Genomic DNA, 72089 nt, shown 5'->3' with positions numbered 1-72089 from the left:
TTCTCATTGTGTAAAACTATAGTGAAACTCTATGAGAATGGAACACTTTCTGATTATCTTAATTATTGGCATAGAAATAATTAAATATAAATCCTCAGCAAACATTTGTAAGATTCCTAAGTTTGTGCAACTTAATCACTAGGCGACTGAAAGGTCGATGGTACAAACCCACCTAAAGACCCTTTGAAATTCTGTGTCCATGGGGTTTCCTTGTATCAGGATTAGTTGGCCAGCAACTTTATTTTTAATGTCTCTCAATGCTTGAGATATAATACTCAGCAGTAAATGTCTGTGAGATGAGTGAAGGATCAAATAAACACATTTCTTGTGATATTTGAAAATACTTCCATTCTAAGGAGATACATACAATCATTTCATTTATCATGGAATTTATGACAAACAATTAAATAACTCAATACATTTTTAATAATTTGTGCCATTTTTACAGAAGGCTTTCAGAATAGCAATGATCAGGCTATATTTTTAAACTTGGAGCACATTTGTTTATGGCTATATCAATTCCTGGTGTCTAATGCATACATATAGAAGACTGGTAGTATACGTGTTTGCTAAGGGTTCGGGGAAAGAAACACACTGTAATCAGAATTCTAGTGCGGAATCAAAATGTTCAAAATGTTAGCTAGGCATCATCTAATTCTGCAGGTTTCATGGCAATGGAGACATGTTCCTGGAGACAATTAGCAATATATCCCATAGCCCTCTATATTCTTGACTTGCCTCTTTTCCATGTTGTTCCAGGCAAGTATAGACCAATCTTTGTGCTTTGGATGGCCACTCACTATCAAGCCACAATGCAATAAAGTAGGAGGTAGATGTAAGTACTAAGCATGTTATCAGGCTAAACAACTGGCTGTCCCAGGAACCGACAGCTCCAAGTCAGGGAACACAGTCCCATGTGGTTTGGGTTGTAAACAGACTCAGCAACTGTTCTCTTCGTGTGTGCATCATTGGTGCAAATATACATAGATTTATCACACCACACCACCTTTGCTAGGTCAAAGGTGTACAATGTAGTGACAGCTATGATCATTGCCAGCTGTGCAATACTCCCTACTAAACCCATAGGATCGACTCTCCTTGACTCCTCCCTCTTACTACTGATAACCACATTTGCCTTTGCTTCCTTTTTATAAGAGAAGCCAGGCAATGTTTATCCTTTTATGATCGACTTACTTCACACAGAATATTATCTCCAAGCTCCATCCTTAGTTTCTCATACTAAATGAGAAGTATTCCGCTGTAAGTTCCACATTTTGTTCCTTCATTCGTGTGGATAGCTTTAAGTTGCTTCTACCTTTTGGCCTTCATACCAGTGCTGCAATGTTGTTGTTGATAGATGCTGTCATTTCGGTTTGTACTCCCCCGTGGCCTGGGGCGCGACAGAACAACGCACTGTCTGGTCGTATGCCATCCTCACAGCCCTGGTTTTGTATGAGCCCATGGCTGCACCCACTGTCTCACTCCATCCCATTCACATCTTCCACTTAGTCCACTTCTTCGTTGACAAACATGCTGTTTTTCTCCAGGTGCTGACCCTTCCTGATAACACGTCCAAATAGCATGAGACAAAGTATCAGCATCTCACTTCTGAGGAGCATTCTGCTTGTTTCTCCCAAGGCAGTTTTGTTCCATCTTATGGTGGCCCATGCATTTTTAATATTCTACACCATAATTCAAAAACATACAGTTCTTCTTCACGATTCCTTCTTCATCACCCAGTGTTTTCAGGAATATGAGGCAATTGAAAACACTTAGTCCTCAAAGTGACATAGTTATTAATAACTCCTTGAAGAGATCTTTTGCATCAGATTTGCCCAATGCAATCCATCATGTGATCCCTTGATTGCTGTTTCCATGGGCATTGATTACTAATCGAGCCAAAGGAAATCCTGCGCAATTTCATGATCTGCATCCATCATGATGTTGCCTATGTGTTTAGTTGGGCGAGGTTTTGTTTTATATTAAGATGCAATCCAGACTGAAAGTTGCAGCTTTTCGATGTTCAGCAGTAAATGCCTCATGCTGTCTTTACTTTTAGCAAGCAAAATTGCATCCTCTTCCGATCACACGGCATTGATGAATCTCCCTCCAATCCAGAAGCACGTTCTCCTAATCCACTGCTTGGATTCTTTGCACAACCTACGTATTAAATAGGTTATTGATGAGCCTCCCTTCAATCCAATGCCATGCTCATAAATTACAGCAATAACCTACAATTTAATGAGTTTACTCTTGTGCTTGTTAAAAGTAAAGATGATTTGAGGTATTTTCTGATGAAAGTAAAAAAAACTGAAATCTTCAGTATGGATTATATATTTAGATAAAACAGGAGTAGAAAGCCCAGGCTTTCTCTCGCAGAGCAGCTGGTAGTTTGGAACTGCAGACCTCACGGTACAGTGCGTAACCACGACGATCCCAGGCCACCCTCAGGAGAGAACAGTCCAGGGAATAGGGACCTCACATGGGTAAAATAAAGGGGCAGTGGAAAAGAGGAAGGCCCTCAAGGAGATAGATCGACACCACGGTGGGCAGCTGCAACAATGGGCCTGGGTTTGGTGAAAATTGTTAAGGATGGCGCAGGACCGGGCGGCGTTTCCCTCTGCTGTGCATAGGGTCACTCTGAGTCGGAACTGACTAGGTGGCACCTAACCATAGCAGCAACAGAGACTTGTGGGCAGAAGAGCCATATTCAGAAATTTCTACCACTCCACTCTTCCACTATTGGTGTAGGTTCTGATGTGTTTATTCTTAATAGTTACCACAGAATAGACTACTTTCTTGGGTTATTGGTGTGTTTTAAAAAAAACATAGAATTAATTAGATTGCCTTATTTAAGAACTTAGAATTTAAAACAACGTGCCTCTTAGATAAATGTCTTAGCTATATCAATAACACAATGCTATCAACTATTAGCTTCCAACTCTTGCAGCCCTATGTATTAGAAAACATAGTGGAATTGCTCTAAAGAGCTGTAATCTGGCTGTAATCTTTCAGAAGAAATTAGCCAGGCCTTTCTTCTGCTCCTGAATCCCTATCCTCTAGTACAGTGCCTGGCACATGGCACACACAAATTAATTTGTGCTTACTGATTAATTGATTTCATCTCTCTATGTTTAGAAAGTATACTTACATATTTTTCTTGATTTTCCATGACAAATATTTGTACTGTTCTCACTAAGTAGGTGACCCTGTACCAGGATTTGGTACAGAGAAAGTTTCCTGTAAATAATTCACTCCCTGAATAATCTTCACCCTTTTCTGTGTAACCGAAATCCTTCCACTATATTTTAAATCAGTTCCTCCTGTCTCTTACCAGTATATGAAAAACATCTGGCTGCCTCTCTTTGTAGCCTTGCTGTCATTCAAAGACCATCATGAAGCAAAGCGTTTCTCTTCTTTCCAGGCTAAGTAATTCTACCACTTTTAACACTTCCTGGGGTTATGACTGCCTACCCCTTAAATCTTTTCCAGAACTCTCTCTATTTCCAGACCTGTCAATAAACCCTGGAAATGTTCTATAGCTGTATTACCCAATTCAGTAACCAGTAGCACATGTAGTTAATGACCACTTGAAATATGCAAAACTGAGGGTCTAGATTTAAAGTTTTTATTTAGTTTTAATTAATTGTTCCTTAAAGATCCACATGTTCCTGGAAGCTAGCTAGCTAGCTAGCTAGCTCGGCTCCAGTAGAAGCTGTGGAGCTTTCTATATTGTCCATAGCAGATCCATACTTTATGTACTAGTACATGACCTACAGTGAGATATCATCTATAAATCTGGTGACGGGGTAGTTTGGACACAATATTTAAAACAAATGTTGACAAATTTTGACTTGAAATCACAAACAAAAGAACATATGTTAGCCATATGATTATCTTTTTAATCTATAGAATAAGATGCTAGAAAACTTGATTTATAACACGACATTTTTTGCAATTCTGTGTGTGCTTTCTCTCATATAAAGCATATGATAGAATTTTTGATAAAAAGAAATATTAGAAGTATTTTAATTCCTTTTTTAGAAAAATGTCGTTCATGCTAGCTTTTTCTTAGATTAGGAAATTAGATGCCACCAAACGATGCTATGTGGAAACCATAACACGGCTAACACCCCTCGGTGATCTACTTATTTTCGTCTTACAAGGTGAGGAACTTGTATCAATTAGAGACAGATCGAGGCACTTGAAAGACAGCCACACATTTTTAGGTCATAGTTCTATCACAGCATCTAGTGTGCTTACTGATTGAAATAACTGTGTTCATTAAACAGGTAAGCAATCCTTGTGCTAATTTAGATATCATACACACCTTCATGCTTTTAAATTTGTATAGTTGATATCACTTCTAATTTGGAAAAGAAAAATAAATGTTCTTTTTTATTGTATTTTTCAAATTAGACATATCTTTATTAAAATATGCCATTCCTTTCTGCTAACTTACTTAATTGATATCTAATTAATAGGCAAGCTCCAAAATTAATTTATCCTGACTAAATTAGATATGAGCTTAAAACAATGTTTCTCGTATCGTAGTTCTGGTACTACTGCTTGTTGCAAAGCATGATGTAGATTTTTATGGCACTGCTAATATTTTAGCTTCTTTTTAAAATAAGTACTCTCCAGGTAGGGGGAGTCTCCTAGATAACATTATCAAACACTTCTGTAGCTGGAAATCAGAAAACGTAGCTCATAGAGCGCAGAGAATGAAAGGCCATTGTATTTTTAGGATTCCAAGAATATGCCATTAAAAACCTCTTGTTTTTCCTTAATGCCTCTCTATCGATTTATTTTCTTCAATATGACAAACGCATAATTCAGAAATATAGGTGTGAGATGAGTCCTGGTGGTGTACCTATGAAAGCACATGCTGCTGGCCAAACGGTTGGTGGTTGGAACTCACACAGCGCCTCCAGGGAGCTATGTCGCACTTTAGCCTGGCAAAGATTGACAGCCGTGAACCGTATGGAGCGGTCATACTCTGTCCTCCAGGGTTGCTATAACTTGGAATTGATGCAAGGACAGAAGATTGTGTTTGTCTTTAAATCATTTTATTGGGGGTTCTTACAGCCTTTATCACAGTCCATACATCCATCCATTGTGTCAAGCATATCTGTCCATATGTTGCCATCATTTTCAGTACACTTTCTTTCTACTTGAGCCCTTGGAATCAGCTCATTACCCCCACCCCCATGATCCCCTCATAATTTATAAATTATTATTTTTCATGTCTTACACTAACCACTGTCTCCCTTCACCCACTTTTCTGTTGTCTGTCCCCCTGGGAGGGGTTGTATCTTGCTCATTGTGATGAGTTCCCCTTTTCTCCCACCACCTTACCCTTACCCTTCTATTATTGCTACTCTCATTATTGGTCTTGAGGGGTTTATCTGTCCTGGACTCCCCGTGTTTCAGTTCTTATCTGAATCCGTGTACATGCTATGGTCTTACCAGATTTGTAACGTAGAATTGGGGTCATGATAGTGGGACGGGGTGGGCAAAAAGCATTAAAGAACTTGAGAAAAGTTGTGTGTTTCATCAGTGCTATACAATATCTTGACTGGCTCATCTCTTCCTTGTGACCCTTCTGTAAGGAGATGTTGAATTGTCTACAGGTGGGCTTTGGGTCTCCACTCAGCACTCTCCCTCATTCACATTGATATGATTTTTTGTTCTGGGTTTTTTACACCTGATACCTGATCCCATTGACACCTCATGATCACACAAGTTGGTGTGCTCTTTCCATGTGGACTTTGTTGCTTCACAGTTAAATGGTCACTTGTTTTTCTTCAAGACTATCAGACTCCAGATGAAATTTTTCCTTCCTATCTTTGTTGAGGTTTGCCAGCAGTCTCTTGATTCTGTAAATCCTTTCAAAGAACCAACTTTTAGCAGCATTAATTTTTTTCCATAGTTTTCTTTTTTCCTTCATTAATCTTAGCCCTGATTTTTATTATTTCTTTTATTTTGCTATTAGAAGGACTGTCCTGTTGACTCTTTTCTAACTGCTGTAAATTTCATGCCAGCATATCAATCATAAGTCTCTCTTCCTTTATCAATTGTTGCTATCAAACCTCCACTGATAACTGCCTTTGCTGTGTCCCAATAGTTTGGTACATCATATTCTAATTCCCATTGGTTTCTAGAAATTTCCTAATTTCATCTCTGATCTGGGCCAGTACCCACCCCTTTTAAAATAGTTATTCATCCTCTAGTTGTTTGCCCTTGTTTTCTTAATCATCCTTTTGTTAATTTCCAGCCTTATGGCATAGTGATCAGAGAGAGAAGTCTGTATTATCTCTTTGTGATTGAAATTACACAGATTCAACTTGTGTCCCAGCATGTGGGCTGCATTCAAGTGCCTGCCTTATGGGTTTGAAAAGAATGTAATATTTGTGTTGTTGCATTTGGGTGGAGAGCTCTGAAAATATCTTTCAGGTGAATTCATCTAATTAATTGTTATGTTTAGATCAGTAGCCTCTTTGTTAAGTTTCTTTCCTTGTGATCTGTCATTCTCAGAGAGTGTTGTATTAAAGTCACCTACTATAATTGTTGAGTGTTTGATTTTGTTTTTTCATCTTTTGGAGTATAGTCAGGCTCTGAGGTCAGCTGCACAGTGCTGACATATGGATATACATATACATGCATATACATATACATACATACACATACATATGCATACACATACTTATGCATACACACATCCTTGTGACCATGCCGAGTAAGCATTGGATTGCTAACCACGAGATAAACCATTTAAACCCACCAGAAACAGTAGGAGAGAGAATTGAATCTATCTGATCTTGTAAAGATTTATAGCCTCAGAGGTTCTATACATTTCACTATGATTTGGAATCAACCATATGGCAGTGAATAATAAATACACATATACAAGTATTATCTACTTTGTGAAAGCTCACATTAATGCACCTTGTTTTATGAAAGGCATGCTTTAGTACCTATTTTCATTAAACAGAAGAAATTGGCACTGAGCATTTGTTTGACAAGGAGGTGATAAAGAAACAGTGCTCACCTTGAGCAGTGAGGGGAACTTCACCAATTGTCTATGCAAATTGATCTTAAACCACAGAGAATACTTACTTTTTTTTTAGAATAGTGGGAGTCTCTAAAATTCTAACTTAGACAGTGGGTTCAAAGATGTCCCGTAAAACCTTTATCCAGTAGCCCTCCAACCACTGCCCCCTCTAGTTAGTTTTGTTGTTGTTTTAATTTGTGGACATTTATCTTTATTAGTCTTTTCAAAGGTTTACTTATCTTATCTTGTCTTTTTTTTTTTTTTTGGTAACAGAAGGGTGAGTTGATTGAAGGGGATACTTTGGAGGGAAAAAGTCCAAAGGGCCCTTAGCTAGTCTGCAAGGCCGGGTACACTGTATTCTAAAGGTAGACCTGCCACCACTGGCTGGTTCTTTGTAGTGTGCTTCCTCTTTCCATGTATGTGCATCCCAGAGCCCCAAATCTCCTTTCTTCCTCCCCCAGCCTTTTCCAGGTCTCTTTCATGGATGAGGAAATGTGTCTGATCAGCTCTTCCCCTTCCTTTGTGCTGGAGAAGTATGTGGGGGACAAGTCTCCCACTCCCTCCTGCCTCCCAGGTTCCTGCCATCATCCCCTCTCCTCCCTTTGCCCACCTCCCTAAAGTGAGGATTGATCCACTCACTTGCTTCTCATGGAATGGGGCTGATCTGGTGGGCTGCCGTGTCCATGATTGTGGCTATTAGCCCTCTCCCTTGTAGGCTGTGGTGATGGAAGGAAGTTGCCAGGTGGGGCCCAATATAGTATACACATGCAAGGGACAAGCACAACCTCTGCCGAATGGCAAACAGAGTCCCTCAGACCAACCCTTGAGAAAACGAAACCCCAACACACCATGAGTCTGCAAGTAGGTCCACCCCCACAGAGTCTTCCATGACAGCAAAGGAAGCAGAGTACACGTGCAGAGTCGGGCGCCATGGGCCCTTCACTGGGGAAGTGGGGCTCCCTGACCCACAGAAGTGAAGCTGAGTGTCTTTGAGCTGAGGCTCACTGGAGCGGGCTGCCTCTCGGCGCCTAATTCAGGGAGCTGGGTTTCAGATCCTCATTTTAAGCTGATTATCTTCCAGGTGAGGTTGATAGCAGAGTGAGATGCCCTTTGGCAGCAGGGAGGAGTGGGGGGCATTTACTAGCAGACTTGACAGAACTTTGCAATAGCTCTTGGTCAACGACGCAGCCCTGAGCATTTCTCATTGGCATCAGCACTCCTTAGCTTCCTTAAGCGCATGAATTGTGAAGTCTTGCCTGTGCGTTCCGTGAGGCCATTGCCATGAGTACTCAGGCTGGGGATCCAGTAGAGAAGTACAGCAGAGAACATGATTACTTAAGACGACACACGAGGCGAATCATTTACAATCCATGGAGGCAGATTACAAGGAAAGGCTGTGAGCACAAGAGGGAGATTAGTAGAAACATCGATTCCTAGAAAGGAGGTGGGTAACTGGACTCACTCCCTTCCAGCATCTGGTGAGAGTTGCGTGGCACACAAGAACGCACGACATATTGCTGCTGAAGAGGGAATTGCGGTAGCATCCCTGTCACAACGAGACTCACTGAGCAAAAAGACCTGTTCAGACCCTGAGCCAGGTTGGTCAGAATGAGTTTTAATGACAGCTAACTCATCAACGGATGAGAGGGTTTTCTCATTTCTCACTCTCCCTGCCTCAGGATCTCTTCCGCAGTCTTTCAAAGCTGCCCTTCCAATGGCCTTCTTTCACTGAGCCCTGCTCTCCAAGAGCTTCATACAATGGTCAGTGGCTCTAAAATTCAACTGCCAAGTTGATCCCACCCTAAGCCCCTGCTTTTGCTGCCACCTTGGATTCTCCAGTCACTTGACTTCGGCACAAGGGACAAGTCACCCCATCCTCCTAGCATAGAGATACCAAAACTACCCTTTCTCTAGTCCAGTGGGGTGTCCCCCTCCATTCCCAATCCTCCTCTTCTCAAACTCAACTCACCACCCTGGAGTCGATGTGGATCCACAGTGATTCCAGAGGAAAGGTAGAACTGTCCCTGTGAGTTTCTGAGACGGTAACTCTTTACACGAGTATAAAGTCCCAACTTTCTCCCATGGAGCAGCTAGTGGTTTTGAACTGCTCATCTTGTGGTTAGCAGCCCAACACGTAATGACTACAGCACCCTGTTATACAGACAGCTGTCAAATAAGCACAGTCCCTGTCTTCAACACTTCTAGCCACAAAGAGACTGCAACAATCCTCTCTGGAAAATAATAAAGACTCCATCTTTTTGTGGGAAGAATGCATTTCTTCTCCAAGGCTCTGACTTATGGGACAGACAGATGGTGCTGAAGGAGGGAGAAATGACTATGGCCAATACCCTGAAACCAATTGATGGAATGGTTGGGAGGATCCCAAAACAGAGCAAGGCAATTCATTTCCCTCCCAACTAACAGCAGGGACGACAGCATTTACAGGCACACAGTCTCCTTCCGAGTTCAGTGATTCACCTACACCCCCTCAATGCTCATGGAACTCCCCACCAAGGCAGAGTTGGGGAGGGGGGGGGGGCGGCAACAAGAAGGCAGTCCATCCCTTTCCCTGAGAGGTCCCATTCAATGAGTCAGTTCCTGCAAGCTGGGGTCAGTGCACGAAGGCAGGGCCTTCGTTTGGCCTAGCAAGTTGTCCATCATACCGATCTTAGCATCTTGCTTCTCAATGTCCTCAAAAGGAGTCCAGGACAAGTCATGCTGCAGCTTGTAGGCACCGAGGAACTCATGTGGCCAACTTGTCCTCCATTCCTTTGGAGAAATGATGGTAAAATACTGCTTTTTATAAAGGTAGTAAATGTTGCCCAGTTGTTGTTGTTTTTTGTTTGTTTTTTACAATATTACAAGCTATGTGGTGCAAGTTGGCATCCCAGTGAGCATCTTCTAGTATCTTCCTGGTTTGGTCTTGCAGATGCTGGATTCGCTCAGCTATGATGGTTAGCTTGTTGGTGGCTTTTGCTCTGATGAATTCATCATCCTTCTGCACTTGATGTGTGAGCACCATGAGGTCTAAGGGGTCCCCAGCCTGGGGAGTGTGGTAGGGGCTCTATAGGGCAAGGCAGCTGAGGGTTGGGGGGTAAGCTGCACCAGGGCTCCTGTCGTCACCTGAACCTTTTGATTTTCAGGGCCCGTGTCGGTGTTCCAGCGGCCCCCATGGCAGACAGAGGCCAACTTCCCAACGACCAGGGCAGTGCAAACAGCTTATCTTGTCTATTTAAAGAACAAACTTTTGACAGTCAATGTTTCAACAAATGGATATAGGAATGCTCACTTGTCTATGCTGAGAAATTTGAAAGACTGAATAGATCTATATTTATATGTATTCCAAAGGAAGTAAACCAACAACATGTAGGAATTGTAAAATAATATTATTAAATTACACAAAAGTAAAGTATGCCTTGACATAATTTCAATATGGTGGCATGAAGCTGTCAGATTCAGAAGAGTATTTGACATCAGATAGATTTTACTGGGAAACAAAGAATATTAGAAAGAGATTTCTTATTGTTAATAAATACTGTCAAAGTCTGTTTCAACTTATAGCAATATTACTATATAACATGGAATGAAACCACCACTGACTCCACAGAGATGATAAGAATTTTTACTCCCCTCTTGGAAGAAGTACAACCTGAGTGCTCCTTAGAGGCAAGGATGGCAAAACTTTGTCTTGCACACTTTGGACATATTGTTGAGATATCATTCCCTGGAGAAGGGCATCTTGCTTGGTTAAGTGGAGGGTCAGCGAAAGAGGAAGACCCTCCATGAGACAGATTGGTACAGGGGCTGCTTCAATGGAATCAGGCACAGGAATAATTGTGAGGATGGCACAGTGTTTCATCCTGTGCATGGGCGGGGGGTGGCGGTTGCTATGGGTCAGAGGTGATTTGATGACCCTAAGAACACTACCACCACCATGAGAATTTTACTGGAAAATTTTAAGCACTCTGCCTTACAACCCTGATCTTGAGACATCCTTTTTTCTGCAAAAGAATGAAAAAGAACACAATTTGCATTATTCAAGAATAGATAACTGACATTCTGGCATAGCGTAAATTAAAGACCAATGAGTTATTCAAGGAAAGCTTTGTAAATGAAGTTGAGTTAGTTCTGACTCTTGGCGAAACTGTCTACAACTGAACTAAACGCTGCATAGTCCTGTGCCATCCTCACAATTGTTCTTATGTTGGAATCCATCAAAACAGCAATGTGTCAATCCATCTTGTTGAAGGTCTCTCTTTCTTTCCTGTCCCACTATTTTACCAAGCACAATGTCCTTCTCCAGGTACTGGTCTCTCATGACACCATTTATAAGTATGTGGGACCAAGTCTCACTGTCCTTGCCTCTAAAGGGCACACTGGGATTCTTCATGACATTTATTTGTTCTCTGGCAGCATATGTTACTTTCAAGATTCTTCACATGGCATAATTCAAATGATTTGATTCTTCTTTGGTCTTCCTTAGTCAACTTACACAAGCATAAGATTCAATGAAGAATACCATGACTTGGGTCAGGCCCACCTTAGTCCTCAAAGTGATGTCCCTGCTTTTCAAGAGTTTAAAGAGGGAGGTCTTGTGCAGCATATTTACCCAATACAATGAATCATTTGCTCTTTTGATTCCTGCTTCCATGAGAATTGATTGTGAATCCAAGCAAGAGGACCTCCTTGACAATAGCATCCTCCTGTTTATTTGCCATCAGTCTAGTTGTGAGGGTGCTGGTTTTCTCTACATTGAGTTTAATCCATAGTAAAGTCTGCAATTCTTGGTCTTCATCTGCAAGTGTTTCAAGTTCTCTCATTTTCAGCAAGGAAGTTTGCATCGTTTGCATATTACAGATCATTACTTAAACTACATCCAATCATGATGCCACCTTCTTCATATAATCTGACACCTCTGGTGATTTGATCAGCATACAGGTTGAATTAGTATGGTGAGAGGATACAACTCTGATGCAAACCTTTCCTCAATTTAAACCAAGTTCTGTTCACACAGCTCCCCCTTGATCCCACGTATGTTTGACAGGAGCACATGAAGTGTTCTGGAATTCCCAATCTTCTCAAGGCTGTCTATAGTTTATTGTGGTGCCTATAGTCAAATGCCTTAGCATAGTCAGTAAAACACAGACAACTTTCTGGTATTCTCTGTTTCAGGCAAGATTGATCTGACATCAGAAATGATACATTGCTTATTCCACATCCTCTTCTGAATCTGATCTGAACAACTGGCACCTCCATGTCAATATACTACTGCAACCATTGCTCAATAATCTTTAGAAAAATGTTACTTGCATGTGATATCAATAATATTGCTCTATACTTTAAACATTGTTAGATTACTTTTCTTTGCAATAGAAATATGAATGTCTTCCAGTCAGTTGATCAAATTGGTATTCCAAAGTGCTTGGCATAGTCTTTGAGTGCTTCTAGTTCTTTATCAGCTTATTGAAACATCTGAATTGGTATCCCCTCCTTTCCTAGATCATTGTTTTTGTCTACTGTGTTCAGTGGAGCTGGAACTTCTTTCTTCAGTAGCATTGGTTCTCAATGATATATTACCTCCTGAAATGATGGAATGTTGACTAGTTATCTTTGGTAGTGACTCTGTATTCTTTCTATATTCTTTTGATGCTTCCTGTATTGTTCAATACTCTTTCCATAGATTTTTTTTGAATATTGAAACTTGAGGCTTGAATTTTTTCTTGAGTTCTCTCAGTTTAAGGAATGCTAACTGTATTCTTCATTTTTGGTTTCTAACTCTAGGACTGTGAACCTTTCATTATAACAGTTGAGTTTGTCTTCTCAAACTACCCTTTGAAATTTTCTGTTCAGTTTTTTGACTTCATCATCTCCTCAATTTATCTTATCACTATAATATTAAATACAATGTTCAGAGTCTCCTCTGACATTCATTTGATCTTTTCTTTCTTTTTAATGACCTTTTGCTTTCTTCAAGTTTGATGTTCTTGATATCATCCTGTAAATATTCAGGTCACTTCTGTCATTAGTGTTCTATACATCAAATCTGTTCTTGATTGGCATTCTGTGATACCCACCCTGCTGGCACAATCAATCACTTAAGACACAATGGGTGCATAGCAAATGTGGTGAAGAAAGCAAATGGTACATGGCTATCAAAAGATAAAGCATCTGGGGTCTTAAAGGCTTGAAGTTAAACAAGCAGCCATCTAGCAGAGAAGCAATAAATCTACATGGAAGGAGAACACCAGCCTGTGTGATCATGAGGTGTTGATGGGATCAGTAACAGGCATTAGAAGACCACAAACAAACACGCAAACAAACAAACAAACACATTTGTGAGAATGGGGGGGGGGTTCAAACAAAGACCCCAAACCCATCTGTAGACAATGGGACATCCTATACAAAAGGGTCACAAGGAAGGGATGAAACCAATGAAACACACATTATTCCTCTGGTTGTTCGAGGCTTCCTCACTCTCCACTATCATGACCCCAGTGCTGCCTTCCACTGTGGGCTAGACGAGAGCATGTGCACAAGTACAGGTATGAGATTAAAGTTCACGACACACTGGATCCAGGAACAGGAATGAGAGTAGGGAAACTAGCAGGGTACGGAGAAAGGTTGAAACCAATCACAATGATTGATACATAACCACCACTCCCAATCCTCCAGGGGGACAAGAAACCAGGGGGGAAGGGAGACAGCAGTCAGTGTAAGATATGAAAATAATATATCAAGGTTTCTTGAGGCTATGGGGAAGGGAAAAATGAGGAGCTAACACCAAGGGCTCAATAGAAAGTAAATGTTTAGAAAATAATGATGGAAACATATGTACACATTTGCTTGATTCAATTGATTTATGAATTATTGTAAGAACTGAGAGAGCCCCCAATGAAATGGTCTTTTAATAAAAATATTTTAAAAAGCTGTTTTTGAGATGTTCTGGAAATTCAAATGGGATAAACTCATGGTTGTAGTTTGGCTTTTGTGAACTTATTTTAATTTTCTTCAACTTCCACCAGAACTTACATGTGAGCAATTGACAGACTCTTCCACAGTCAGCCCCTGGCCTGGTTTTAGGTGTTTTTATGTACTTCTCCAGGATCTCTTCCCACAGATGTAGTCATCTTGATTTTGGTGTAATTCCACCTGGAGAAGTCCACATGTATAATCACCATTTATAGTGTTGCAAAATAGTATTTGCAATAATGAAGTGATTGGTCTGGCAAAATTCCATCATGTGATCTCTAGCTTAGTTTCTATCACCAATACCATATTTTCTAACTGCATTTCCTTTGTGTTTGATTGCAACTTCTACATTTCAATTGTCAATAATTATTGATGCATATTGTTTACATGCTTGATGAGTTTCATATGGAAAACCTTGGTAGAATTCTTTGATTTCTAAATCACTAGCTTTGGGGGTTGATACATAAATTTTAATAGTTGTATTGATTTGTTTCTTGAATAGGGATAGATACAATCCAATCACAGACAACATCGTACTTCAAGATAAATCTTGAAATGACTCCTTTAATGAGAAATGCAATGATGTCTTTTTGATTGTTCCATTCCAAGCATAATAAACCATATGATTTTCTGTTGCAAAAATACCAACATCTGACCTTTTAAGCTTAGTAATGCCTAGAATGTTAATTTTTAATGTGTTTAATTTCATTTTTTACGACTTCCATTTTATCTAGATTTATACTTTGTACAACTCAGATTCTAATTATTACAGATATTTGCATTGTGTATTCTGATTTTAAGTCAGATTCTGTCAGCAAACGAAGGTCCAGCAGTCTGAATTCCCAAAGGCTTTACTCTACCCACGCCATTAGGGTTTATCCCACTTTGAAAAGGCAGCCTTTACTCAGCCTTATATTTAGTGCCTTCTTATCTGAGGGGTTCATCTTTAAACAAACTCATCTCTGACAACTGTTCTGCTTCTCTTCATGAGGCTTTCAGTCTTTGAGAATGTCTCAATACTCTCCATAAAGTCTTCAGTGGCTAATTCTTCAGAAGCAGAAGCCTATTCTTTCCATACAGTGTTTGGAAGTCTAGAAGCGCTGCTGAAAGGTGTTATTTGGTGACCCTGCTGGCATTTGAAATACCAGTGACACAGCTTCCAGCATCACAGAAGCTTATCAAGTGTCTAGACCTAGATGAAAGATATTTTGAGAAACAAGTGCTTCAGTTTTGGAATGTTGTTTAATAAAAGGTTCTATGATTTTGTAGCATTAATTTTTACTCTTCTCCTCTCTTGAATTATATAATTTATATTAAGAGGCCCTACTATGCTGTTCCTAGAGTGATGTAGATGTTTTTAATAATTTATGAAGTTAGAATATAGGCTTATTTAGACATTATATTTTACTCACAACCATATTTATTTCTTGTGTCTTAGACTTTTAGTATTCTGCAAATTTTAAAAGATATATCTCAATGAATGTTTTTATGTTATTTTTAATTTAGCATACTTACTAGTCATATTGCTTGAATCTTAGGGAATTTTCTTCAGTGACTTATGAAAAAACTTATTTTTGCAATATTGTCTTTCATTAATCTTTCTTTCCATCCATTAACTTTTCTCATGTTTTTCATCTCTTAGTGTCATTGTGCTACATTTTAGCTAATTATTTCAGGTGTGTCATCCAATTGACACACCTACTTCTAACTTGCTTGTACATAATGTTATTTATGTTTTCTATTGAATTTTCTCTTTTAATTACTTTATTTTACTATATTTCAAATGCTTATTTTTGATACTTCTAATTACTTTGATAGTCTTTCATTTAATTTTTTGCATCCATTAAACATCTCAACCCCACCCATTTCACCTGGAAAACATCTCAACCCACCAATATTGACCTGATAGTGCAAGCATTGAAGGTCTAGTTACGCTTTTTGTACTAGCAATGCAACCTCTGAGTCATGTTGGGTAATTTCCTCATAGTGGCTTCTTTTGATTTCACGTTTTTGACCTTTACATTTAAATATCTGATTTCAAACACACACATACACATATTCTAATAGTTCTCCATCTCCAAACCTTGAATATATTTATTCATAAACCAAATTGACTTTGTGTGCAAAGTCTTCTGGTTTATCTTCAAAATATATTTAAACTCCAACTGCCCCTCACTGACCCCCTTGCCATCTCCCTGAGTCCAGCCTCTATCATCACTTACCATAATCATTACGGTAAACTCCCGATTGTTCATCTGCTCTGGCTTTTACCCCACGTCAGCCTGTTTTCCATAGAACCTTTACACAGTTTCCCAGCACAGTACCCAATCATTCAAATAGCACCTTATTAGAGAGAGTATATCTGACCACCAAATCCTTTTGTTACTTGGTATTTTCCCAAAGAAAAATTTTAAAGAACTTTAGCTTGAAATCACAATGTCTTAATATCAAAAATCAAAAGTAAGTCGATGTGTTGTGTCTATAAAATTAAAAGTGTTTACGTTGCTTAACTTTGTGCTGATTAAACATTTCATTCAGTTTTGAGCTTGTACATTTTAAGTCAAAATAGGGGGAGAATGGGATTTGTAGTAGAAAAAAACAGGGTTATAAATATTCTGAACAGATAAAAAATGAAAGTTTAACATAGAAAGGAAAAGATCAAACAGTATAATGAAAATAGGAAGTAAATCCTGGGACAAAGGTTGTATAATGTACCAAATCCAGATGGGAGTCATCGAAAAGGAAGCTTGATGGATATAGATATTTTTGGAATCCTATGTATGGGAAATTTGCTAAGTTAAAGGCTTCTCACTTCGCTCACTCCATATTATCACTTAAATGCTACTGGAATTCTATATATATATACACACATATGTGTATTTTATATGTGTAATTGTAATAACATGTAATAATATGCATATATAATACATTATTTCTGTACTATATAATATATGATTATATACTAAAATATAGATTATATACTTTTACATATTATTGATTATAAGAATTATACTTCTATATTATATATAATTATATTACAAAATATATGATAGTATATTGAGGGTATTAAATACATATATATTATAAACATATTACATATATGTAAATTTATTCTGAATTAATATAGAAAAGCACTAAGTGATGCCATCCACAGGTGAAAATGCCAAGATGTTATGTTAGATATAGTTCCGTATGACCATATCAATTCATATTATGCTGGAAGTAAATAAGTAGATTTACTCCCTGACTCACTCAAAAGGGCAAAAACTAGAGATGAGAACAGGCTTTATAGCAATAAAAGCATTTTGACAGGAGGCTTGTTTATTATTATTGTTGTAAAATATCTTACAAATAGTACATGACAGAAAACATACTTCCACATTTGAAACTAATTACAAAGTGAGTTATATGAGTGGTATCCGGGTTAAAAAATGGATTATTTCTGTATTAGTCTGGATTTACTAGAGAAACAAATTCATAGACACTCATTTGTGTGTAGGAGAGAACTTTATATCAAAGATCAGTTGTACATTTAACAAAAAAGCTACACAGCCCAGTTCAGTTCAAGTCCATAAGTCCGATATTAACCCATATATCCAATACCAACCTATAAATTATTTTGCAGACTCACACAATATATGCAATGATGCTGAGTGCAGGAAGATCACAGACCAGTGTATGGAAAGTCTTGTGGATCCAGTGGTAGTGGAAATATCACAATGCTGGCAGGGTCTCCGTGTGGCTCCTTCAGCTCCAGGGCTCTAGGGTAGCTCCATATGTCATGTTAGCAGGAATGCCTCTCAGGGAGTGAGTATGTGTCTGGCCTCCAGTGAGGTATTTACTTCTTTAGCCCCTCCAAATGAGGTCATTAAGCTGCTACCTGATGGAAGGCTAACCTTCACTCTTAATAGTCTTAAATTGGCAATGGATTATGTAACTACCACAATTTCCAAATCTCAAAACAAATTCTGGCATGCTCCTCAATAACAATATATTTTATCCCTACCCCCAACTTCAGAGATTCTAACTAACTTGCCAATTATATATGCATATGTAAAATATAGCTTAATTTTTAAGTTTTAAAAATTACTTTAATAGCAACATACTAGTTTTTATATTTTTGAGCCTTACTATTTTTACCCAATATTATGTTCTTAATTTTATACACTTTTACAATTATATCGAATTAAATAGCATTTTAATTTATTATTTATAGTTTAAACATTAGGTTTGTTTACAGTTTCCTGGTAGCATGAACAACTTTTCTATAAGCTTTTGTGCTCACTAGTTCATGAATGGTATATCTTTGTTTATAGATAAATATCAAATATATATCTTGATATAAATATCAACATTTATGACTACTTTCTCTTTTTTGTTTTTTACTCTTATTATACATTTCTTTTTTTTTTTTTTACATGCATGGTTAGTGTTTTATTTTTGGAAGAATGGTTCTAAAACATCACACTAAATCAGGTTGAAAGGTAAAGTTTAAAATAGACCGTTTTATAAGGATCAGTTATAACATATGTAGTGATGGTTCACGCTACAAAATCTTGATCTCAGCATATGATACACTCGTTGGCAGGAGCACCAGGGATTCCAAACCAGCCAGTCATCATTTTCCTCTCGTCTGCATAGACTTCTTCTCGTTAGCTGCCTTCTGCTTTTGTTGCATGATCTCAGAATCCCTCTGCTTCCTCTGAGAAGCAGTCAAGCTATCCTCTTTTCTTTTTCCCTTGCTAATCTCCTGGGTTTTCTTCATGTTTTTCTGGCGGGCAAGTTCTCTTTGATTTCCACGGGCCATGCCGACCACAGGGACAGAGCGACTCGGAGAAGCAACGGTTCCCTCGCACGCACGGCCGCCGTCACCACCAGCCGGTCGGGCACATTTCTAAGCTTTATTATTTTCTTCCATTCAATTATTGTTTTCCTTGATAGTTTCCTTCAAGTTGGTTCCAACTCAGTACAGAACAAAACATATAACAGAAAAAAATGTTGCCCAATCCTTTCAAGCATCCTGGGTCTCATTGTCTGTTCTTTTTCTAATTTATTGAAATGTATGCTTAAATACCTCTTCTGTAAGCATTTTAAGACGCAACTTTCCTGAGGTTAACTTCACAATATCTTATTGATTTTTCTAAAATCTCCCCACTAAATTTCTGAACGGTCTTCCATTTTCTCCAATCTTGGTCTAACAAATCTATATGCATAAATCTATATACATAAACCATTGATTTTCTGGCCACTGTCTCCATCAGTGTCGGTCCCTCCTGGTAGCAACGCCAGATGATTGCACACTCAGCTTCCATTCTTTACCATCCTCTTTTGTAGCCATCATGGCTGGGAAGGAGCTCCGGGAAAGACAGACCAAGTCTGCCCCAGTGGTTTCTAACCAGTGAATGCTTTTACACTTACTGTCTGTCTTTAGCCAATGTTTCCTAATACATTAGTTCCACTTTTTTTCAGTTTAATATTTGTTTTGGAGAAAATCCCCCTCATGCTGATTCTTAGCATGACCAAAGAAAGGTTCTTCCCCTGATGGTCTGTGTTTCTTCAAATCATCAGAAGTAATGATTTATTTAGTTCTGGCAAATGCCTGGAAATGTTATTAACCTAGGGGAAAAATTAAATATATTCTTAAATATCTTCTACAATCCTGATAATGAAATTTGAACTGAACTGAAAATTTGAGCTGAAAATCCACAGATGGGGGAGGGGTGTTTTTATAATATATTGGGCATATTTTCTTCCTCCTTTCTTATAAATTTCTTTTATATTATACAAGTTGTAGGTTCTATATCTAATTAATTTGCCCTGCAATCACCTGAGCGCTGTGGGTTTCTATAGATAATTATTACATCAATCTGATACAAAGCACCCCACTTTATGCCCAAGCATTATTGAAGACAATTCTTTCATTAGATTGTTCCTTCTGGTTGGACACTGCAGTCTGTCGTTTGTTGTTCTCTTAACTGAACACTTAAAAAAATCAAGCCATAAATTCTCCAGATTTGTAAAAAGCCATCAGAGCAGAAATAGCTTCACTCGCCACTTACTATTTTAGTGTTTGGACTTACCCATCTCTAAAAGCTTGTTACATCTTAAAAGCTTTCAGAACTTTACATTTCATTAAGTAATTTTTGCTGCTGACTAAGGAACGGCTTATTTACACACACAGCAAGACATGCAATAGCCATATCTTTGGAACTCTAAGTGGTACCGGTAACATCCTTGCTTTTAGCATGAGGTGATTTGCAAATAAAACTGCAGAGGCATACCTTGGAGATATTGCGGTTCAGTTCCAGACAACTGCAGGAAAGTAAATGCCACAGTTAAAGTAAGTCACAGAAACTCTCTTGGTTTTCCAATGCATACAAGTTATGTTCACACTGCACGACAGCCTATTCAGTGTGCAATAGCATTGTGAAAAGTTTAAAAAGTTGTGGGAATTATAAAATGTGACACAGAGACATAAAGTGAGCGGTTGCAAAAATGGTGCCCAGAGTTGTGATTAGTAAAGAAAAGGGCAGTGAATCCAACCATGCTTATAGTTAGTTGTCCATGTGATCCCCCAGGAGATACTGTCTCCTATGTTCTGACGTCCAGACAAAAATAGGATGGGTGAGAGATACCCTTGATTTTATGGGACTTACATTTGAATATGACAAAGAGAAAATAATCGATGAAATTTTATTTAACTTATCTACATAATATCAGGTAGTGGGAAATGATAGAAAGAAATATGATAATAAGACAAACAAAAACTGGGCAGTTTTAAACAGGTGAAATGTGGTGAGTGGTCACCATTTTTAAAAGCTGTTCTACGATTGACATGGACAGAGAATGCAGAAGGAAAAGAGCAGCAGCCTGACAGTAGCTTGAGAGAAGTTGCAGAAATCCCGGCGGAGAGGGCCATGGTGACTGCCGCCCTGCGGTGGAGGTGCTAGCAATGGTTAATTGGTTCAGTATAGGCATTTTGAAAAAGTTTTCATTTGTAAGAACGAATACATCACTTTGCCTTTAGTTATCCATCTGATAAATGAAATAACCACTCCTGATTCATTGGAAGAGAATGAGGTAAATGTTCTCACTTATTTATATATCCATTTATTCTCCAATTAATAGGATGACGTATGTAAAGGAGAATTTTAAATATCTAAGCCATAGACTCTTATGGTACATTATTTATTCTTGCATCTATTGCTTGATCTGCAGGTATGGCAACGTCAGGGATATGCAAAGAAGGGAATCGCAAAAGTTACTCTGAGATTCCAAATGTGTGATTGGAACAATGGTTTAGGATCTAAGAAAGATGGACGTTATCATGTTTCCCAAATATGCTTTTTTGCTGAAACTATTACTATTAGCAATGTGAGTGTGGGAGAGAGGAGCTGGTTAAACCTTAACACACCTTGTTACATGCATTACGATTAACTGGGGGTGTGTTCAAATGAAGGGGCGGGGTTAGAGCAGCTCAGTAGCTACAGAAATGCTGAAGTCGCTGCGACAATAGGTGCAGAACCTGGAAGACAGGTTGCATTCACTGTTACACTGTCATAGAATCGTTCAAGCTCATCGCTACCGAAAGGTTTAATCAGTTGCCTTTCTTTTATAGGTAAAGTGCTTACTTTAAATTTCATACTGACATGTAAATAGAAGATAAAGAAAAGATCATTTCTTCACAGTTTATGTCTAAAATTAGATAAAACACTTTTGTTGTGTTTGTTATTAGTCGAAAAAATAGTTAAGGTGTTGGTATACAAAACACATTGTCGTTGCTAGTGGATAGGCAATGGAGCCCCACAAAAGAGAAGTAAAGGAGAAAGAGTATATTTTAAAAAGAGAAGAAGAGAAAGAAAGTATTTCGTGTTGGAATAAGAAAGCCATTGGCAACATTGGAGAGAACAATTTTGGTGGAGTGGTCATGATAGAAGCCAGATGGCAGAAGGTTAAGGCAATAAGGAATGGAAAGGAAGGGAAAGTCTCAGTCCTTGAAGAAATCTGGATTTAAAAAATGAAGAATGAAAACTGAATGATTACCAAGGCCAATTGAAAGGTTTGCGCGCATGCACACACACACACACACACACACACACACATGAACATATTTGAAGGAATTGCATACATGAAGGGAAGGGGTTGGTGTGTCAATCTTCAGATTTGTGATGTAAGAAATTGTGAGTCTCCTAATGAATTTTAGTTATTTGCTTAGTTATCAATCTTTCTCAATGTACTATGAGCTCCAAGTGGGTAAATAAAGATCCTCGTTTCCTCTGTGTGTTCTCAGAGCTTATTGCAAGACTTGGTATTTACTGGGAATACCAAAACCTTTTCTTGAAATGGACTAAATTCAAATAGGAGTGTTCCAGATCAGAAAGCTGGATTGAAGTAGGGGTGCAAAAGAAACATCGAATTGTGGCAAGAAGGACTGTCCAAAAAAATAATAAGAGTCAGAATAGACACAGACCTGGGAATTTGAGCCAATGTTTATAGACTAGAGTGAAATCACCAAGAGTCTGAGATTGAGGCTAAAGAAGGATTCAGGCAAGAATATAGGGAATTTCCCTACCTTCCTCTCATTAACTGATAACACGCACAGAGAACATACCACGATGGAGATCTGGTGATAAATGCTAGGTGATATTGAGGCAATGATTAACCCATTGCAATCCCATGAGACAATATGTAAATGCCTCAGAATTGTTTTGACTGTATTTTTGTAGAAGAAGATTACTAGGTCTTTCTTCCATGGAGCCACTAACTGGGTATGAATCTCAATCTTTTCGGTTATCAGCTGAGTGCTGAACAGTTAACACCACCAAAATGCCTTAACAAAGAGAAAGAACACTTAACACAGTAAAGCACCTTTATCTAGTTGACATTCATAGTGTTGCCTTTAGGGGCCATCAAGTGGGTTCCGACTCATATCGGCCCCAAACACCACAGCATGAAGTACTGCCTGGTTCTGCATTATTCTCACAATCGTTCCAAGGTTTAAGTCCATTGCTGCAGCAACCATGTCAATCCCTCTTGCTGAGGGCACTTCATCTTTTTTGTTGACCCTGTACTATACCAAGGAACTGGTATCTCTTGACCACATGCACAAAGTATGGGAGAGGAAGTTTCACCACCCTCGTCTCTAATGAACATTCTGGCCATACTTCTGGCCAGAATATATTTTTCCAGAATATATTCTGGATAAATATCTTTGTTTACAAGTATAAATATAACTTCACATTTAAGATATGAATTGACATGTAAAGAATACTTAAATCACACTATGCAATATAAATTATTTTCCGTCACAGGGGGCCATTCACCAAAATATACCATGTGCTGGAATATAAAACAAGTCATAATAAACTAACCTGTGGTCACCAAGTCAATTCTACTCAGAGTGACCCTACAGGACGGGGCTGGATTTTGGGATTCTGAGAATGCAGACTTTATCAGAGTAGAAAGTCATGCCTTCCTCTCTTAGAGTGACTGATGGTTTCCACTGCTGACCTTGCAGTTTGCAGCCCAATGGTCCAGCATTATACATATGTTTTTGAACCCAAAGATTCAATCAAAATCTATTCTTAAATATATCATATCATTTTATCAAATATTTTAAAAATAAGCTATGCACTTCTAAATATTCCCTGGTTCATAAGTATATCATATGGGAAATTGAAAAATATTTTTAATTGGACAAAAATGAAAATATACCTTTAAAGCATTGTGAAATGCAGCCAAAGGAGGGAAATATGCAAATTTAAATCACAGTAGGAAAGAAAGGTTTGAAATCAATGATCTCAACTCAAATCTTAAGGTGTTAGAAAAATATTATAAAATTAACCACATAACAAATAAAATATAATAATTCATAGAGATAAGATTGTGAATCAATGTAGGAAAAAATGAGAGAACTCAGCAAACTAGTACAGCTCTTAAAGGATCAGTAAAAGTGATCAACCTCTAGCAATACTGGTTAATACAAAAAGAAGCTCGAAGCTATCTAATAATAATAATTGCAATCTCACTGCCATAGGGTTAATTGTGATTCATAGTGACCCTAATTGGACAGACTATCACTGCCCATGTAAGTTTCTGAGACTTGAACTCTTTACAGAAGTTTTTAAAAAACCACATATTCCTCCGAAGGACCACTTAGAGTTTTCGAATTACTGACCTTGTTGTTCACAGTGAGATGGGTAACTCACTATGCCACCAGTCTGAAGCGACCAGTATCAGACATAAAAAACTTACAGATGCAATCATACAGTTGTTGTTGTTGTTGTTAGGTGCCATAGCGACCCCATGCACAACAGAGCAACAACACACCGCATGGTACTGTGCCATCTTTAACCTGGTTCCCCTGGCTGATCCCATTGCTGCAGCCACAGATTCAGTCCATCTCTTGACAGCCTTCCTTTGTTTTGATGCCCCTTCATTTTACCCAGCATGATGTCTTTCTCCAGGGACAGGTCTCTCCTGGCTCTGTGTCCACAATATGTGCGATGAAGGCTTTCCATCCTTGCCTCTAAAGAGCACTCCAGTCTTACTTATTCCCAGGCAGGTCAGTTTGTCCTTTCACTAGTCCTTTAGTGGGTACTTCCTACATTGTTCTCCAGCTCCACCACTCAAATGCAACTTTCATATTCATAGGAGGCTATTGAAAATATCATGTCTTGGGCCAAGTGCACCTGAGTCTCACTTTGCAAGAATCTAAAGAAGAATTGTGTACCGGATTTGCACAATATAAAATGTTTTTGATCTCTTGATTTTTGTTTCTATAAACATTGAGTGTGGATCCAAGCAAGGATGGAATCCTTGACAATTTCAAACATCTTTCCACTTAACATGATGTTGCCTTTTGGTCCATTTGTGAAGACTTGGGTCTTCTTTACATTGAGTCGTGCACCATGCTGAAGGCTGCAATCCTTGACCTTCAGCAAGAAATGCTTCAAGTCCATCTCACTTTAAGGAAGCAAGGTTGTATCATCTGCACAAGGCAGATGTTAATAAAAATTCCTCTAATCCTGATGTTACATCCTTCACATAATCCAGCTTCTGATGATCTGCTCAGCATCCAGATTAAACAAGTCTATAGAGAGGATACAACCCTGAAACACATCTATCATATTTTTAAACAATGCAATATCAGTTCTATTTGCACAACTGCCTCTTGCTCAATTTAAAAGATCCAAATGGGCACAATGAAATATTCTGGAATTCCAATTGTTCTTAAGATTATCCATAGTTTGTTATGATCCACACAGTCGAATGACTTTGCATAGTCAATAAAACACAAGTAAGTATCTTTCCGGTGTTCTCTTCTTTCAACCAAGATAATCTGACTTCAGGAATGATATTGCTTGTTTCACGTCTTCTTCTGAGTCCAGTCGGAACTTCTGGCAGCTCCCTGCCTTTGTTCTGCAGCAACTGTTTTTGGAGGATCTTTAGCAACATTTGCTTAAATGTGACATCAATGAGTCATATTTGTTTGGAATGGGCATCAGTAGCTGCCAAGTAGCTGTCTTCCAGATTTTTAACATAAGAAATGATTGCTTCTAGTATGTTTTCAATTGGTATTTCAATAACACAGTAAAAATATTATTAACAATGATCTCAAAATAAAAATTATATTTTAAATGAAATAGATCATTTGAGAGCACAATATAACAAATTTAAAACATTTTAGTACTATATAAAATTATTCACGCAAAATTAATTTCAAATATATATATAGTAACCTTACACATGCAAAGAAAACCCCCAGTGTTTAAAGAATAAAGCTTAACTGAGAGCATAAAAATTATGAAGTTTTTCAAAAACAACATCATTACAAACATAAAAAGGGAGGCTACAGGATGAGGGGGAAGTGACTATATATTGACACATATCATTAAATAATATAATTAATATAATATAATATAATAAATATAATATAATAAATATAATATAAAAAATAATCTGGAGCCTTGGTGGTGCAGTGGTTATGCATTAGGCTGCATTTGACCAAGCTAGCAGTTCAAAACCATGAGCTGACCAGGAAGTAACGATGGGACTTTTTTAGTCCTTCAGAAGGTTGTTGTCTCAAAACACACAGGGGCAGTTCCACCCTGTCCTAGAAGGTAACTATGGGTATCAACTGGATTGCACTGAGTTTGCTTTGGGTTGTTTTGTTTTGAATACACATATTAGATAAAGGATTTGTATCCAGAATACGCAATTTCTACAACTCAAAAAATGCAACCAGTAAAACTTTTGGATGAACCAACTTCATCAAAGAACATACCCAAATAGTCAAAAGCACATGCAAAAAAAACATGATTAGTCATCAGCAAGCCCAATTTGAACCCCAATAAGTTATTTCAAATCTAATAAAATTTAAAAATCTGATAGCATCAAATATAGGCTAGAATGCACCACAACTGAATTTATATCAATTGCTAGAGAAACTATAAAAATATTTAGAAAATTATTATTTTCTTGCAAAGTTAACCCCCCCCAATTGAATTTTTGTATCACCTTCAAAGTACCCTCCATTAGACGTAATACATTTTTCAAATCTCCTATTCCATTCTTGGAAACATTTCCCAAACTCATCTGGATGGCTGACAGTAACCTCCCCCCAATCCCTTTTTTATATCATCACCTCTACCAAATCATCCAATGGTGTCCTTTCAAGTTTCTCTTCATATATGGAAACGAAAAGACGTTGCATGCAGTGAGGTCAGGTGAGTCAGGTATGGGGGAGTCAGGTATGGGGCATGAGAGGAATTTTTTTTGGCCAAAACTGGTGCACTGAGATGGCTGCATGAATAGGTATATTGTCATGGTGACAAAAGCAGCCCCTTGTCTGTCATAAATCAGGCCTTTCTTGTCACTCACTGTTATACAATCTTTTCAGAACCTCTAAATAGAACGCTTGATTAACAGTTTGTCCTGGTGGAACAAACTCCAAACGCAGTATGTCCTGGTGGAACAAACTCCAAACATATTTTCATATGTTCAGGAAGTTAATGGTCGTCTAGAACAAGGTTTATCATCAGCAGACGTTTCACCTTTTTTGAAATACGAACTCTACTCGCACACTGGAGTTTTCCCCATAATACTGTCCTTCTAAGCTGTGTTCAACATCGCAACAGTTTCTGCGGCATTTTTTCTGAACAGTAAAGAAAATTTCACAGTGACATGCTGTTTTCTGAATTCAAGCATCACAAAAAAAAAGGTTCTGTCAAAATTGCTTTTATGAAAAAATTCAGGGACCAGAAAGAACCAGGTGATGCCACGGGGCACACTAACTCAGAATGAATTGCTGGATGTTTGCCTAGCGGGAAAAATGCGTACTACAAAATGTAGTTCATTGAACTAATGTTGATTATACTGATGTCAAACTCAGAAAAGCTGCCTGATAGTGCTTGCTTGCCTGCAGGTTTTATGAAAGCATATTGACACTCTTTTTCTATAGCATGAGTGAGAAGGTTGAAAACAGCACATTTTGGATAGTGGTAAGCACTTAACCATTTGTGCTGCAGGTGATTTTGTGTCAAGGGGAAATAAAAAAATTGTGATGGTAAGACTAATATCAAACTTTTAACAAACCTTAAATCTTTCCAAATATTTGAAACAACACAACACAATTAAAGGAATCCTGCCCTAGATAAAACAATAGTGTTTGCATCAATCAAGCATTTTGAGGAAGCTTGGAAAGACCTCATAGATTAGGCAAGAGAGTGACGACAGTCGGCCTGAAAGAATGAAGAAACAGATTATAGTTCAGAAACTGTCACAAAGGGGACATAAAACACCACTGAGGTTAGAACTACAGAAGCTGGGCACTCAGACACATTTCAATTTGAGCATTTTCAATTTGAGCAAACACGCTTTCTCTGCAAGTTCTCTGCTTAGCGGTTGCATCCTGCTGACACCTTACCCTCTCCATCCTCCTGATGACACCTCACCCTCTCCATCCTCCTGATGACACCTTACCCTCTCCATCCTACAGACACCTTACCCTCTCCATCCTACAGACACCTTACCCTCTCCATCCTCCTGATGACACCTTACCCTCTCCATCCTACAGACACCTTACCCTCTCCATCCTACAGACACCTTACCCTCTCCATCCTCCTGATGACACCTCACCCTCTCCATCCTCCTGATGACACCTTACCCTCTCCATCCTACAGACACCTCACCCTCTCCATCCTACAGACACCTTACCCTCTCCATCCTCCTGCTGACACCTCACCCTCTCCATGCTCCTGATGACACCTCACCCTCTCCATTCTACAGACACCTTACCCTCTCCATCCTACAGACACCTTACCCTCTCCATCCTACAGACACCTTACCCCCTCCACCCTACAGACACCTTACCCTTTCCATGCTACAGACACTTTATCTTATCCATCCTACATCTCTAATCTTCCCTCTTCAGAATTATGCCCCACCCCTAACCAAAGAACTTTAAAAAGGAATGTGACTTAAGTCCATTATGTGTATCCTAACTGCTGTTTTATGTTATATAATTTGAAGAGTGAAAAATGATATTGGGAATGGTTATAGAAATGGAAATGCCACATTCAGAAGTGTAGACCAAATGGAGGCAATTGCCAGAAGCAATGTCAACTTTTAAAAATATTTCTTAAGCTCTTAATGATCTGGTAGTAAACATTTTATTTACATTCATCTATATTATGTGTGCACTAACAGTAGTATCTTTTCCTAAAATAATACTTTGAATATGCCCATAAAAATATAGAACTTGGCAAAGTATTTAACTGATCACCAGCCTCTCAGTGCCTTCTGCATTCTTATTATCGATATATATATATATTGGCTACTGGGTCAGATCCCCCTGCTCTAAAGTCCAACCTATCTCACCGTTGATGTGAATAGACACAGAAGTCAGCAGTTCCTGGAGGCACTAGAGTTTCTAATGAGAATAAAATACATGGGGTAAATGGTGCTGTGGACAGTACTATTTTTTATCCACTATCATTAGCAAAGCATATGAATTTCTGTTTGTTTTTAAGGGAGGAAACAAAAAAGGTTCACAGATGAATATCATTTATACCTAACACTCCATCTTCCAGGGATAGTTTGATCAGTTTATTATCTTTGAAAAACACAAATTACATTTTCCATACAACAGAAAACAGTTTTGTCCCAAAGAATAAAATCACACTTCATTTATCAAAGAATTTCCTCCAGATGCGTATCTTAAAAAATACATATATGGTACATATTAGTGTTCAACAATTGAGACAATAGTCTGCAACCTTTGGAAATTACATGTGAAATTTTCTAATATTCACCCAAATTCAAGATTCCATGGCCCAGCCATGTACTTTAATGTTTAAGAGCTATATTTATAAAAATATAATTGTGGAAAAGCAACCATGATTTTTTAAGTGTTTATAATATTTATTTGATTAAAGTGAAATAAAGTGACCGTTATCTTTGATGTTGCCTCTCTTTGTGGATGTTAAAGGGAAATATTGCTGGAGGAAGGAATTATGAGTATTATTTTTCTGCTCAGAGTCACATTATTGTTGGGGTCATATTGGGTGCACATGTGTTAAGAAGATAACTGTGTGTTTACTGAAAACAGAGACTGTTTATTCTCACATTCTTCATGCCTAGTATATAAGGGTAAATTAAAAAGTAGTGCTACAAAATCATAAAAATCTTTAATAAACAAATATATGGAGCTATCATATCTATTCTTACCCCTTATCTAAAAGCCCATGATGCTCCACTGCGGTCACATCTGTTGCTTGTGCCTCGCCTGCTGCTGAGGCAAGGCTGAGACCAACGTGTCCTGCCTGCAGTACCGGGAGACCTTTCCGCAGCGGCACATGTGGCCCAACCGCCACCTGGCAATGTGACCCAGCTGGTGAAGCAGCTGCGTACTGAGTGGCCATCAGGCCCGGTGGTGAGATGGGCTTGTGCTAGAAGCACCTGGAGTCCCTGAAGCTATACAGCGAGGAGGACCAGTTGCCCATCTGCGTGGTGTGCGAGCGCTGCCATGAGCACCGCGGCCACTGCGTGCTGCCCCTCGAGGAGGCGGTGGAGGGCTTCAAGGAGCAAATCCAGAACCTGCTGGACCATCGACAAAGAGAGAAGGACTTCAAGAAGAGACGGCGGGCCCAGGGGGAGCAGACCCAAGTGGAACTTTTGAGCCTGACTCAGACGCGGAGGGAGAAGATCGTGAAGGAGCACCGGCAGCGCCTCCTGGCCCGCCTGGAGGAGCTGGACAGTACCAATGGTCCATCACCCAGTTCGCCCAGCTGGAAGAGAAGCAGCAGAGCCCACCAGGGAGCTCCTGCAGGACAAGGGGACACATTGAGCAGGGCTGAGAGGATCAGGATTCCCGAACCCTGGATCACACCTCCAGATCTTGAAGAGAAAATCCACATTTTTACCCAGAAATGTCTGTTCTTGACCGAGAGTCAGAAAAAATGCAGTCGGATATGGGGAAAATCTAAGAATTGAGAGAAGCCCAGTTACACTCGGTGGATGTGACTCGGGACCCAGACACGGCCTACCCCAGACTCATCCTCTCTGACAATCTGTAGCAAATGCGCTGCAGTTACCTGCAGCAGGACCTCCCTGACAATCCCGAGCGATTCAATCTCTTCCCCTGTGTTTGGGCTCTCCATGTTTCCTCACTGGGAGACATTATTGGGAGGTAGAGGTGGGAAGTAAAGCCAAGTGGACCATAGGTGTCCGTGAAGACTCTGTGTGCAGAAAAGGTGGAGTCACCTCAGCCCCCCCATATGAATTCTGGGCTGTGTCGTTGTGGTAAGGGAAGGAATACTGGGCTCTCATCTCCCCAATGACTGCTCTCCTCCTACGGACCCCTGTCCAGCGGGTGGCGATTTTTAGGACGACGGTGCTGGTGAGGTCTCCTACAATGTGACTGAGAGCTGTCACGCTTTTACTTTCTCTCATGCTCCCTTCTGCGGCCCGTGCGGCCCTACTTCATTCTGAGCTACTCGGGAGGGAAGAACGCAGCCCCACTGATCATCTGCCCCATGAGTGGGATCGATTGGTTTTCTGGAAACCCCAGTCATTCCATGGAGACCTCCCCTTGAAAGGAGATGAACTTGGGCCAGGATGACCCGTGACCAAACTCCAGCCCAGGCACTTGGGAGCTTCTTGTCTTGCCATTCTCTGTCCATCACAACTGGCTAGCCTTACCACCCTCCTGCGCTGCAGTGGACGACAGGCTGTCCGTACGCTCCACTGCACTTTCCCACTCCAGGCAAATTTTAATGAGAAGTTTCAAGGTTGCCCAGAAATAAAAACCAGACGTCCACCTCCAGTGTGTTACCCCTGTTGGTCTTACACAGTGCTGGAGGGACTTAAGGAAACCAAACCACTGCCGTCAACTCCCCCTTCCCCCCTCCCCCATGATATGGCAGGGAAGAAATGGACCCATGGGTTTCTGAGACTCGCGCCTGCCAGGAGTGGACGGCCTCGGAGATGGGGCCACATACCTGTTCCTCCCGGGCTCAGCCGGCCTCCTTAGGTTCTGCCGCACACAGCGGTCATGGGCACATGCGACGTTCTGGGAACCCGTGCCCCCTTCCAAGAGTCTAGTGTGGAACTGTGAGGCTGTTGGCATGATGTCTGATATCCCAGTTTCTCCTTCTGGCAATAGTACTTCTCTCCCTGATTCCCCAGGTGCCTGTTTGATTAACTCCATCGGAGAGGTGTCCGTGTGTTCTGGTTAGTCATGTTGGGGAAAGGCCCCCGGTCTGCCATAGAGATAATCTGATGAGCATGCTCATGTGTCTTTCCCGAGAGCTAAGCCTGCTCTCTTGATTCCAGTGAAAATGTGTTTTAGTACTGAGGGTCTTATCACCCAGAGTAATTATCTGCCCAAGACCATCCACTGTCCCCAGATCGCCCCTGGTCACCTGTGTGACCCCCCCCCCCCCCCCCCCCCGGTCACTGCACTCTCCTTGGAAGGATTTTGGACCATATCCCAGGTACTCACCAACTCCCTGCCTCCTTTGCTCCATCTCCTTGAGAAGACAGGGCTGTATGGTCTTTCTACATGTGTACCATCAAAGGGCAGTTCCACCACGGGCTTCACCCTTAGATTGCATCCTTTTTTGGGATCAGAAAGCTGAGGCGGATTCCTATGAGCAAGCACCTGTGATGTGTCTCAGCGCTGCTCTTTGGGTACATGACCTGCTGCCTGACAATAAAGCGAGAGTGGGTGTTGTTTACCAAAAAGAAACAAAATTCATTTCTGAAAATGGTGTTTTTAGAGAGTTAAAAAATTTTCCCAAAGAATTCCCTTTTAATAGTGTACCTGAAGGGATTGCAAATACGCTTCCTTTAAATGTTCTCTGTGTTTTGGAAACAACAAAAGCTACTAGGCAGCGGTTCTCAATCTGTGGGTCACAACCCCTTTGGGGGTCGAGCCACCCTTTCACAGGGTCGCCTGATTCATAACACTAGCAAAAGTACCATTATGAGTAGCACCAAAAGTAATGTTATGGTTGGGGGTCACCACAACATGAGGTACCGTATGAAAGGATCGCGGCACTAGGAAAGTTGAGAACCAGTAGAAGGAGAAAATCCATGGCTGTCTGGAGTTTAGAGAATTCTTTCATAAGTAAATTCTCGTAGGACAGCTCAAGCTGCCCTTGAAGAATGCACGGCTGCAGTGTTGTTATAGCGGCAAATTCCTCAGGTTAACTCTCCTTGCTTTTTCAATTTTCATACCAATTGCTTTCCATACAAGCCCTGTGATCATCATCCTCATCCTTTGTCCTTTGTGGTGACCAATCAAGAAAGATTACTCCTTGTTGTTATCCTTGGATGCCTAGGATTTGCTTCCAATGCATAAGGACAATATCCACAATAGAATTCTGTCTGGCTATGATTTAGCACATTGTTGCAGCCAATGTGTCTATCCATGTCATTGAGGCTCATCCTCTTTTTAAACTGATCCTCCACATTACAAGCATGATGTCCTTTTCCAGAAACTGTCCTTTCCTGCTAGCCTAGCCAAAGTATATGATGCTAAGTTTCACCATCTCCACTTGTCAGACACATCATGGTGCACTGTCACTGAGACACGCTCTGATCGCTTATTATCAGGCAATCAAAGGTGCTTTCAACATTCCTCACAAACACCGTAACTCCAACACATCAATTCTTCCACAGTCTTCCTCATTCATTGTCTGATTTTCACTAGCATCTGAAGCAATGGAAAATACTGTGGGTTCTCAAAGGGCCACCTTTTCTCTTCAGTGTCTTAAAGTGGTCTTGCACAGCAGATCGACTGAATGCATTAATTGATTGGATTTATTAGCTATTACCTCCATGGCTGTTGCTTGTGGCTCCAAGTGAGAAGAAATCCTTAAATTTCAACATTTTCTCCATTTATCTTGATGGTGTCTATTGACTATTGATTCAATTATAAGGATTTTGATCTTCTTTACATTGAATGTAATCCATTTTGAAGATTGCAGTCTGATTTGCATCAGCAAGTGCTTCAAATATTCCTCATATTCAATGAGTTTTTTTTCAATGTACATATTGTTGACGGTTGATAAGCACCTCTCAATCCTGATGCAGTAGTTCTCCTTCATATCACCCAGCTGCTTGGATTATTTACTTAGCATTGAAATTGAATAAGTATGGTGTAAGGATACAACTCTGATACATACCTCTCCTGATTTTAAACCATGCAGTCAAATGACTGCCTTCTGGTCTGAGGACAGAGTCAAATGAACACAAGTGTTCTGAGATTCCCATTGTTCTCAAAGTTAATCGTAGTTTATTATGAGCCACTCAGTCAAAAGACATTTGTCTTTGCATAGTCTAGAAAACACACGCAAACATGTTTCTGGGGTTCTCTGCTTTTAGGCAAGATGCATCTGACATCAGCATGGACATCCCATTTGAATTTCTGCCATCTCCTTGTTGTGTCCTGCTGCAAGCATTGTTGAATGATCTTCGGCAAAATTTACTTGCATGTGATATCAATGATCTCATTTGGTTATTTCCACATTCTATTGAGTCACCATTCTTTAGAATGGGTACAAATATAGTCTTACAAACTGGCTGGCCAGGTGGTTCCTTTCCAAATTGCTTGGCAAAGAGAGGTGAGGGCTTACAAGTCTCATCAACTTATTGAAGAGGGTGACAGGATTCTTCAGTTTTTCCACCTTATTTTAGTAGTTAGTGCATGCATTTAAATACATTTTAACTTACCTCTTAGGAGTGTAAAAACAAAGCAAAGCAGAACAAAAACAGTTGCCAAAGCCATATGAGCTGATCTGTGCTTTTAATTCATCTTTAAGTCTTCTCAACCTTCCTTAAAATGTTTGATCCTTATAAAAATGTTGATTTTTATGGGGAAAATAAGTGTAAAATTGTTTCAAAGTTTCAATGATAAAAAAAACAATGCTCACTTGAGCTTTATTACTGACATACGGTAAGTGTATTGTTGAGAGTACTTGTCTACAGCCATCCACTTATCATGAAAGCAGGTTTAAATATGTTTTGTTTGTGATCAGCTCAGCATATTTGAACTGCAATCTTAGTATAATTACCTTTGGCATACTTTCATGTAAAAGATAGTCTTTTTTGATTATTAAGTAAATAAATAGAACTTGAAATTATACTTTTCAGATAGAATCATATTGACATGTGATTTTATTCTCTGATTTACTGTAGGCCCTCATGGTCTACTTTTATAGGTACACCATCATAGGTATGTTAGTGAGACTCTGTGGGCAAAGTACTTCAATTTATAAAACATTATAATAGAACACAATGTCTGTTCAAGTGTCAAAGTCCATAAACATATTTCTAATTGGAAATGTAGAATAGTAAACTTCTAGGTGAATTTTCTAATAATAAATCTTAGCACTTATATAAAAATTAAACTCAAAACTACTTAGGGAAGAATATATAACTGCCATTTTTCTAGATGTAGTAAATGTAAGGTTTTGATGAAATCAGATCACTAAATCAAATATTTCATACTTTTGACTCAGTATCAGGAAAAACTATAATCTTTAAATATTTTAACATATTTTAATATCTTACCTGTACTTTTCCTGCTACTCTTATTTTACCCCACCTTTTTATCATTTTTTTATTCAGACCATAAGAAAAGAAGTAAAATGGATTAGGAATTTTATAAAACATCAAAGATAAATACCCTTGTGTATATACATGATTCCATTTTTTCATTTTGCTACCTCTGCATCTCGAAAAGACAGGGCCAATTACATGATACATTCTCAATAAATGTTTTACACTAAAGCTGAGCTAACTGAATAACTGTAGACCTACAAATAGAATCTCAGAGTAATTGAAGTGATGAAGACAGCAATGAATGTAACAGGAGATTCCTGAACGATGATCAAATGATCAAATGAAATGAAACAAAACAAAACCCAGTTAAGAATAACTTCATTAATGTTACTATTTAATCTTGAGCTAGAAAGATATTACTTAATAGGTTATCCATACTTGTTGCTGAAGCAAAGGAAAATGGAAAAATTTAAAAGCCCACTTTCATTTGGTAGATATATTTAAGCAAATTAATTCATGCATCTGAAGGAGCAAATGTCTTAAAAAGTTTGCTATATTATAAATACAATAGTGTGGTAAATTTTCTATTTGACTGTGAATTATTATACATGTTGGGCAGTGATGGGTTGTTCATTCATAATTTTTTTCATTTTGTAATACAAATGGAATAATGTCTAGCATAAGTGACTAATAAAATCAAATAGGAGAAAGGGCACTTTCTAGTACTTGGAACCATTTTGAACTGTTTGTAACTAAACCAAAGGAATTCCCAGGTACAGGTTAAGATTTTATTGTATAATGTTATTGTATGTTGAAGCATCCTAATATTGGTTAAATAAAATTATTTAAACTGAAAGTATTCTTAAATCAGGGAAATTCTTCATTCTTTCAAAAAAAAATTTAATCAAGTAAGTTGACAATTATGGTCATTCTACTTGATTTAAAAATAATATTTTGAATCATAGGAGAAAAAGTAGGAAAATTCTACTTAAATAGAACTCCAGGATCTTCAGTAAACTTTAGAGTCATGCCAGTGTTACTACCCAGTAGCAAAGAAGAAAGCGCGCACACACACAACACACACATTGAATAAATAAATAAGTGCAAAGAAAAACCAACAAATATAATCCACTTGAGTTATTTAAAATTCTTATGTGCTCATTAGCTATTCCTTTACATTAATATTATTAACAGTCTGGTCAATGGGTTGCACAAGGGGTTATGGACAATGTTGTGGAAGAAATCTATTTCTCAAGGAATTATTAGAAGTCCTCTCATTTTAGAATATATCATATTTTCAGAAATAGTTACATTAAACGTTCACACACTGAATGAAATCTGATTAGAAAATTTAAAGTGTCTTCTTATTTCTAAAATTTATTTTAGCTCAGAGCCTTTTGGGAGAAATTGAATGATAACAAATATTGGGAATTCTTGCCCCGCCCCACCACAACCCACCCAATGGAGGCTGATTGATCAAAATCCTAGAGGGAGATGCTAACGAAAAAACTATCACTGATTTGATTTTCTTGAGTAAGCCAACTTCATGTTCCTTCCAGGAGATTTTATAATAATATATGAAATACAATTATAATAAAACAAAATACGGAATAAGTATAGTAATCACGCACTTTGTTTTATTTAATCCGTATAATACTTGCTTTGCAGATTAGTACATTGAGGCTTAGAGATGTTAAGTCAACTGCCAGATATTACAAAACCAGTAAGAAGTATTTGAACCAGGATTTGCCCCAGGAATATAAACTCTCAAATCGACGGAGATGAGCTTCTGAGACTTTCTCCAGCACCGTTTCCCAGTGCCCTTCGGGGAGAGTGTAGAACTGCCCCTGTGAGTTTCTAAGCCAGCAACTGTTTACAGGAGGAAAAGGCCCAGTATTTTTAATTTTTGCACACAAACAGCTGGTGGTTGTAAACAACAGACCTAGCAAATCACAGCCCAACGAGGAGACACTGCCACGTTCGCACAGGTGTGAAACTCCTCTGAGTGAACATGGGAAGCTTACATGAGTCCATGTTTTATGATGAAAGATATCGATTGATGCACACAACAGGACAACAAAATATTTTCCTCCATTCTTTTCCAAAATACTCATTACTAAGAATATATTAGCAAAAATTAAGTGGCCCAAAATACCTATTCTCCTGGAGTGCCCATTGAGTGAGGAACACAACAACGAATAAAAAGAAAATAAAACATATGGCGTGCCAGGTACTGAGAAAAAGATCAAGTGGGCTATGATCAGGAGGACACATGCCCAGTGGCACAATGGATTAAACACTGGACTGTAAACAAGAAGTCACAAGTTCAAACCCACTTTGAGGGAGCTAAATGGATAAGTTTAATCCTATAAAGATTTACAGCCTCAGGAACCCTATTGGAGAGCTTCCTTCTGTCCTATGGGATCGTGTAAAGGTGTCCTCCTGGCATCAGGGTGATGCCTAGGTGCCTTACTTCCTAGCCAGCAGGAGGAAGCAGCCAGTGGGACCACGGACTGAAGATGAAGCGTGTTACTCTCTTAGAGAGTTGCAGCCTCAGAAACCAATAGAAGCAGTTCTACTTAGCTCTACAGGATTCAATATCAGCCAGAATTGACTGGGTGGCAGGGAGTTCATAGGCTCACATATGAGTCAGAACCTATGTCATAGCAGATTTGATGTTCATTTTGGTCTAACCGCTCCACCCCTCAAACACTCCTTGCCATTGAGACAATGTCATGTGCCAGCAGCCTCACAGGACAGAGTATACCTGCCCTTTGTGGATTTCCTAGACCATAGACCCTTACAGGGACAGACAGCTGCATCTTTCTCCGCTGAGAGGCTGGTGACTTGCAGTGTCTGGCCTTGTACTCATTAGCCCAATGCTTAACCTCCTGCGCCACCATGGATCCTGGGTTTTGGTATATGGAGGAGATATGCAGGTTCATGGGTCATGTGGTTACAAGTGGGGGGGAGTCTCTAGGAAATAAGCAAATAAGTAGGTGATACTTTATCTGAGAATGCACTAAGGTAAGGAAATAAAATGATGTTTTTTAATTATCTAAGGAAAGATCAATCCAGGCTTAAAAAAAAAATCCAAGGAGAAGACTTGAGGTTTGGGGTAATGCTGGATTAGAAGAGGAAGCCAGTGTGCTTAGTGGAGAGAATGAGACGAAAGCAGTAAACCAGAGAGGGAAAGGGAAAGGAGGCTGGGAAAGCGCTGTTGTTAGTTTGGTGCTGTTTAAAAAGCTCTGACTCATAGTGACCCTGTTACAACAGGAACACACACACCCCCACCCACCCACCCCCACCCACCCCCCACCCCCCCCACACACACATACCCGGTCCTGAGCCATTGTCAAAACTGTCCTTATGTTTGAGCCCCTTGTTGCAGCCACTGTCTTCCTCTTTTTGCCTGCCCTTCCCAAGCATGGTGCCTTACTGCAGGAGCTATTCTCTACTGACAACATGTGCAAAGTAGACGAGAAGTCTCACCACCCATGCATCTAAGGGGCATGAAAATACCATGGATTGGGTAGGGGCACCTTAGTCCTCAAAGTGACATGCTTGCTTTTCTTCCCTCTAAAGAGGTCTGGTGCAGCAGCTGTACCCAATGTAGTGTCCTTTCATCTCTTGACTGTTCAGTCTATTGGTATTTATTATACATCCAAGCCAGATGAAATCGTTGACAACTTCGATCGTGTATCCATTTATCATGATGTTTCCTATTGACTCGGTTGTAAGGATCTTTGCTTTCTCTTCAGTGAGTTGTACTTTGTACTGAAGACTACAATCCCGGATCTTCATCAGCAAGTGCTTTAAATCCTCCTCACTTCCAGCATGCAATATCATGCTATCTGTATGTCAGAGGTTGTTAATAAGCCTCCCTTCAATCCTGAAGTGTATGCCTCCTCATGTAAGTCAGCCATGCTGATGATTTGCTCAGCATTCAGATTAGATACATATAGTTAGAGGATGCAAACCTTCTGCACACCTTTCCTAACTTTAATCCAGGTAGTATGCCCTTATTCTGTTTTCACGGCTGCCTCTTGATCCATCTATACTCTCTTCAGGAGCAAAGTGAAGTGTTCTGGCATTCCCATTCTTATCAAGGTTTGTTATGATCCACACAGTCAAATATCTCCATGCAGTCAATAAAACACAGGTAAACAGCTTTCTGCTATTCTCTGCTTTGAGCCAAGATCCAACTGATATGAGTAATAATATCCTTTGTTTCACATCCTTTCTGAATCTAGCTTAAACATCTCCCAAAATTTTCAGCAGCTGATTAAAATGATTTTATATATTGAGAATCACAATGGTTTTTGCACAGATAGTAAAAACCATAAAGGTACAATATAAACATCAATATACTATTTAGGAGGCTTCTGTAACAGCCTATATGACAGAGTATGGTGGGTCTGTTACCCTCACAGTAAGGATACTTGATCATTTAGATCAGAAAAATTATGGATGTGATAAGAAATTTTAGGTTGGAAATATTTTAAATATAGAGCATACAAATCTTTTTCACAAGAGCATATGAATAGAATGGTCAATTGAAAATATCTAAGATTTTAAATTTGAGAACTGAAAAATAGAGTTGCCATTTATAATAAAGAAAATATTGGAAAGAGAGGAAATAAGTTTATGGGTTTAAGTTTTTGGAGAAGAAGGCTTTAGTAGTTAGATAATTTTAAGTCAATTTGAAGGTATTTTAAAGTATAGGGGTGGAATGCAACCTGTCAATCAGATCACAGCCTGGTGGTACCTTCTTGGAGATGTGGCCCTTCTTATGAGGTAGACCTGAGAATCTCCCTCTCTCTTTGGCACTTTCCCTTCCTGCCTGCTGGGACTCTGCTGCCAACATTGAGACCTGCCTTGCCTTACCATCTTTACACCAAATTTGGGTACAATTCACTCTGCACTGATTGCCTATGGTCTTCCTACCTCCTGTTTCATCATTCTGCATAAGTGGCATGTAACTAGGTGAGTTTGAAGAGGGATTTAATGGACTACAATTGGATTGTGGACTTAATTTGGACTCTACTGAAATGCCTTTGTGATAGGGTTTCTTGTGTTAATGTGACTCCCATATGGAAATGTGGGGGGATGTTAGCCTGTCAATCAGATCACAGCTTGATTGGGGGGCAACCAAGATAAATGTCTCTCTGAAACTAACCTCTTTCTCTTTTCCCTGGTAACTGTCGGCTTCTCTGAATCAGCTGTGTGCTGCATTACCCATGGGCTGAGCCAACCCACGGTGGATTGTGCCCTGCTTTGTTAGACAGGTTCTCTAGAGAAACAAAACCAGAGCACTAATGATTTTATACTTATACAGATAGCTCAATAACATAAGAAATAGTTAATCTGTAAAGCAATACAAATGACTCAGTGTACTTCTGTGGGAAAGCTAATAAAATTGGCAGTCCTTCAAGTCTTGAGCACCGTTGTGTAGTCATCTGTAGAGCAATTCAGGCTATCCGGCCACAGGCAGCAAACAGCAAGGCAGGTCACCAACACTCAGCCAAATGACAGAGTCTGACAGCCCCCAGCTCAAGAGATGTATACTCCAGTAGTGTGGCAAAACAGGTCTTGAAGGAATCTCAAATTACAGAGGTACAATCCATGGGTCAGGTGTCCCACAGGTAGTGTAGCTGGCAAATTGAGGCAGAGAACAAGCTAAGGCAGCCGCACACTGGTCTGATCATCAAAGATCAAGAGACAAGAAAGGCAAGGCTTGCCAAGCCATTTATCTCTCCGCCCTTCAAAAAGTCCCACATGTGTTCATTGGCCATGTTAACACAATAAACCTACCCATCACACCTGCCATGCATTGCTGTGTCTTGAAGCTCCATTGCGACCTGGTTGAGTGCACTGCTGCTACACTACTGGCCTCTGCTACTCCTCAACATTTCATCTTCCTGCTGTTGCAGCCCCACCTTGCTGGGTCCACTGCCTGCAGGTCGATTTAGTGGGCAGACTCTGCACCTCCTGCCAGCCACTTTACTGCCTGCTTCCTTGACCTTGGAGCAACAGCCAGCATGAGTTGGAAGGACCTTCAGTATATTAACTGCCCCATGAAACTGAGTTGAAGTGAGCTCCACATACTACTGTGTGGACTAATTAGCTGTTATTCCTTCCCACTATATCAAACATATCTATCTATCTATATACACACACATACATATATATGCACACAGTCATAAGTGTCCTGGTTTTGTTTCTCTAGTGAACCCTGCCTGACACAGCCCTTCTTTATATATATAGTTACTTTTTCATACAAAGCTCTTTCTTATACCTCTATGAGTATTACTGGATTTGTTTCTCTAATCAACCTGACCTAACACATTATGGTACCCAGAGCAGGGTATGAGGGAAACAACTCATGAAGATGTAGTGTGGAGGCTTTTCCTACCGCTAACTCATGGCTGTTGTATGGAATTGGATTTTTCTTCTTTGGATAGCTGGACATCAGATATGACCATATAGTGTTCTCAGTTCTCTTAGCAGGGAGTGAAACTTTTGATTCTTAGAGGCTATCTTTGGTTATTCTACTTGAAATAAAGCAAATGAATGTAATTGTATTAGTCTGCATACACAAGAGAAACGAATCCATGGACACACATATGTGTAAAAGAAAGAGATTTATATACAAGAGCAATTGAACATTGAGAAAACATCCCAGCCCAGTCCAGATCAAGTCCATAAGTCCGATATTAGGTCATATGTCCGATACCAATCTAGAAAGTCTTCTTCAGACTCATGAAACACATGCAATGATGTGGAATGTAGAAGATCACAGACCAGTGGGTAGAAAGTCTTTGGATCCAGTGGCATTGGAAACATCTCAGCGTTGACAGAGGTCTCTGCTGTGTCAGCTGCTGTGTCTCCCAGGGTGTGTCAGAGAGAGAAGTGTCTCCCGCCTCCATGAAGGAAGTACTTCCCAGGAGGAAGTACCGGATTTTCCAGAATTCTCAGGAAAAGGCCATTCCCACACAGAGGCCTCATTTGCTCTGATTTGATTGACAAGCTAGACTCCACCCCTATACTCTTAATCCTCAAGTTGACAAATGATTATATATCTACCACAGAAATAGATGTTATATTGCAGACCAGGGGACAAAAATGCCTCATGAACTTTTCTGAGACAACAGGCCATATTGCATATGAATGGGATAGTTAATATAAAACAGGATTGAATTTGACTGTTATAAGAATTGTGTTTAGAGTCTGGATGCACTAAGGCTAAATTGATTTTTTTCTACCAACTCTTATTGATATAATATGTGACAGAAATAATTATCGAGGAGTATGATTAGAAAGAGTGTGTAAACTGCCTAGAGCCAGTACTAGATCTGTTAAATTTGTACTAAGAATTGCCTGCAAAGAAGGCTTAGAAGAAGTCCCATCCACTGCCTTGAGTGCTCAGGACATTTACATTTGGAAAGACTTACCACTGTTGGCGTAATGAACTCTTTGCAGCTGTGTGTGTATGTGTGACTACAACTTCTCTCTGGACCAGAACAAGCCACATGACTTCAGAGCTGTCTAGTTCTCTCTGGGACAACAGACCAGGAACCAAACTTCACAGAAATATTTTGCTTAGTATTCTGTCACTTCCTGGAGTCTTTGTTGTTTTTGTTGTTGTTGGTTTGTTTACAAATTCCTTTAGGGTAGCTTGAGCTTCTCTCAGTACCATCCAGTTCTTGATCACAGTTGGCCTCTTGAAATAGTTGACCAAGTATTTTTGGTGCCAACTCTGAAGTCTCCCTGTGTGCATGTATGAATGTGTGCACAGGTAAATCCTCAGCGGTGCTGTCAGTAAGAGTTGAATGACTAACCTCAAGATTGGTGGTTCAAACCCACCAGATCCTCAGTAGGAGAAAAATGAAGCTTCTATATTTCAGAAATCCTATGAAGTAGTGGTTCTCAACTTTCCTAATGCTGCGACCCTTTCATATAATTCCTCATGTGATGGTGATCCCCAACCATACAATTTTTTTTCATTGCTACTTCATAACAGTAATTTTGCTACTGTGATGAATCAGGCAATCCTTGTGAAAGGGTTGTTCGACCCCTAAAGGGGTCATGACCCACAGGTTGAGAACTGCTGCTATAAAGTGTCACTATGGGTGGAAATGAACTCATTGGCAATGTTTTTAGTTTGTTTCTGAATATATGTCTACATTCAACAGATACCAACTTCCTTCTGTGTAAGATAAGCAACAATATTCACACAATAACATTATAATTCAAATGCATCATTTATTGTCTGATGACTCCATGAGATAGTTTATTGTGTCAGCCTAGCCTATAAACACATGTGGGATTAATTGAAGGGCGGAGAGATAAATGGCTCTGTGAGCCTTACCTTTCTTGTCTTTCGCTCTTTGATCATTGGACCAGTGTGCGGCTGCCTTGCTTGTTCTGTGCTTCAATTTGCAAGCTACACTACCTGTGGGACACCTAACCTGTGGACTGTGTCACTGTAATTTGAGGTTCCTTTAAGACCTGCTTCGTCACACAATTGGAATTTACATCTCTTGAGCTGGGGACCGACTGTTGATGACCTGGCTGATTTTTGTTGACCTGCCTTGCTCTGTGCTGCCTGTGCTGCAATAGGCTGAATCTCTACAGAGAACTACCTGACAGCCCTCAAGACTCGAAGGACTGCCAGTGTCTCACAACTCTCTCGCACATTTGAATTGTACTGAGCCATTTGCACTACTTTATAATTTAACTGTATATTGCTTATGTTATCAATCTATCTATATAAATATATATATACTTACTATCTATATCTATCCATCTCTATCTCTGTCTCTCTATCAATATCTATAATTACTAGCAATCTGATTTTGTCTCTCTAGAGAGCCCTGTCTAACACACTCCATTATTATATTTGGGTGTTTTTTGGTTGGTTTGTTTGCCAGTATTTTCAAAATGTCCTTTAAGAACTAAGATAAAGAATTTCTGACCTCTTAAGAGTTTACTACCTTTTCCCCCTAATAGTCAGATGTTCTCAATTCTGTCTTTAAAGGCTTCTATGTGCACACCTAAAGACAACATTTTAGAGGTATTTGAAACAATTTAAGCTTAAATTATCTCTCTCTACTTTCTCTTTATTTCATGGACTGCTTGAGGTACATTTCATGTGAAAGACTCCAAACTGTTAATGCTTTGTTGGAAGAACCAAGAGGAAAAAGAATTTCTTAAATTAATTTTTTAGACCACAATTACTCCAGATTTTCATTCTTTTCAATTCTTCGCTGCCGTTTGGTATTATTGAGAGTCTTGAAACAAGGCCTTGAGCTATTCTGTGCTGGGGATTCACTATCAAAAGTGCTTTTGTTCAAAGGTTTCAGTTTAGTTCAAGGAAAAGTAAACTGTGAGACCAGTTTTTTTAAATATCAATTAGCAATTTTTAAATGTAAGTTTTAAACTTTATTTAAACTGAAAATTTTGAAAATCATCAACCTAGTATAAATTAACTTCTGTTTTTTAAATTAACTTCTTAATGGAAATGTTTTCAGCTTCTGAATTATCATAGTTTTGTATAAAATTTGCTTTTTTTCCCCCATTGCTTCTTTAATCAATTTCTTGGAATTTCAAGTTACAAGATTGATTCTAATTTTTTTTAAATTTTGATAACCTTTCAAAATTGTATTTTGTTAAAATTACATATTAAAGATTTCTAAACATTTACCCACTGTTTCACTTTTAGTTTTCCTAGATCCTTATAGTTAAAGAAGAAGGGGGAAAAAAGAACTAGCACATCTACTCACGTTTAGAGCCTGTTGTGTGTCCAGCATCACTTGTTTTACACTCATTTCCCTTGTTCTTTTTTAGCCGAGTCTGGCAAAGGGATGAGCTAGCTCTGGTTTCACATGTTTAGTACATGTGCACTGCTTTTATTCTTGTGAATGTAGTAGAAATGTGCAGTCAATGTTTCAGCCCTTCAGGCACTCATCAGCCACCGATTGTTTACAGAAGTGAACTGGGCAGGAAGAATTTAAGCTGCCTTGAAATCATTATGTGATTAGCTTTCCCTTGAGCTCCATGTCACCCTGAAAAGATTCTGTGAAGGCCCATTATATTCCCCTCCCCTGATACTGATCAACGAAAATAAAAATAGAAGCATCATTGAGCTCAATGTTGATTTTGGGCCCAGGCATTGTTTCAAAAGAGAATGCTAGGAAACTGCTGTAAAGCACAAACATTTATCCGGGCATAATAGACAATGCCAATTGTTTTGCTTCAAAGTCCAGAGCCTATAAAAGAAAAAAAAAAAATTTTTCCAGAAAATAAAATCTCAAGAGGAATTACTGAGGTTATGTCTCTGAATGATAAGCAGGCGGACTCAGCAGTTAAGGTTAAAAGAAATGCTGACAGTTTCTCTTAATGAGGACGATGCTGGTTTTGTAAAGCAAACAAAATTGCATGTGAATTGAATAAAAGAAGGTTTGAGGTTTCTGATAACTCATTATCAATATCAGAAATGATCAGGCCCCTGTAATTGTTCAAAACTAGAATTATAAAAAATACTTACGAATGTAAAATGGACATTTGTCATTTGTTGAAATATTCCCAGGAATGTGCTGAAGGCTGGATGTGAAATACGATAAGGGAACATTTAATAAAAATGGGTAAAGGAAATACATCAATCTTTCTCTTGGAATGTATCAGAGCTGCCTGGATTACAAAAAGCAGAGACCAACTGTTTACTGTAAGGCAAAGCTTGCATTTGGACTTTTAGAGATTTAATAATAAAGTTTATATTACTAATTTCATTTAATGTCATTTACTCCCTCATTTGTAAGACTTAAGCAGGGATTTTTTAACTCCCCTTCACCAAGTAGTCCATTAAAAAAAAACCAACTAGTACTACTGAAATGAATGTTAGCTTGAGATGTAGCTTCTCCTCAGCACCAAACATACACAGAAACAAAAGCATACTTGGACACCTACACAAAGTTACACGTATTGGTGGTTCATGGAATGAGGCTGTGCTGTGCCTACCTGGTTGTTAGGCTGGTATGAGGCCAGTGGTTATTAATAAATACTGCCATTTCAACAAAATGGTACAATCACAGAAGTCCAAGAATATGGCCATGTGCAGACTCTTGATGTCATCCTCAGTGTCTGCCTGCCAATTGATCATATTGTGTCAGCTGACACGTTACTTTGATGCTGGAAGCTCTGCCAGTGGTACTTCAAATAGCAGAAAGTTCACTCATGGTGTGCAGTTATAGCAGGGCTCACCGAGGGAAACCAATGAGAAAGAAATGCCCAGTGATGCACTAGGAAAAATTAACCGGTCAAACTAGAATAGTGCCCTATGTCGTCCTGCAGGATGCCCCCCACCCCCACCCCCTTGTTTGGAAGGCAAGCAAGATATAGAGTGGATGTTACAATGGACTCACATTAATAATTGTGAAAATGGCAACATTTTGTTCCGTGGTATATGGGTTCCCAATAAGGCAGAGTAAGCTACATGACAACTAACAAAAGTCACAGCACATACCAACTAAATACTTAAATTTGTAGTGTGATAGAGACATGCCTAAATGAAGTTTATCATCATTCTACGCACTAAACAATCCTGTTGACTTTATCTTCAGTTTAGAAGGGGGACAACTGAACCCATACAGAGCCATGGGGTTAGACATTTTAACAAAAGGACAGTGCAGTCGCTGTGATTAGAGCTTGAATTATTGTCACTTTTGCTTGGCACCCACTTATAAAGCAACTTAAAAAGATTCCATTTTGGCACCAGATTTCAAATTATGAGGAGCTATGAGTGATCCTCAAACCCTAGTTTGAAGTCAGTGTTGCAATTTAGGTATCACTGATGGATGTACCCCTGCCCCTCTGTCAGTTTGTCACACTCTGGTGGGTTGGGTGTGACTGTGATGCTGATAACTATGTCGCTGGTGTTTCAAATAGTAGAAGGCTCACCCATGTGACTAGGTTTCAGCAGAGCTTCCAGAATAAGATCGACTGCAAAGAAGGACCGGTGATCCACTTCCACACCATTTCTCAGCAGACCTGAGAAGATGGCATGGAGATCAGAACTGACCTCCTTTGGCTACCCAGAAAGGAGAATCCAACCCTACACATCACACTCTCATAGGATAGAGGTCAGACTTGCCTTCGCTATCCACCCTTCTCTTACCAGATGCCTTTATCAGCCATTCTTGTAGATCCTCTACTTCTATGCCGCTCGATGATCCATTGCAATGGCCCCAGAGAACTCTGAGACAACACTCAGGATTAAGGGGGTTCCTTAGGGATGTTAACAGGTTACTACAACCGACATCTGAAAACATTGAAGATCCAATTATTTGTCTACAGCACCTTTCATCAACTAGCAGCCCAGCCGCTCTCCAGTCTTTGGCCTCTCAGCCAAGTGGTCAGCCACTGAGTCTTTCCCTTCATGGGTCAGGAGGCTCAGCCACTCTGCTTGACAGTCTCGTAATTGGCATAGCTCCCTGGCTCGGTCTCCTTGCCTCACCCTCTGGTCACACCATGGCATGGTGCCTGCTGCCTCCACTATTTCAGGCAGATTTTTTGAATATACTTGCTGGTGGCTCCTGATTCTGAGCTATCTCTGTTATAGGGAAATGGCAACCAAAACTGATCAATCCCCTCTACTAGTGTTTCACACACCTATTTACATAGTCCCACCTAATCTTCTCCTGGGAGAGACAAAGCCATGGATTAACACACACACACACACACACACATTTCCATCAAATCATCCCAACTCATAGAAACCATATGATGGATAGAACTTCTCCCATTGGTTCCTGAGATGGTAATCTTATAGAAGTGGCAAGCCTCATCTTTCTCCCAGAGAGTGGCTAGTGGTTACCAATGGCTGACTTTGTGATTAGCAGCCGACCTCAAAATTCACTACACTCCTCGGCTTGAGACATGGACAGGGGAGCAATCTCCAGAAATTCCACTTTGACATGAAATTGTATGCAGTGGAAGTTTCTCTGACACAGTGCTAAGATAGAGCTAAAATACTATATAGTGCTATGTTGGAAGACGCTCAAAATATGTATGGAAGAACGGCATCCTCAATGTAGAATTGACCTTAATCTAGTGACTGAAGTCAGGTTTTTGAGACCTTCATTTGGGCATATGACAGTATTCACAATGAGAAGAAACAACTTTCAATATCCATTAACAATGAGAGTGCAAAATATGAATCTAGGAAACTGGAAGCTGCCAGAAATGAAAATGGAACCCTTGAAGATCTATATACTAGATATTAGTGAACTGAAATGGACTGGTATTGGTCATTTTGAATCAGATAATCTTATAGTTTATTGTTCTGGGAATGACTAATTGAAGAGGACATCCTTATTTTTATTGTCAAAAGTACACCTCAAGGTCTGTCCTAAAGTACAAAGCTATCAGTGATAGGAAATACATTAATAAAGAAAATCAATATATATGGACAACTACTTTCAAATTAACTTAACATTTGCTAATGCCAAAGAGGAATACATTTATGATTTTAAATAACTTTGATATTGCAAAATTGATCAAGCATGCAATTGATAATTACTGGTGAATTGGAATTAGAATGAATTGGTCCTGAAAAATGTGACCTTGGGAACTAAAATGATGCCAGAGTTCACATGATACAATTTTACTAGATCAGTTGTTCATTGCAAATATATGTTTTTCAACAACATGCATGTAGACAACTATACATGTAAACCTCCCTGAATACAATACACAGGAATCAAGTCAACTACACCTATGGAGAGCAACAATGGAGAAACTCAAAATCAAAAGTCAGAACAAGACTGAGAGTCAAATAAGAATCAAACCATCAGTTACTCATAGGCAAGTCCAAGTTGAAGCTGATGAAAATTTAAGCATGTCCAGGAGAACCAAAGTACAACTCAATGTATATTCCACTTGAATTTAGAGACCAACTCAAGAACAGATTTGACACACTAATGGACAAAAGACAAATCAGCTGTGAGATGTCATCAAGCAATAGATAAAACAGGTTTTGCTCTTTGGGTTAGTAGGTGAGTGCTTTAACCAGGGCATCACCAGAGCACGTTTCTATCTTCTGATCATGCTACCTTTTGGTCACATTTCTCCATACTCGGTCTATCTAGCCTTGTCAATTATTTTCTGTATAAGAGAAAAACCTTACTCGTGTGCTATCTTGAGACTCTTAAGATGTTTCATCAAAGTGTTTTCTATTGCAATAGAAAATTAACCACTTTTTGAAGAGTGTCTCCTTACTAAGCCTAGATTTGTCATTCATATGATGTCTATTTTTATACATTGAACTTCATAAAATCTCTGTTTCTTAAAAAAAAACTTTCCAGGTAAGAACCAATTGCCTGGAATATGCTTTTGTGAAAAAAGGTTGAAATTTAAATTAGTATTATTTTTGTTTCTAAAATCTAGTTTTTCCAGCTTTTTACACATGACCCCTGCCATGGAGTCTGAAGTCTTTGAGAGCTAGTCTTTCTTTTTGGAAAGAATTGTTGAGCAATCATTCAGAATGAGCCTATGGATCATAAATGAAGCTATTTTTCCTCACTTTAAAATTGTCTCAAACTCCAGCTAATAGGAGAGTTAATCATTAGTGATTTTATACTCACATTAATTTGAAATATATTAAGGCAATGTTCTATTTTCAAAGCAGATTCCATCATAAAGCACTATACTGAAGAAAACCATAAAAATGAATCATTCATTATTGCCAGAAGAAGATACTACTTTTAGGTACCCTACAGGTCAACATATACTTTAAACATATTAACAGATACAACATTCTTTCCTTCAGTTGTTATTAACTACTATACATTTTGTCTGACTCAAGGCAACCCCATTCACAACAAAGTAAAATGCTACCCAGTTTTGCACCATTCCCATGACTGAGCGGGAATTAGATAGCTGTGACTCAGAGGATTTTTGCTGGCTAATTTTTGGAAATCAATATCCAGGCCTTCTTAGTCTCAAGATCTACGAAAATGTGTTCCCCATCACGGGAACAGGCAAAGCGCTACTGACAGTCAGTTGGTAGTGGCTGCATATGAAGTACATTGGCCAGAATCTAACCTAGAGCCCACACAGAAGAAGAGCATTCTGCCACTGAACCACCACTGTCTCGTATTTATTTCCTAAGCAATCAATTTTATTTGTAAGGGTTTTTGTGGGCAGAAATTATGTCTGAAGCATGTTCAAAGTAATTCACTGTCTCATATTATTTTCTAATCAATCTATTTTATTTTAAGGGGTATTTTTTGCAGAAATTATGTCTGCAACATGCTCACAGTAATTCCCCTAGCATTCTTAAATTTGTGAAAATTCATCTTTCCAAAATCAGAGACAAACAAGAATAAAACCCTGGGAGCAAACTTTCGGTTGTAACTTATCAAACATTCCATCAGGAACACTCAGACTTTTCCTGCTGTATGTTAGGTCACAAGCTGGCAAATATCTTTACTAAATTTGAATGTGAATACTGTTCCAACTGCTACTCCAAATATAGCATTTACTGGTTTAGTTTTCTACTTATAAAAGTGTACCGGAAATCTTTAATATATTGAAAAATATTAAAAAATCCAAATCTAAAAATGCCATCACACAATAGCTATTGCCAATAGTTTATTCCTTTTTTCAATTTGTTGTACTATGTACATATCTAAAAATAACTTGCTTTCTTCATTAATCTCTCCGTAATGAAACTACACTGGGTACAACCATTAATTTAAACATTGTTTTCAGGATTATTCTTTTTTCTATATCCTACTACACATGGCAGATTTATTTCTGAAGCTTATTTCACAGAGCAGAAATCCTTTCAACAAAGATAGTAACAATGATTGTATATGGCTTATGAATGCCTTTGTACTCGTGTCCTTAGGAATGAGAGTGTAGATTCACAAAGTGATTTGCAAAGTGACTAATTTTTACTTACTGCTTATGGTTCATTTCAGGTATAGTCGTCAGAATTGTTGCCACTGCTTTAAAACCTCAAATGGCTTTATTTGCCATGTTGTCTTCAAAATAATCACCTGAATATTTTCCATAAACATAAAGTGTCTTAGAAACTGTAGCGGTACAATGGCTCAATGCTCAGCTGTTGGGTCGGTAGTTGAAACTCATCCTTGTGTTGTGGGAGAAAGACTTGGAGATCTGTCCAGTCTTTAGCAATAATAACCTACGAATTATCTCATGTATTGTTTTCATGCAGGGTCGATGTTAAGATCTTTCAGGAACATGTTATCCATCACCAAGGGAGGCAAGAAAAAAGAGGAATTAAATGAGTTTTAGTAGATCACTCAAAGTCACAGAGCAAAGTTGAGTCTGGATGCCAGGGAAACCCAAACCAAAGAAGGGGCCCTTTTAAACTCTTCCATATTACTTCTTCTACAGGAAGAGCCGAATTCTCTTGTTTGAAGGCACATCTGTCTAAGTGCTAGAGCAAATAAATGTAATTTAACATAAACTCACTTCAAAATGTACATTCCAGGAGCACAAAACAGGAAACCAATATACTTTTCTAGTATACTTACATAATAATTCTAATATTTTAGATCCATAAATGTTGCCTGGTGGCGTCACAGGATTATAGAGAATGAAACGGCATTCCTTGATTTCTCTTTAGGCAACACTTCCAGCAGAGAGATTGGACCTTTATAAGTGTCAAAAGGTTTTCCTTTGTCTCCTGTCTACCAAACACAAAGGACATGTGTTTGCAACCTTTCTGTCAGAGTGTGGAGCACAGGTGGCTATTCTGCTTCATTTCTCAGTGGCCTGATGAATCCTGTTTGACAGTTCTCTGCAGCTAGACTAAATCAGAAATGCTCGCTTTCTTCCTTCCATTATTTACATGAAATACAATCTATCATTATTGTGCCTTTTGGTCTTCCATTTCAGATATAAATTTCAACTGAAAAATTTGATAGTTCAGCCAGAAAAAGATATATATTTATTGTGATTTGACAAGACTAGATGTAATATATTTCTGATTGGTTTTTTTTGAAAGAAAATAACCTCAAAATAATGTCTGGTTAAAAAGAAAATAACCTCAAAATAATGTCTGGTTAAAAAGAAGAATGGAAAAAAACAACTTAAAACTGAGAAATGGTGGGGAGCTGCCATTTAGGAGTTAATTTAGGAGTTCACTAGATCAGTAACATAGGACTTGTAACTGCTTATCTAACTTGTCAATCTATATCCCTTATTGGAGCATTTTAAGTTCTTTCTGGATCATCTTCTCCTGCCTTTCATTCATTATTGTACCAATTATGCTGCTTTCTTGATCCAAACAGTAAGCCAATGACTCAATAGAGACTGAAACACACACACACTTTATTCCAAGATTTTAATCTTCAATATATGTACATAAAAGTATCTAAATTGCACAGCTGAATCATCACTCTGATAATCTCAGTGGGAATTCTCCATATTTCCTCCTCCCTGGATTCATCCAACTGTGCTGTTTCCTATGATAGCCAAGCAGCACCTGAAATTCTCAGGAATTCTTCTTTTAAGTCCAAGTAACTTAACAGTATTTACTTTTCATCACCTAAAACAACACAAATATGAACGGAAATCATAATATTTTATAAATGAATTATTTAAAATACTGTCACTATGAAAAAATGTTTTTCTCAGAATTATGTCATAATACAGTTCTACATAAAGCAAACTTCAGAAATTCAAGGGCAAAGTGTACATCCTCAAAAAGTGAAAAGCAGAAATAATTTCTGATACAGTAATCCCACCCTTCAGTATGCACCCTAAAGGACAATAGTAGTGGCACAAAGCAACAGGCATACTGGTGGTCATGGCAGCATTGTTAACTTGCATGACAATGTTATTAATTATGAACCCGCATGGCCACATTATTCACTACAAGGACAAAGTGCACACCCTCAAAGAGAGAGACGTGAGAAAAAATTTTAATTAGAAATATTTTATGGTATCGTTTACTACCCTTACATATGCACCCTGAAGATCAATAGTAGTGACATGAATAAACAGGCATACCTATGGTCATGGATTCAATATTAACAATAGCCAGAAAAAGACATAACCCTAAGTGTCATCAGTGGATGAATGGTGACATAAAGTGTGGTATGTGCATACAATGGAGTAATACACATCTGTAAAAAAGTAATGGGTTCTCAAAACATAATATAATAAATGAATATGTAGGAATATATGTATACATATTAGGTTAATTAAGTCAATCACAAAAAGACAAATGTTGTATGGTCTCACTTTTAAAGAAAAAGCAGAGTAGGTATACATTCTTTGATTTTAAATGTCAGAGGGGGAAGAAATGACTTTCTAGAGAATAAACTTAAATCCACTGCCATTGAGTGGGATCCCACTGAATGTGAGCCTCCAGGACAGAGCAGAAGTGTTCCTGAGCATTTCCGGGGCTGTCAGTCATGGGAGCAGTAGACAGCCTCATTCGTCTTCTACAGCTTCTCGGTTTGAAATGCTAACCTTGTGGTTAGCAGCCCGCAGAGCTCCCTTTACAGATGACAGGATGAAAGTGAGAACAATGAACACGTATCACACGTTAGTCCTAGGGGATAAGCAATATATTTTCTTTGCTTTCTGTTATTCAGCACCACAGATATTCTCCTCTGTTCCCAGATCCACCCCCAATAATCCTGAGAAAATTTCAGATGCTAACTTGCAGCATATGGAAGCGTTTTTCCGCCCATGTTATCCTGGAGAGTTGGAGGAAGTGATGTGCAAAATCTGTCAAATGAAATATGCATTTCTAAATGTGATTGCTTAGAGAAAGCTTCATGAAGACTGGATTCATAGTTACTTGTTCTACAAGTGCATGTTTGCTAGTGCTGCCTGACACTCTGGAGGATGGTCCAAAATAATATATCTATTTCCTTTGCTCAGATAAAATGTTGCTGATTTGTTACATGTGGGGGTGTATCAAATATTTTTACAAGTTTGTATTAACATATATATATGCATTATGATATTTCATGTACTGCATATCTTAACTTCAAGTTAATATATTTTATAATTGAAAATTAATAGAGGCTATATATCGCCAAAAATGTCTCTAATTGAATAATGAAGACAGCTTATTACTTCCAGAAATTTGCTTTCTTAAATATTTCCATTGCCCCTTGTTATGGTTAATTTTATGTGTCAAGACGACCAGTTGTTTGGTAAAATACCTGTCGAGAACAGTTGGAAGGAAAGCAGACTGCCTTCAATGAACTGAGCAGAGGAGGAGAGGAAACAGGCACATTAAGAGGAAGTGGGATAAGTGATGCTACTTTGAGGGATAGAAATGGATACATTGAAACAAAGTGTGTCTAAATTGTTGAATGTAAAACTGATGATTTCTTCTGTAAACCTTCATCTAAATCATAATAACAAGTTTTGAAAAATCAATACAAATAAACAGAGTAGGCCTCATTTAAATTAGCTAAAAACCACAAGACAAAAAAGGGGTGTTTCCTAGAGTTTGTTTTTCTTCCAGAATATAAACAGATGTTTTGTTAGAATACTCTTACTCTTACTCTTCTTTTTGTCAGACTTACAGACTTGGGGTTTGTCAGCTCCCCAAAATCACATTAACCAATTTCTTGAACAAAATCCCTCTTTTCTTTCTGTCTATCTATCTATCTATAATCTACCTATTTATCTTCTACCTACCTCTCTGTATGTTTGCCTACCTGCCTGCCTACCTACCTATTTATCTACCAATGGTTCTGTATTTTCAGAGAACCTTAGGTTTTCCCTTAATATAAATGTTACACATTAGAGAAAGTTCACATCTATGGAAATAGAGTAGAAAGTCAAAAATAGGAGAAAGTAAACTGATAACTTTTTAACATTCAATCATTTACAAAGCAATTTCATGTGCATTGTAGTTTTATTACTACAAGGCATCATGTGCAATGATATGTACAAACTCATAAGCAATGAGTTTGCACACATAATGGGACCTAGTACCTACCTCTGAGGAGATGAAGATCTAGTAAGGGTGATGTGCCATGCCTTACAACTTTCATAATCTTAGCCATTTTTCAAGACCTTATAAATCTACCTTTTCACATAACCCTACATTTTCAAGAAGGCTAGATTGACAACTTTTTACCTTATCAGACTTCCCCTAATTCTTATAAAATAGAGGAGAGGTTTTTCAATGGCATGAACTCTTAACCAGGAATTACTTGGAGTCAAATTCCTGGCTAATAAATACATGTGTGATTTTTAATATATAAGTTTATAAAGTGCTCTATGCTTATATAAAAGAAATGCACAACAGTAATGTAACATTAAAATAAATAACATATAATTAGAACTTCACATGTGCCAGGAACAAAAATACTATAAGATAGAAACTATCATCTATTTTTACATGAAAATATATTGAGGTATCAAGTGCAATGTGGGTATTGAAAAAAACATAACTAACCCTCTCCCCACCCCACCCCCAAGAAATTTCTACCTTTAAATATTACATCACCCTGCCTATCTGAACAGGTGGGAAATTCATCCAAGTTATGTTGATTCTGTCACCGTGACATCCTCTTCTCTTAATCCAATCTGCTGCTATTGTTTGGTCCAGTTCGGTCCATTTTGGATTCAAAGATACCCCCTTTGTCATGGTGCAACTGCTCCATTGAGTTTACTGTGCTACAATATTATGGAAGACAGCCGGGCTTTCCCCTGCAGCCACTGGGAGGATTTGAACTGCTAACTTTTCAGTTAACAGGCACATTCTTAAATGTCACTGGAGCTTGTATACACACTCTCCACAAAAAGTAAATAATGAATTTTAAAAACAGCTGCAAGGAAACTGCTGTGCTTTCCATATGCCCTTTCTCCAGAATCATTTACTACTGAACCATTAAAACTTGAAATTTGCTTTTATACTATGTATTTAATTTTCTAATATGGGACCCTTCCCACTTTTCCAACTGACAATGTAACTTCTGACATTGGCTTCTTTCCCACACCTATTCCCCTTTGGTTTAGTTTAACTTTTGGTTTTTGGTTTTCCTTTTTCTTTATTTTATCTACCCAGCAGTAGTAAAGTGATAGCTCGCAGTGATCTGGATTTGCGTCTCCATAATGGCTAATGATCCTCCACTCATATATCAGTTTCTCAGAGTGTGGTGGCTTCGGTGTTGCTGTAATACTGGACACTATGCTTGGTCATTCATTTGCCAGCAGGGTCACCCAAGGTAGACAGTTGCAGGAGAATTTGAGACTAAGAACAGATTAGGAAGAACTCAAGGTGAGCCTGTAGGACAGAGTAGAGTCGCCCTGTGAGTTTCTGAAACTATAACTCCTTTGGGAATAGAAAGTCACATCGGTCTCCTAGATAATCTATACCACAGAATAATTTATTTCATACTTTACTTACTAGCCACCTGAATGAGCTCGGATGAGAACTTGTTTCACTTGTGAGTGCATCCCACCTGGGAAACATACTATTTGTGAGTTTCGAGACCTTAAGAAAATGCACTAGTTGCTCTGTGTCCAGAAACCGAGAGTTTAATAAAAAATCAAAACCAAACTCACTGCCCTTGTGTTAATGGCCACTCAGAGCAACTGACCCTGCAGTGCGGGGAGACTTGCCCCTGTGGGTCTGTGAAGTTATAGCTCTTTACAGGAGTAGAAACCACAACTTTCCTGCGCAGAGTGACTGGGGGTTTCAAACTGCTGACCTGTGGATCAAGATAAATGAGCTGTTTCCAACCCTTCAAAAAAAGGAGGAGGAATAGACAGTGACAAAATAATAGTAATTTATAAATTATCAACGGTTCATGAGGGAGTGGGTAGGGAGAGGTAAAAATGAGGAGGTGATACCAAGGGCTCAAGTAGAAAGCAAATGCTTTGAGAATGTTGAGGGAAACAAATGTACAAATATGCTTGACACAATAGAGATATGTATGGATTGTGATAAGAGTTGTATGAGCCCCCATAAAATGGTAAAAATTAAAAAAAAACATGTGAAGAGCACTGACATGCTGGCAGAGTGCTGACAGATGAGCCTATCGGGTTGGAAGGCATTCAAAATACGACTGAGGAAGAGCTGCCTCCTCAAAGCAGAATTGACTTCAATGATGTGAGTGGAGTAAAACTTCTAGGCTCTCATTTGCTGACGGGGAGCAGCTCAGCATGAGACTATACTGCTACAAATATCCAGTAAACATCATTGGAACATGGAATGTATGAAGTTAGATACTAGAAAAAGTGTAAGTCATCAAAATGTAATAGAACTTATAAGGGTTATCCTAGGGATGTGTTAAAAAACAAACAAACATGGGGATTCCAAGTCTGACTTTCTTCAGCTCCCATTACCCATAGCCCATTCCTGTAAGGTAGAGATCAGACATGCTCCCCACACTCAACTCATCCCTCCCATGGCACTTTCTGTTGCTTAGAACTCACATAAATTGCCCACAATTATCACATTTACTAGGTGTGAGAGTTAGCTTTTGTGTCAACCTGACTGGGCCAGGATCCGCAATCTTTTGTTGGTAAATCCTTTTGTGCAATGTGACTTCACATAATGTAAACAACTACAGACAACCCCTTACTCAGTCTGATAGAGTACTTCATATCTATAACTAAATCCTGTGTAAAACTTGCTCTGCCTCTTTGTCCTACATCCTCGATCCTGCATTTAGCTTATGGGATTCAGGTTGGTGACCCATCATGTGGCTTGCCAACCCTGGGAGTTGTCAGCAGCATGCCATGTTGGCTGGACCTCTCTTTCTACTTCCTCCTTTTGCTTCCTGGCTCATCAGACCGGCAGCTGTATGAGTGTGGAAAGGTCCCCAGCTTAGCACCTGACCACAAACTTGAGCTGAACTGGTTTGCCCACCCTGTGACTAAATAGATCACTTTCTTTTTGGACATAAATGTCTTACTTATACGTATTTAGGTATCATTGGTTTTGATTCTCTAGAAAACTCAACCTAACACATGAAGGAAACTAACAGGTTACAATTCAGGTGAAAAATGCTCTGGGCACAGTTTTTCAGTCAAGGATGATTTCTTCTCTGCCAGGTCCACAGGGAGGCCTTTAGCTGCCCTTTCAGCTCTTTCAGGGCTACCAATAAATTCCAATAGGGCACAGCACTCCTTTAAATCTCAGCCTAAAGGGACTCAGATCAAGTTCATTGTATACTCAGTTCATGGCAATAACAATGTACCCATCACTTGAAACTGAATTATATAATCCAAGCAGTATTTTCTCTCTACCTGCTTACCCAGACTTATTAGGAAAACAAAGATCATTTTTTGGGAGTAAAAAAAGTTATGGCTAAAAGAGGAATACTAAGTAATTCACTGAATGTCCATACTACTGGAAGTACAGTACTGTCTGTGATTGGATATCATCTATATTTCTGCAAGGAAATCTGTGAGACAACTATTATTCGAGTTTACTCACTAACCACTAAAGCTACTGATAGCAAAATTGAAGAATTCTATGCATGTCTTCAATGAAATTGATCAAACAGGCAATCCATCAGTTTTAGTAACTATTGATAATTGGAATATGAAAGCTAGACACAAAGAGGAAGAAAATTAGTTTAAAAATACAGTCTTGGTAACAGAAGGAAAGATGGAGGTCTTGTGATAGAGATGTGCAAAACCAATGACTTCTTCAATATCCATACCTTTATTCAATGATATAAACAGTGATTCTACCTGTGGACATCACCAGAGAATCCAACTAGTTCTATGAGAAGAGAGAACATAGAAGTTCAGTATCATCATCCTAACAAGAGCTGGGTGTAACCAAGCAACAAACCATCATTTGCTCATATGTGAGTTGAGCTTGAAGTTGAAGAAAATAAAAACAAGTTAATAAAAAAAAAACATCAGTATATTCCATCTAAACTTAGAAAACATCTCAAGAGTAGAACTGAAAGATTGAACACTAGTGATCAAAAACCTATTGAGTTGTGGGATGACATGCAAAAACATCCTTCATAAAGAAAGCAAAATGTCATCCACAGTCAAGTTTCAGTTTTCAGATGGGGTGATTAAAAATACCATGGTGTGGGAGGGACACCACCTAATCCTCAATGTAATCTCCTTGAGTTAGGGCACTCTAAAGAGGTCTTGTGCTGCAGATATACACTATGCAATGCTTACTTTGATCTCTTGACTGCTGTTTTCATGAGCATTGATTGTGGATATAAAAATGAAATTATGGACTTCAATCTTTTCTCCATTTATCGTGACCTTACCTATTCGACCAGTTGTGTGGATTGGGGTCGTCTATACATTGAGTTGTTATCCATACTGATGGCTGCAATACTCGATCTTCAACAGCAAATACCTCAAGTCCTCAGTTTCAGAAAGCAAAGCTATGTCGTCTGCATAGGGAAGGTTAATAAGCCTTCCTCCAATCTTGATGCTGCATTCTTCTTCATATAATCAGTATTCCGAATGAATGATATGGTGAGAGGACACAACCCTGACATATACATTTCTTAATTTTAAACCACACAGTAGTCCTTTGTTCTGTTCCCCAAACTGCCTCTTAATCTATGCACTAGACCACAGGAGCACAATGAAGTATTCTTGAATTTCCATTCTTCTCACAGTTATTCATAGTTTGTTAGGATCCACACAGTCAAATGCTATGGCATAGATTAAAACACAAGTAAACATTTTGCTCATATTCTCTGCTTTGAACCAAGATCCATCTGACGTCAGCAAAAATATTCCATGTTCAACCTCCTCTTCTGAATTCAGCCTGAACTTCAGACAGTGTCCTATTAATGTATGGCTACAGCCCTTGTTGGATGATCTGCAGCAATGTTTTACTTGTGTGTGATAAGCATGTTCCTGTTCTGTAACTTGAGCATTCTTATGAGTCACCTTTCTTTGTAAGTGGTAAACACAAGGCTCTCCTCCAGTCATTGACCAAGTAGCTGGCGTACACATTTCCTGGCATACATGAATAAGTGCTCCTGGTGCTTCATCAACTCGTGGTAACATTTCAATAGTGTTCCATCCTTCCATGGAGCCTTGTTTTGGAGCTTATGTTTTCAGCACAGCTTGCACTTCTTTCAGGCCCATTGACTCTTGATCATATGCTACCTCTTGAGAGGTAAAATTTCAACTAGTTCTTTTTGTTCAGTGATTGTCTATCCCTTCCATCTTTTGGATGCTTCCTGCATCACTCAATTATTTGACCATAGAATCTTTTTTGTAAATTATTAATCATTTTATAGGGAGAAGCTCATATAGAGTTTATAACAATCCATAATTCAATGGTTTTAAGCATGTTTGTACATATGTGTTAACTTCATTTCAAAAACATTTTCTTTATACTTGAGCCCTTGGTATCAGTTCCTATTTTTCCACCTTCCCTCCTCTGTCCTCTCACCCTCCTGAGTCCTTGATCAATTATATATTATTATTGTTGTTATGTCCATTGTCTCCCTTCGCTCACATTCTTACCCCTCCAGCATGGAGGGGTTTATATATTCAGCTGTGTGATCTAGTCCTATTTTTCTCACCCTCCCCCACTCCTGGCATCACTACTCTCACTATTGTTCCTGAGGGTTTTATCTGGCCTGGATTCCATGATTTGAGAGGTCTGACCTGTTCCAATGTATGTATCCATTCTAGCCCGATTTGTACGGTAGAACTGAGTCATGACAGAGGGGAAAGAAGCATTCAGGAACTAGAGGAATGTTGTATGTTCCGTCGGTGCTATACTGTATTCTGGTTGCATCATCCTTCCTTGTGGCCCTTCTGTGATGGGATATCAAGTTGTCTACAGATGGTCTTTGGGTCTCCTCTCCCCCCACCTCGTTCATTCGCTATAATGCAGTGGTTCACAATCTTCCTAATGCCACAGTCCCTCATGTGGTGGTGACCCCCCCAAACCATAACATTATTTTATTTGCTACTTCATAACTCTAATTTTGCTACTGTTATGAATGAGGCGAGTCCTGTGAAAGGGTTATTTGACTCCCAAAGGGGTTGAGACCCACAGGTTGAGAACCACTGCTATAATTGGACCATAAAATCTTTTAATATTTTTAATTGAGGCTTGAATTTTCTCTTGAGCTCTTTCAGTTTAAGATCCGCTGAGGATGTTCTTCCATTATGGTTTACTGCCTCTAGGACTTCACACATTTCCTTATAGTAGCTGACTTTCTCTTCGTGATTCATCCTGTGATGTTTTCTTCCCATTGCCTTAGCTATGCTATGATTAATCGCATGTTTCAGAATCTCTCTGACATCTATTTTGATATTTCCTTTCTTGTCTTTTTGACTACTTGATTTCTTTATTAATAATATTCTAGAATTTCTCCAATAGCTTATCAGGTCTTCTGTCATTAGTGTCCAGTGTAGTAAATCTGTTCTTATAATTCAGATGCAATAGAGTGCCACCGGGTTGTAGCCTTTCATCCATACTTGTTCATCTTTATGCTAAGCAAATAATCAGAGAATCTACCTTATATGATGGTATATGTGGAATCAAGATTAGAGAAAGGCTTATTAACAACCAGTGATAAGAAATCCTTCTTGCTGAAAGTGAGGAGGACTTGAAGCACTTGCTGGTGAAGAAGGATTGCAGCTTCATTGTGGGTCACAACTCAATGTCAAGAAGACCCAAATCCTCACAAGTGGACCACTAGGTAACATCTGGATGAAAAATACAAAGGTTGAATTTTATCTTGCTAGGATCCACAAACAAAGCCCATGGGAACAGAATTCCAGAGATCAAAGAGGCATTGCTTTGGATAAATCTCCTGCACAAGACCTCTTTATATTACTGAAAAGTAAGGATATTATTTTGAGGACTAAGGTTCACCTTACCCAAGTCTTAGTGTTTTCAACCTCCTCATATGCATGTGAAAACCAAGACATTGAATAAAAAGATGGAAGAAGGGTTGCTGCCTTTGGATTGTGGTGCTGTGGAGGAAGAATATTAAAAGTGCCATGGACTGCTAAACAAAGACACAGATCTGTTTTGAGAGAAGTTTGGGCAGAGTTCTCCTAAGAGGCTAGGATGATAAAACTTCACCTTACATACTATGGACATGTTGTCAGGAGCGAACAGTCCTTGGTGAAGGACGCCAATCTTGGTCGAGAGGCACTGAATAAGAGGAAGATCCTCAAGGAGAGGGACGGACACCATGGCTGAAACAATGTGCTCAAGCACAGGGACACTTGTGAAGGTAGCACAGGACTGCTCAGTGTTTCTTTGGGGCTTAAGGTCACTATGAGTAGGAACTGACTCGACTGCAGCTAACAACAGATGCAAGGGCATATTTTGGCTCTCTTGGACTTGTTTTAACTCTCTTCAGCGTCAACTTGAACTTACATAGGGACTTTTAATGATCCATTTCACATTTGGCCCTGAAATGGATTTGTTATGTGCCCGGTTTCAACCCACAGCGACCTTCTGCACAACAGAACAATGTACTGTCCTCTTCTTCACCATCCTCACAATCGTTCCTGTGCCTCAGCACATTGGCAGTCACTGTGTCAATCATTTCCTTGAGGCTCTGGGTTTGGTTGCTGATAGTGAGTTTCTCCATAGTCTCTTCCCACAGGTATATTCAATCTGGAGAAGTTCGTGTGTAGAGTTGTCTTTTGTGTTTTTGAAAAAGGTATTTTCTATGAGCAAATCATTCATCTTAAGAATTTTATAGTGTGATTTACAGCTTCATTTTTTTCACCAAGACAATATTTTCCAACTATTACTTCCTCCTTATTTACAACTTTTGCATTCCAACCACCAATTATTGTCGATGTATCTTGATTGAATGTTTAATCAAATGTAGACTGAGGACATGGAATTCTTCAACTTCTACATCACCAGTTTTGTGATTAGTGCATAAATTTGAACAATAGTTGTAATGATTAGATCTCCTTGAATGAGAAGAGATATAACCCTATCCCAGGCACTACTATACTTCTTGGAAAATGAATGTAAAGCCACCCATTTGATTGTATCATCCCAGCATAGTTAACCTAATTATTTTCTAATTCCAAATGGGTAATACCAGTCCATTTCAGCTCACTAACATCTAGAATATTGATCTTTTTGTGTTCAAATTTATTTTGATGACTTCAAATATTCTTAGATTTTTACTTTTGATCTTCCAAGTTCTAATTATTAGATCTCTTTCATCTATTTCTTTGCATTTTGAGTTTTGCTGCATCATCAAATAAAAATCCCAAAGACTTTTTATTCCCACAGGCTTGACTTTATTCACATTACTCTAGTGGACTCCACTTTGAGAAAGCAGTTCCTCCTCAGTCGTATTTCTAATGGCTCTGCTTCAAAGGGCCCAAACTCTGGCACCTTCCCTGACAATATCCTGCTTCCATTTATTAGGCCTTCAGTCACTGACCATGTTTCCATGCTACACATAAGACTTTCAGTGGCTACTTCCTCCTCAGCAGGCAGCTTCACAGTGTGCCATTATTAGTCTGGAAGCTCTGCTCAAATCTGTTCTCTGTGGGTGACCCTACTTGCATTTCAAATGCCAGTGACATAGTATTCCATTATGGCAACACAGAAGTCATTATAAGCAAAATCCTAATAGGAAATTTTAATCATTGGAAAAGAAACCCCAACACACTGTCTCACCCTATGTACTTCTTCATTTCTAGAACACTCCCCGCCCCCCAACCCCTCTTTATCCTATACTAAGGACCACTTCTGTATTAGAAATACAGGCCTATTCCGTTTTAGTGGTCTTGCTCATGCAGACCAAGAACAATGCGATGCTGGCCCGACATTCTTGACCAAGGTCTTCTAGAACACTGGTTCCTCTAGGTCACCGGCTACTATATTTCTCCTCTTTCAAGCTCTCCAAGAGGGTCACCTGGTCAGGAGCGAGTCACAATTTTGCTGTTACATCACCACAGTAGGGTAATGTGACAGGAAAGTGGTGGGAAAATGTCGTCCTAAAACAGCATCAGGGGCTTCAAGCGTGTTCCTTCAAATCTCCCCCTTTGCTCCCTGGGCCTCTCGCATTGCCATCTGTGACCAGGACTTGCTCAAGGTTTTGAGGGTCTCCATGCCTCGGGACTTGTGCAGCTCGAAAGAAAGATTTTGCGGGAGGGATAAGATTCAGACTAAAGTCAAATAAAAGAATTAAAAGAAATAGATAATATTAAGGAAGGGGATACTTTGGAAAAGAAGTCAAAATACCCTTAGCTAGTCTCTAAGGCCTAGTACAATGTAGAGTGGCAACTTTTATTTGGACAATGGCAGACCTCCTGCCATTGGCTGGCTTTCTGGATGGCCTTCTTGCTGCCTTTGTTTAGTTCCCTTGGTTGCCTCCTCTTTCTAGATGTGAGTCCTTCCACTCCACCCATTATACTGTGCCTTTATCTTTAGATCCCAAATCTAAGAGTCTGTTCAGTCATTGTGGGCATAGTGTACATCTACTGTTCTTCTCCACCCAGCCTTTTCACGTTCCCAGTCTCTACAGATGATGAGGAAATGTGTCTTTGTCCTCCACCTTCCTTTGTGCTGGAGAGGTATCCTGGGAAACAGGTCTCTACTCTCCTTTATGTGATGAGTGCTGCTGGGTTCCCACTGTCATCACCTCGCCCCCCTTTGCCAACTTCTCCCTAACTTGTAAGCCAGCACTGGGCAAATGTGTTCCACTAGAACTACTTCAAATGTTAAAGAGAGAGATTTCACTTCGAAGATTAAGGTATTTCTGACCCAAGTCATGCTATGTTAATCACCTGACACGCATAGGAAAGGACACGGGTAAAGAAATCCAGTAAAGCATTGAGGCATCTGAGGGATGGTGGTTGGGAAGAATAGCGAAAGTACCAGACTACCAGAAGAACTGTCTAGGAGAAAGTACATTGAGAATATTTGTTACAAATAAGAACGGTGAGACATCTTTTCATCCATGTGTATATTTGATCAAGAAAAATCAGTGTGCGTAAAAGGACACCATCTTTAGTATAGTAGAGCGTCCCTGAAAAAGAGGACTTTGATTCCGATGGATTGACTCAGTGACTGCAACCAAGAGTTCAAATATCACAATGGAGAGGGTGGCACAACACACAGCAGTGTTTCCTTCTGTTGTACAAAGTGTCGCTGTGAGTTGGAACAATTGTGACTGATGATAAAAAGTCTTGTGTTGACAAAGAATACTGAATACATTACAGGCTGCCAAGAGAACAGATGGGTCTTGGAAGAAGTACAGCGGAATGCTATCTAAAAGTCAGGGAAGGAAGAATTCATCTCATGCACTTCAGATGTGTAACCAGGTGGTTAACAACCCTGGAGAAGGACTTTGTGAAACGCAGGTCAGTGAGAGAAGACTACACTCAAATTATGAGTTGAAGCTACAATGAATTCAAAAGAAGAAAAGATTGAGGGGATAGTGTAGGACTGGGCGTGAGGTTCATCCTGTGGTGTATGGGGTCACCGAATCAGAGGCTACTCAACGTATCACCTAACAACAACGACAAAGGTGATGACTAAAGGTGTTCAGTATCTTCTATGTTTATCAGCCATTTGTATATATCCATGTTGGATAAATGCAGAGTTGAGCCAAAGACCCATTTATCTTGTGTGGTTTCTCTTCTAGTTAAGTTTTAGGAGTTGTTTGTGTAGTCTGGATGTTATATTCTCCATTTTTAAATATTCTCTTTCCTTAATTTTAATGCTACATGTTCAAAACCCCAAAACTTTTACCAAAATATTTTAAATGGTTTCTCATTATTAGGCTTATTGCCTTAAGAACCTCATTTGTAATTCAGATAGGCTTGTTAAATGACTCTGTCTTCTTTAATAGCATCAATCCAGTTATAGGACCAAAAGCTATTATTTCCAGAATAATTCTTTCTCGGCAGCATTAAAATCATAGTTATAACTGTATACTCAAAATCTTACCTGGATATCCCTCCAATAACTTGACAACAGATGTTCAAATTGCACTCATTATGCTCCCTGCCATGCCCATTCCACTAATATACCACATTTTAGTAAATGATACTACCACTACCATCTACATAAACTGTGCAGGCAATTAACGCTTAACTCCTCCACCTCTGTCCTCTCCACACTGGTCTCATCAAGTCCTGTCACTATTACTTTAGAAATATCCCTGAGCACGTTCTTTCTCACTAGCACTTGATGCCTCCACTGCATAATATAATCTTAGGTCTAAATCACGAAATGTTCATGCAAATGGCTAATGAGGTATGTCGCTAACGGGAACGTTGTTGCCCATGGCACCTGGGGGGACACATCTTAGCAGTCTATGGCCTCAAGAAACCAGCCCTTGAAAGCCTTCTGGGGAACAATTCTACTCTAATGCACACACGGTCCCCATGAGTCAGAATCGACCCACAGCTGTTGGTCTGGTCTGGTTTCAGTCAGTTTTAGTTGCTCTGCCGTTCATGTTAACTTGCAGCCCAAGCCCCATTTCTGCTTACTATCCTTTATCCTTGTTTCTTCTGTAATTATCACTTGCAAATATTTTTTTCCTTTTCTGCCAGTATTCTCATTGCCTACATGATGAAGTTCATGTTCTTTATCATATTTTAAGGCATGGAAACATCTTTTGGTAGTTAAGGTTTCTCATAATTCAATGAGAAAGTTAGCATTTGAGTCCAGGAATTGTAGACTCTCACAAAGAACTTATTTTCCACATACTATTAATCTTGAGAGGAAAGCATATGGCTTAGCTACAAAGCACTTCTATAACCCTCTGCCATCGAGTCAATTTCTACTCACAGTGGCCCTGGACAGAGTGAAACATAAGGTTCCAGGACTGCACATCTTCGTGGGAGTATACAATCCAATCTTTCTCCCATAGGACTGATGGATTTGAACAAACAGTCTTGCAGTTAGCAATTCAACTGTTAACACACTGTAGTTCCAAGTCTACTTCTATAGGTGACATGAACCTTATATTAAGAAAGGAATGTATATCAAGGAAGTGGTGCAACCCAGTGTGACTCAAGTCCACGGGTTAGACACCAGCTGGAGCCCCTTCAAACTCATGTAGCTGTCAACGTAAGGCAAAACTTGGAGACCACCAGCCAGTGGGTGCAGGGTTTCATGAGTCCAAGGTCTGCCGAAACATGGTCTGGGGCCAACAGGTGTGGCACCGACATAGGACAGCCAGCCCCAGAATCTAGACAAGCAGGAAGGTGACAGAGACAAGAGAGAGAGATGTTTTCCACAGCATCTCTGACAGAAAGGCAACACTCCAAAGGGGAAGTCAGTAGGTGTGTCCTGATGGAGAAACTAGACTCCACCCACACCTTCCCAAAGGTGCTTCATGTTGATGTAAATCTAATCTAATCATTGTAGAAGTCTCTAGACCACACTCCTTACCTGCAGTATTCAGGAAGCGTTATTTCATGCCTTTTCTTTACTCCTCACAGGAATTTCTCCCGTGCTTTTCTGTTTTAAAAAAACATTCTTTGAGTAGCAAAAAAAATCTCTTTATGGAAAACACATATATTTAGTATATTATAGTAGCCCTAGATTCACACATTGCTGATATTATCACTGCTGGTGGCAGATGGCTCTCGACTGAAAGCAGAGGATAATAGAAGGAAGTTTACTTGTGTTTTATTAACTATACAAAGACACTTGACTATGTAGATCATGACAAACTATATATAACCTTGAGAAGAATGGGATTCTAGAATTCTTCATTGTGCTCCTATGGAACTTGAACATGGATCAAGAGACAATTGTGTAAATAAGTCAAGGTTTAATAACAGTGCATGGTTTAAAATGTGGAAAGTTTTGCCTCAGAGTTATATTCTCTGAACAAACTTATTCAACCTGTATGTTGAGCAAATAATCAGAAAACCTGGCTTATATGAAGAAAAATGTGGCATCAGGATGAGAGGAAGGCTGATTAACAACCTGTGATACACGGATAACACAGCCTTGCTTGCTGAAAGTGAGGAGGTCTTGAAGCACTTGCTGATGAAGATCAAGGAGTGCAGCCTTCAATATGGATCACAACTCAACGTAAGGAAGACCAGGACCCTCACAACTGGATCAACAGATAGCATCTTGATAAATAGAACAAAAGTTCAAATTGTCAAGGACCCTCTCTGGTTTGGATCCACAACTAATGTTCATGGAGACAGCAGTCAAGAAATGAAAAGATATGTTGCATCGGGTAAATCCGCTTCACCAGACCTCTTTAGAGTGTTAAAAAACAAGCGTGTCACCTAATGTTCACCTGATCCAAGCTTTGGTGTTTTAAATGTCCTCATACGCGTGTAAAAGTAAGGTATTGAATAAAGAAGAGAGAAGAAGAACTGATGCATGCGAATTGTGGTGCTACTGAGGACTGTTGGAAGTAGTGTGGAAGACTGAAAGGACAAGGGGACCTGTGGTTGACGAAGTATGGCCAGACCTCTCCTCAGAGGCAAGGATAGTGGGATTGGACATGTTGGCAGGACTGACCAGTCTCTGGACAAGCACATCATGTTGGGCAAAGCAGTAGAAAGCTTTCTAGAAGATGAACTGACCCTGAGGCTGCGTCAGTGGGGTCCAGCGTGGGAACAACGGTGAGGATGGCCCAGGACTGTGCGCAATACTTGCTCCTTTTGTACGTAGGGATTGCCAAGGACGACAGTGAGAGTCCTCTGTCCTCTGACCGCACAGTGTTCTGTCTTTCATCTATTATCTCCAACCTTTTAAAGATCTCTATTTATGACTATACTTGGTTTAGCAACATTTAATAAGATGTGTGTGAATTTTGCAAAATACCAGTGCAAAGAATGATTTACAAGGACTTCCAAAACCATATTCCAACTTAATCTTGAACTTTACCCTTATCTTCTTACTGAAAACCAAAATTCTGATCATATACTCTCCCCAAATTCACCTTTAATGATCTTCTGGAGGCAGGCTGTCGGGCAGAGTTAATAGATTCTTTTGGTGGTTTTTGACAGTTGTAATAGATTTAATATGATTAGTATGGCACTGCATTTTAATTAGCTGCTTCATTTTCTGTCTCCTAACCTAGCCTTTGAGCGCCTAAGGGATAAGCGTAGTGCCCTTTACATCTCTTTACCCCAGGAACCTAGCAAAGTCCCTGGGCCACAGACGGTATTTCAGAGTTGTGCAATGAAAAATTAATGATTGACTACAAGAGTGAGTGAAAATGACCTCGTTCAATATGTTTATTGTTATTATTCCATTTCTGAGCTAACAACATGTTCTGTTTAAGTATGGCTTTCCAGTGTTTAAAGTAACAAAACACTTAAAATTCATAACCTGGCTGTGAAGCACAGAAAGCTGATATCATTTGTCTTATGTTACAGATAAGGACATTTGTTTCAGAACAAGAGACTTACCTGAAATGATATAAACTCATACCAGGATCCATATCTTCTGACCTCATTCATAGCAAAACATAAAGTGAAATTATAGTTTTCTATCATGTAAGGGAAAGGGGAAATCAATGTATTCAGTGACATAAGGTGAACTGTTTATTATGAATTTGAAGTAGGTAAGGAATAAGAACAAAAGTATACACTGTAGCTAGGAATCAATTTGTAAATCTAAATGAAGTTACAAAGTATAAATTTTAGACATTTTTGTAATAGCGGGGAGAATATATTCAGAAACTGCATCTAAACCTTTGGCTTTACTGTAGACACAATTAATTTTCATCATATCTTAGTGCACATGAAGCCATGCCTTGCTCATATTTGTTTCTAATGACACCCTGGAAGTGATGCAGTTACAGAAGCCCCTCCTCCAAAGGAAGTTTAAAAGCTTTACCTCTGGTTTAACATATATATATATATATATTTTTTTTTTGATGGAGATTGAAATTTATTGAATTTGCTGTATAGAGAGGTTTGGTAAAACTTGAAGATTGGGAGAGACAGTGTTTTTTTAAATCATTTTATTAGGGGCTCATACATCTCATCACAATCCACTCATACATCAATTGTATAAAGCACATTTGGTCATTCGTTACCCTCATCATTCTCAAAACATTTGCTCTCCATGTAAGTCCCTGGCATCAGCTCCTCATTTCCCCCACTCCCTCCCTGGAGATACAGGTTTTGATTTGGTCCAGATATTTTTTGAAGCCTCATAATATTAGTAGGACTTGATTTCCTAAAATTTCAAATTACATATATTCAAAATCATATATTAAAGGAAAAAAATTAAAGACATTTAGAAAACTGATGACTGAATCATCTACAGTGACTGATAATGACAACTGAAATGGAACAATAACAAACACCAGACGGGAAACACTGCCCAGCCTTGCCCCATTCTCACAGTTGTTGTTGAACTCTTTGTAGCCACCTTGTCAAGGAATCTTGAAAGTCTTCCTCATTTTTGCTTCCCTTCTGCTTTCCCAGTCATGTCCTTTGCCAGGGACTAGTCTCTCCGGATAGCAAGTCATAAGAAAGCACATGAGATGGTCTTGCCATTTTCTTTTCTAAGGAGCATACTGGTTGAACATTTTCCAGGACAGATCTGTTTGTTTTGTTGAAGTCCGTGTTGTTTTCACTATTCTTTGCCAGCATGATGGTGCAAATGTATAGATACTTCCTCAAATCTTCCTTATTTAATATCCAGCTCTCACACGCATAGGAAACAATTGAAAATACCCTGGCTTGCGTTAGGTGCACTTTAGTCCTCAAGGTGACCTCTTGGTTTGAAAAGGTCTCAGGCAGCAGCTCTACCCAGGGCAGTGGTCATTTGATCTCTTGACTGCTACTTCAATGGGTACTGACTGTGCATTCAAGCAAAATGAAGTCCTTGACAACGTCATGATTTTCTCCATTTATCATAATATTACATACTGGTTCAGTTGTGAAGATTTTTGTTTTCTTTACAATGAATTATGATCCATATTGCAGGGTGCGATCTTTATCTTTATCAGCAAATGCTTCAAGTGATCCTCACTTTCAGCCACCCCGGCTGGGTGAGCTGCGTAATTCCTGTGGCTAATAAGGAAGCAAGACTTATTCTGATCCTGGTGTCCCATTTTCCCGCATATAATCCCTCTTCTAATTTTAAACTGTGAAGGATTCCCTTGTTCTGGTTGCATGATTGCCTCTCGGTCTGTGTACAGGTTCCAAATGAGCACAGAGGAGTGTCCTGAAATTCCCAGTCTTCTCAGTTCTACCCATAGTTTGTTATGATCCACACGTCAAATTCCTTTGCATAGTCAATAAAACACAACTGAACTCTCCCCCTGATATTCTCAGCTTTCAGCCAAGGCTCATCTGATATCAGCAGCCTCTTTTTCCTCAACCTCTTCTGAGTGTTTGCTCCCACACGGAACTCCATTGGGCCCAGAAGTCAGTTCATTGTAGAGTGGCTTGGAATGGAAGGAATTCCTAGTTTTCCAGGTGTGGCCAAGAACCCAGTGCTGTGTGCTCCGTGGGTCTGAAGAGGGGGAGTTGACACGCCTCTAGATGTGGGTGTGTGGCAGCCTGAGGCCAATCCAGAAGGGTAAGGCAAGTACCTCAGGCAAAACATACTTGTGCAAGGGAGTGACACTGGCTTCTGGGGAGGGCAGAATGGGTCTGGTCATGATTTTGGTCTCCAGAAGCGTGTAGGGAGTAGGAAAGGATTTCACCTGTCTTGTCACCAGTCACCAGTATACCAAACTGCTGTCTCAATGGAACATTGCTCGCAAAATATCAAGATGGTCACACCAGGTCAGGCGAGCCAATAATTTGACAGTCTATCTCTTCTCTTCACAATTCCTTTCAGTTTCTTCTTACTGGTATTCAGTTCGCTTCTCTGGCCTTTTCTCTGAAGTTTAGAATTCCAGGAGTGGCATCTATATCTAATTCATGTGATGCCTTGTGTCTTTGTGGTAGAGGGTTTGTATCATGGATATGCCTAGTTTACCATCTAGCTGTTAAGTCCGCCCTCCATTGTTTGCTTTTTTAAGAAACTAAATATTTTTAGCTCTTATATTTAATTCTAGTTGCTTTTCTGAGTGGCACAAAGTAATCATTT

At 39.1% G+C, this 72089-nt stretch overlaps 1 protein-coding gene and 2 pseudogenes across 1 annotated transcript; 1 reads left to right on the top strand and 2 right to left on the bottom strand.

Moving 5' to 3' along the window:
- Positions 1-9637: 9637 nt before the first annotated feature.
- LOC142451379 (uncharacterized protein C1orf50 pseudogene) lies at positions 9638-16254 on the bottom strand (annotated as a pseudogene).
- Positions 16255-18421: 2167 nt separating this feature from the next.
- Positions 18422-18905, bottom strand: LOC142450779 (small EDRK-rich factor 1). The gene has a single exon (XM_075552735.1). It carries the CDS (start codon positions 18828-18830, stop codon positions 18642-18644), a length of 189 nt encoding a protein of 62 aa, XP_075408850.1. The 5' UTR covers positions 18831-18905; the 3' UTR covers positions 18422-18641.
- A 2913-nt stretch (positions 18906-21818) lies between these two features.
- On the top strand, positions 21819-31119 carry LOC142451378 (zinc finger protein RFP pseudogene; annotated as a pseudogene).
- The last annotated feature ends 40970 nt before the right edge of the window (positions 31120-72089 follow it).

This window comes from Tenrec ecaudatus, chromosome 6 (assembly GCF_050624435.1).
Source record: "Tenrec ecaudatus isolate mTenEca1 chromosome 6, mTenEca1.hap1, whole genome shotgun sequence".
NCBI lineage: Eukaryota > Metazoa > Chordata > Mammalia > Afrosoricida > Tenrecidae > Tenrec > Tenrec ecaudatus.
This window is presented reverse-complemented; position numbering and strand designations above follow the sequence as displayed.

Excerpts from the sequence above, each read along its gene's own strand:
- LOC142450779 (XM_075552735.1), bottom strand. The coding sequence starts at position 18,830 with ATGGCCCGTGGAAATCAAAGAGAACTTGCCCGCCAGAAAAACATGAAG.